Below are 60,948 nucleotides of genomic sequence, written 5' to 3' on the forward strand. Positions count from 1 at the left end.
CTCTATACAAAAGACAAGCTCTATGCAATCACCCCCTCAGACTTTGAGGATGACTCCCCTGGAGATCACTAAATTTCCTTGCTTCTCCTGAGCTCCTGGTTACTGTTGGCTCAGTTTCCCCTACAACACTAGAAACAACCATTCTCATAGACAGAGAGAGAGAGAGAGAGAGAGAGAGAGAGAGAGAGAGAGAGAGAGAGAGAAAGGCCAATAATCCTTGACATGAATGGAATATGACATCAATGGAATTCATTTAATGGAAATAAATAAGCTTCCATCAGAAAAAGAACAAAGAGTCCAACACTCTGCGGGGCATTAAAATGCCAATCTAAAAGCAAAGAGAAAGAAAAAAGAACAAAACAGTTAAGAGTCTCAGAGACATGCAAAGCAACATAAAACATTTTAACATCTTATCATCCTCATGGGTAAAGGAGGAGTTGAGGAACAAGAGAGATACAGGATAAAGTAGGAGATAGGTCACAATTCATGGAAAACACATCTAAGATGCTGGGAAAAGTCTCACCCAAGACACGCTCAACTCAGTACACAAGCATAAAGACAATTCTGCAAAATACTCAGAGAAAATAACAGGTCCAATACACGGAAATGTCAATTTAAAACTTCCCATGGAAAACACACCAGCCACAAGAGACTGAGAGAACACCTTGCAGGGCCGAAAGAAAAGGCCCCCCAGGCACTGTGTGTGTGTGTGTGATGTAAGTTCTGGGGCCCAAATGAAAATAAATAAATAGGAAGGTTAAAGGAGGGGAGAAAACCTCAAGAGAATCTGTTACTAGAAGGCTTGCTACAGAAACACACGAAGGGATTTTCTTCAGGTTGAGGGTAAAAGGCAGGAACAGGCAGGGTGTAACTTCAGGAATCAAAGAGGAGGAAAGGAATGCTGCCTGTTTGGATACCAGAGGCTGGTTACTCTCCTCCTCAGTTCACACACAGGGCAAGAGCAGGAAGATGCAAAAGCCTGATGCCAAAGCTTTCAAGTGTCCCAGGCGGGGCTCAGGCAGGAACCCTGCTCCCCTAGTCCATCCTCCTAGGATCAGGGCCCACATGTGACATCCCCAGGGCTCTGCATCAGGGCCCTCAAGGGACTGTGTCCCCATCTTGCTGCAGAGAGGCAGAGGGACCGCCCTCCCGGGCAAGTTACAAAATGTTGCAAACGCGCCGCGCGGCTTTTGACCGTTTGTGCACGCGGGCATGCGGGCTTGAGCATCCGCCTGCGGGGCGGTTTTTGGTCTCGAGCTGCGAAGCCGCGTCCCAGCAACAAAGCATTGCGGTTCAGGCGGCAGAGCAGTTGGCTGCTTCAAGCAGTGCGCTCTGCCAAGGTCTGGGATAGAAGTACCCCCCCCCCCCCCGTTCCCCAATAGTTCCGGGGAGCAGTGCGGCGGGGCTAGCTTTGCCCCGCAGCCCTGCTCCCTGCCCGCGGGGGCAGGAACTTGCCCCAAGGGCCCACCTTTGTGGGCCCCTCTCTGCACCTGCCCAGAGCCCTGGGTGGGCGCATCCTGCTTAGCCAGTGTGCCCGCGGATCCAGTCCTGACGTCTGGCATCAGGCATCAGGCATCCCGGGCTTGACCTCAGTGCTCTGGGCAAGAGTGCCCGGAGCACTGTTCCCCTACCTGCAGGCCCTTTTGGCCCTTGAGGCCCTTGAGGCCCTTGCGGCCCTTGCGGCCCTTGGGGCCCATGGGCCAACAGGTAGGCTCTCTTCTGGGGAAGCCAGTGCTTCCCGCAGAGGATTTTCAGACACGCCACAGCAGCAGCCTTAGGTCCTCCCGCAGGGACTGCTTGGGCATTTGGCTCTTGAAGCAGGAGGCTCAGCAGAGGAGGGCCGCCCAGGAGGCTGCGAGGCCCCCGTCCGCCTTCAGGCCCGTGGTAGGCCGGCGAGGCCAGGTGCCTTATGTCCCCAGGCCTGGGCCTCTGAGCACAGACCACCGCAGGCAGAGCGCCAGAGCTCCAGCTGCCCCCTCCCCCCAGCCCTCCTGTGTGAGCTCCACCAAGCGAGATGCCATCAGCAGCTCCTACAGCTCCACCGGGGGGCTGCCTGGACAGCGCAGGAGGGCTGCAGCCCCCTCGCACATCAGGCCGCCCCCGGGCTCCACCAAAGATCTGAAGGCGGCCAGGCAGGACAGCCTCCAGCAACCGTGTTCGGCCCCCCAAGTTCCCCTCAAGACCGGGAACGAGGTGGTGGCAGACACACCATCCAGACACGAAGAAACCAGAAAGGACCACGAGCTGACACCAGAGGGTGCTGGCCTAGGAAGAAGAAAGATCCCTCTCCTGAGGCGTCGCCAAGGGCCACCCTTCAGGCTGCCACCACCTCCAGAACTAAGCTATAAGATCACCGCGGAGCACATAGATCAGGAGAAGGAGGCAGCATTCCAACTTCTGAATGCCAGGCTGATGGGTAAGTTGCAGACCCTAGACATCAGCAGCACCACACAGCCTGTCTGCCCTCTTCCCCTGCCTGCCCCAGGTACTGCTCCTGAACCCTTGATCTCTGCGGGGGAGAGTAACCACAGAAAGCAGCAGGACTCCACCCTCACCAGTAGCCCTCAGCCTTCCTGCTCTGCTTCCCAGCCTCTGCCAGGCACTGATCCACCCATCATCCCTGCAGGGAAAGGTAAGAACAGAAAGAGGGCCCTAAGAATAGAAAGGGCCCCTAAGATCTTTGATGCCACAGAGCCTTCCTGCTCTTCTCCCCTGGCTGTCCCAGGGACAGCGCCTCCACACACCATTCCAACAGGGAAGGGTAAGAAGAAAAGGGAGAAGGCCCCTGAGGTCTTTGACCACACACAGCTTTTCTGCTCTGCTCCCCTGGCTACTCCAGGGACAGCTCCTCCAGACACCATTCCAACAGGGAAGGTTATGACAGGTAAGAAGAAAAGGGAGAAGGCCCCTGAGGTCTTTGACCCCACACAGCTTTTCTGCTCTGCTCCCCTGGCTACTCCAGGGACAGCTCCTCCAGACACCATTCCAACAGGGAAGGTTATGACAGGTAAGAAGAAAAGGGAGAAGGCCCCTGAGGTCTTTGACCCCACACAGCTTTTCTGCTCTGCTCCCCTGGCTACTCCAGGGACAGCTCCTCCAGACACCATTCCAACAGGGAAGGTTATGACAGGTAAGAAGAAAAGGGAGAAGGCCCCTGAGGTCTTTGACCCCACACAGCTTTTCTGCTCTGCTCCCCTGGCTGCCCCAGGGACAGCTCCTCCAGACACCATTCCAACAGGGAAGAGAAAGAACAAAAGGGAGAAGGCCCCTGAGGTCTTTGACCCCACACAGCTTTTCTGCTCTGCTCCCCTGGCTGCCCCAGGGACAGCTCCTCCAGACACCATTCCAACAGGGAAGAGAAAGAACAAAAGGGAGAAGGCCCCTGAGGTCTTTGACCACACACAGCTTTTCTGCTCTGCTCCCCTGGCTGCCCCAGGGACAGCTCCTCCAGACACCATTCCAACACGGAAGAGTATGAACCAAAGGGAGAAGGCCCCTGAGGTCTTTGACCCCACACAGCTTTCCTGCTCTGCTCCCCTGGCTGCCCCAGGGACTGCTCCTCCAGACACTATTCCAACACGGAAGAGTAAGAAACAAAGGGAGAAGGCCCCTGAGGTCTTGGACCCCACACAACTTTCCTGCTCTGCTCCCCTGGCTGCCCCAGGGACTGCTCCTCCAGACACCATTCCAACAGGGAAGGGTAAGAACAAAAGGGAGAAGGCCCCTGAGGTCTTTGACCCCACAGAGCCTTCCTGCTCTGCTCCCCTGGCTGCCCCAGGGACTGATGTTCCACACACCAATCCAGTGGGGAAGGTTAAGATCAAAAGGGACAAGTCCCCTGAGGTCTTTGACCTCTCAGGGCTTTTCTCCTGTGCTCCTCTGGCTTCCTCAGAGACTGATCTTCCAGACACCAATCCAGTGGGGAAGGTTAAGAACAAAAGGGACAAGTCCCCCGAGGTCTTTGACCTCTCAGGGCTTTTCTCTCTTGCTCCCCTGGCTGCCCCAGGGACTGCTCCTCTAGACACCATTCCAGCAGGGAAAGGTAAGAACAGAAAGAAGGCCCCCAAAGAGAAGACAAGCAGGGAGCCTTTAGGCTCTGCTCCCCTGGCTGCCCCAGGGACTGCTCCTCCAGACACCATTCCAGCAGGGAAAGGTAAGAACAGAAAGAAGGCCCCCAAAGATAACAAATGCATGGAGCCTTTGGGCTCTGCTCCCATGGCTGCCCCAGGGACTGGACCTCCATCCACTGTGCCTGCAGGGAAGAGTAAGAACAGAAGGGAGAAGCCCTTCCTGGGCTCTGGGAAGACACTGACATCTCCAGCCACAGCTACAGCCTCTGCTGTACACACAGACACTAACAGAATAGAGCTTCCAATGGACATCACACCTCCACCTGATCCTCTCCTTTCTGGGCCTCTGGCCCCTGACACCAGTGGCAGCTCCCTCCTCTCTGCACAGCCAACTGTGACACTGCCCCTTGGCAGCACAGCCATAGCCATGGGCTCCGGTCCCCAGTCAGGAACTGACACTGGTGTAGAACATATGGATACGACACCCCCACCTGATCCTCTTCCCCGGGGTACACGCGCTGGCACCAATGGGAGCTCCTTCCCATCTGCACAGATGACTGTGGCACCATCCAGTGGCAGCACAGCCACAGGCACATCCTCTGCTCCCCAGTCAGGGGCTGACACCGGTGTAGAACCTATGGATACCACACCCCCACCTGATCCTCTTTCCCAGGGGGCTCCCGCTCACACCAGTGGGAACTCCTTCCCATCTACACAGATGACTGTAGCACCGCCCAGTGGCAGTACAGCTATAGCCATGGGATCTGGTCCCCAGGTGGTGCCCAGCTTTGGGCCGACCTCTGCATATGTGACAGCCCCACACAATTCTCTTCTTCCGGCGCCTCCCCCTGGCACCAGTGGGAACTCCTTTCCATCTACACAGATGACTGTGGCACTGCCCAGTGGCAGTACAGTCATAGCCATGGGCTCTGGTCCCCAGGTGGTGCACAGCTTTGGGCCGTCCTATATATACGTCACACCCCCACACAATGCTCCTCCTCCGGGGCCTCCCACTGGCACCAGTGGGAACTCCTTCCCATCTACACAGATGACTGTGGCACCGCCCAGTGGCAGTACAGCCATAGCCATGGGATCTGGTCCCCAGGTGGTGCCCAGCTTTGGGCCGACCTCTACATATGTGACAGCCCCACACAATTCTCTTCTTCCGGTGCCTCCCAATGGCACCAGTGGGAACTCCTTTCCATCTGCACAGATGACTGTGGCACCGCCCAGTGGCAGTACAGTCATAGCCATGGGCTCTGGTCCCCAGGTGATGCCTAGCTTTGGGCCGTCCTCCATATACGTCATACCTCCACACAATGCTCCTCTTCCGGGGCCTCCCACTAACACCAGTGGGAACTCCTTCCCATCTACACAGATGACTGTGGCACCGCCCAGTGGCAGTACAGCTATAGCCATGGGCTCTGGTCCCCAGGTGGTGCCCAGCTTTGGGCCGTCCTCTATATACGTCACACCCCCACACAATGCTCCTCCTCCGGGGCCTCCCACTGGCACCAGTGGGAACTCCTTCCCATCTACACAGATTAGTGTGGCACCACCCAGTGGCAGTACAGCTATAGCCATGGGCTCTGGGCCCCAGATGGGGCACAGCTTTGGGGCAACACCTATATATATCACACCCCCACACAATTCTCTTATTCCTGGGCCTCCCACTGGCACCAATGTGAACTACTTCCCCTCTGCACAGGTGACTGTGGCACCACCCAGTGGCAGCACAGCCACAGGCACATCCTCTGCTCCCCAGACAGGGACTGACACCGGAGTAGAACCTATGGATACCACACCTCCAGCTGATCCTCTTCCCCAGGGGGCTCCTGCTGGCACCAGTGGGAACTCCTTTCCATCTGTACAGATGTCTATGGCACCACCCAGGGGCAGCACAGCCACAGGCACATCCTCTGCTCCGCAGACAGGGACTGACACTGGTGTAGAACCAATGGATACCACACCTCCACCTGATCCTCTTCCCCAGGGTGCACCCACTGGCACCAGTGGGAACTCCTTTTCATCTGCACAGATGACTATGGCACCACCGAGTGGCAGTACAGCCACAGGCACATCCTCTGCTCCCCAGTCAGGGACTGACACTGGTGTAGAGCCTATGGATACCACACCTCCACCTGATCTTCTTTCCCAGGGGGCTCCGGCTGGCACCAGTGGGAACTCCTTCCCATCTGTGCAGATGACTGTGGCACCGCCCAGTGGCAGCATAGCCATAGCCATGGGCTCTGGTCCCCAGGTGTGGCCCACCTTTGGGCCGACCTCCGCATATGTGGCAGCCCCACACAATTCTCTTTTTCCGGCGCCTCCCCCTGGCACCAGTGGGATCTCCTTCCCATCTGCACAGCTGAATGTGGCACGGACCAGGGGCAGCAAGAGGGCAGCCTCTTCCTGGCTAGGACAGAGCTTGAGCGTTGGTGCGCCCCCACATAAACGGCGCTCTTAGTGTTCCTCTAGCACCCTGCCCACCCTGGGGGCCGCTGATGTGCAGCAGCACAGAGCAGCCACCTCTACCCATGGTCTCCGTTTCTGGGCCTGGCAGCTCCAGCTCTAGGCCTGGCCCCACCTCCTGTTTCAGGTCAGCCAGCCTCCTGTAGCCCAGCACAGGCAGCCTTTGGGGATCCTGTCTCACAAACACGACCTCAGGCATCTTGGACAGCTCCCAGGCAGCTTCTAATGTCACCCAGGCTCTTTTCCCTTCTGGAACTTCAATCGCAGCTGCCTCTGCCACAGCCACCTACATGCCCAGTGCTCTGACCCAAGTCTGGAACAGCAGATGGCCTTTCTCCAAGGTAAAGCTCAGCCCTTATCCAAGGTAAAGCCTGGCTAGAGCTCAGGCTTAGTGATGGTGACAGCTTCCGGTTCAACAAGGGGCCAAGCCAAGGGAAGCTATGGGTGCACCCAGAACTTATAGCCACAGTTAGGGTACTGAGCATGTCTTCAATGTGAGGAGACAGGGCCTTGGGGAACCCAGGGATGTGAGAAGCAAGGCTGCCTCAAACCACCCACCCAAGCCGGCCTCTAACCTTGGCCTTCCTGCTTCTCAAGGGGGCAAAGTTAGGAGGAAGCTGGCCTTCAAGGCCTCTGCACACAATGCTGCTCAGTGAGCCACCAAATCAATACCACAAAAACTCGTGAGTCCATATCGATATAATTAAAATTATTGAATAAATTGACAAAGTAGGGAAAAGAGATGTAAATATAAACAAGCTATGTACAAATATCTAAGTTTCCTCCAAATGCTAATGCCCAGACAAACCAGCACTGGCTGTCTCCATCCTCACCAGGGAAGGGCAGCTACTAGGATCCAGCCACCTCTGACTATGTGATTCAGCCCAGGGAACACTCCTCACCTCTGAGGCACAAGCCAAGAAAGCACAGTCTAGTGGTACAAGGGAACACGAAGACTTTCCTCTGCAGTGTAGACTTGCCAAGTACAAAGTCATGCCTGGGCTCCTGGGCTCCTGGGCTCCTGGGCTCCTGGGCTCCTGGGCTGTCATTGTCAGCGTCAGTGATGGTAGGAGCCCAGGAGCCCAGGAGCCCAGGAGCCCAGGAGCCCAGGAGCCCAGGAGCCCAGGAGCCCAGGAGCCCAGGAGCCCAGGAGCCCAGGAGCCCAGGAGCCCAGGAGCCCAGGAGCCCAGGAGCCCAGGAGCCCAGGAGCCCAGGAGCCCAGGAGCCCAGGAGCCCAGGAGCCCAGGAGCCCAGGAGCCCAGGAGCCCAGGAGCCCAGGAGCCCAGGAGCCCAGGAGCCCAGGAGCCCAGGAGCCCAGGAGCCCAGGAGCCCAGGAGCCCAGGAGCCCAGGAGCCCAGGAGCCCAGGAGCCCAGGAGCCCAGGAGCCCAGGAGCCCAGGAGCCCAGGAGCCCAGGAGCCCAGGAGCCCAGGAGCCCAGGAGCCCAGGAGCCCAGGAGCCCAGGAGCCCAGGAGCCCAGGAGCCCAGGAGCCCAGGAGCCCAGGAGCCCAGGAGCCCAGGAGCCCAGGAGCCCAGGAGCCCAGGAGCCCAGGAGCCCAGGAGCCCAGGAGCCCAGGAGCCCAGGAGCCCAGGAGCCCAGGAGCCCAGGAGCCCAGGAGCCCAGGAGCCCAGGAGCCCAGGAGCCCAGGAGCCCAGGAGCCCAGGAGCCCAGGAGCCCAGGAGCCCAGGAGCCCAGGAGCCCAGGAGCCCAGGAGCCCAGGAGCCCAGGAGCCCAGGAGCCCAGGAGCCCAGGAGCCCAGGAGCCCAGGAGCCCAGGAGCCCAGGAGCCCAGGAGCCCAGGAGCCCAGGAGCCCAGGAGCCCAGGAGCCCAGGAGCCCAGGAGCCCAGGAGCCCAGGAGCCCAGGAGCCCAGGAGCCCAGGAGCCCAGGAGCCCAGGAGCCCAGGAGCCCAGCCTTTCTAGGTGTGTTACTTAGTTTTAGCAGAGTTCTTTTGTTTTCTTCTTGTTCCTTTGCTAGAAACATCTCCTGTCATTCCACCTGCCTAGAGAAGATACTTCCTGTCAAGTCAAAGCTTTCCAACACTGTGGAACTTCTGGGTACTGCACCCCAGGTTCATCCCCTGTGGTCAGAGTAGCTACTTTGTATGACTTGGGATTTTCACAATATCCTGATCATGACCTCATATATGGGACTTAGGGAATGTTTCATGTAAAATTGGGACAAAAGCCCTGTGTTAGGGCTCCTGAATGGTGCACAGTAGATATCTCTGAGGTCTAACCACTTTAGAGTTTTATTCCAGTTTTTTTTATTGCTCTGCTTGCTGCTTAATATATTTATGACTGAATTTTTGGGATTGAATTCTCCTACTAGAATTGTTCAATGGTGTGTTCTTCAGTATTTTCTGTCCTTCCACTTTCCACTTATTCCTAGTTTAGACTCTAAAGTGCACAGTGACAGCATAGAGTTGGATCCTACTTTGTTACCATTCTTCAGTGTCTGACTTGGACTTTCATATTTTATTCCATTGATTTTTATTTACTGTGACCTTTGTTTCTCACATCTTATGTCTTTATTAGTTTTGTTCATTTCCTCCATTATTGTCCCTGTCTTTGTTTTTTTTGTTTTTGTTTTTGTTTTGTTTTGTTTTGTGGTCTATCACTTTGGTTCCCTTCTCAATTCCTTTTCTGTTTAGTTTTAGAAATGTGTATTTGGTTACCCTATTAAGTTTTTTCTAATATAGCAAATGTGTAGGATACTGATGATGTTATACAGAAATGATATCCACTGGCTCAGTTTGCAAGCTTCCGGTCCAGGATTCATTACACTGTTGTTCTTACTGCTTTGGCCCCTGGAAAACAGCACAGCATGGTGGGCCTACGTGGCAGAGAGAAACCACCCCACACATGGAAAGAAGTCAAAATCTGTCACTAGGCCACACCTCTTCAAGGTTTACCCCTCCCCCTGGCACGGCCCTGGGGGTGACCTTTAGCCTTTAGCACGCCGGCCTTTAGCCTGCCAAGTTTAACAGTGAAGGTGAAGGTGCCAGTGAAATCTGAACTCTATTATAACAAGGTAGTTTAAATTAATACAAAGTAAGGTCTGATGTTTGGCATAGAGAATTTGAATATAAGCGTTCTGTTTTGGTTGCCAGCTAGGAGACAAATGCGATGGCCTGCTTGTGTGGTGTATCTTTGCAACATGTGAGCAAGGAATGGGCATGCACTGGACAGGAGAAGGGCAGGCCCAGCCTGTGGTGGAAGCATCAGTAACTGAGGTGCCCACAGGACACGCAGTGACCTGTCGTGAGCAGAGGCGGGAGCTCAGGCTGAGCACTGTGTTACCTCGTGGTCTTCTTAGCTTGAGAGTTGAGGTTAGTGGCACAGACACTTCAGGACAGCCTCTTCCCTTCCCTGTCTCATCCGAGGGGATGGGGCCTAAAAGTACCCTAAGTCTACACAAGGGTAACTGCTAACCCTGGCAGCCAGGCTCTGCAACTCCTGCAAAACATGATTTGGTTGATAAGCCTGCTCTTTCCTCAGGAGGACCAGCGAAAAGATCTTAAAGAATGAAAGCACAGGTGCCGCTCAGGTCCTGGACAGGTTGGAAGCAAAATACAGATACCTTTAAAAGAAGTAATGTGTGTTTTTGATACATAATGATTGCGTCCATCATGGGTCGATGGTACCTGTGCGGGACACATCTTGATTCTCTTTGCCTCCCTGCTCCTCTCGCCTTCCCCTCTCTGCGTTTATTGGCCCTCTTCTCATTTGCAAAGGTCTCTATTCCTGTTTCCTGTCTTGTATCTTTTGTTTTGCTCTTTAATTGATGTATACTTTGGGTTTCTTTCTTCTTCAGGGACGTGTCTATTCCTGTCAGTTGCCCAGATTTGATCTTTGATTTTGGGAGATCTAATTTCTTTCTTGGTTTACATATACCAGATATGGGTCATCTATTGGAAACATAGGTGACAGAATATTTTTGCCATCCTGTAGGCTATCTCAGCACTCTGTTGGTTGTTTGTTTGGGTGTGAAGAAGCTTTTTAATTTGATGTGATCCCATTTGTGAATTCTTGATGTTATTTCTCATGTCATTAGGTTCTGTTCAACAAGTCCTTGCCTACAACCCTGACCTCAAGAGTTGTACATATTTTGTCCTCCAGCATGTTAAGTGATTCTGCTTTAATATTTATGTACCTGATGTGTTTTGATTATAGTTTAGTGCCTAGTGACATACACAAGTCTATGCTCAATGTTCTGCACATGGACAGCCAGTTTTCCTAGAATCATTTGCTAAAGACTCTGTCTTCCTCCAGAATGTTTTTGGCCCCTTTGTCAAACATCAGATGGCTGAAGGTGTCTGGAGTTGTTTTTTATTTTTGTTTGTGTGTGTTTGTTTTTTTTGAGACAGGCTCTCACTATGCAGTTCAGCCTGGCCTTGACCTGACTATGTAGGCCAGGCTGGCCTCGAAGTTGTGGGGATCCTCCTGCTTCCTGAGTGCCAAGGCCCTCTGGGGTCATTTCTACATTTTTTATTCTGTTCCAATGATTCACAGATCTGTTCTAATGCCACTACCATGCTCTTTCTATCCATGTAGCTTTGTAATATACCTTGAAATCTGGCATGCTGAGGTCTCTTGCTTTGGTCTTTGTTGCCCAGGATTTTCTATTCTAGGTGTCTTCTGATTCCACATGACTTTGAGGTTTGTTTTTTCTAGTGCTGTGAGGAGTTCTGTTGGTATTTTCATCAAGGTTGCATTAAATGGGTGTATGTACGGCCATTTTGATGACATCACCCCTGCTTACCCAGGAGTGGGATATCTGTCCATTTCCTGGTGTCCCCTTCGATGCCTTTTGTTCAGAGTACTATTCTTTTCACTGTAGATATCTTTCATTTCCTTGGTTAGGTCAGTCTTAAGTATTTAGGTTTTCTTTATGTTATTGTGAATACAGGATTATTTTCCTAATTCATTTCTGAATTGGTTCATTACCGGTCTACAAGAACACTACTGACTTTTTATATTTTCCTGCTATATTTTGACTTTACTTGGAGACTTTTGGTGGGACTTTTCCTCATTGTTGCTCTCTATTTAGTATGATTCTGGCTGTTGGCTTGTCCTCATGGCTTTTATCAGATTGAGATAATGTCCTGTTATAGCTATTTTCTTCAGCATTTTTAATATAAATGGGTGGATTTTGCCAAAGGTTTTTCTGCATCTACTGAGATGATTGTGTGATGTTTTTCCTGATATCTCTTTATGTAGTGTATTACATTTATTGATTTGCATAGGTCAAAACATGCTTCTATCCGTGGGATGCAAACTTGATTAAGGTATGTGATCATTTGGATAATTACACACCATGTTTCCTGGATCTTTCTGAGGAATTTTGTATCTATATTCATAAAGAGATTGGCCTGTAGTTTTCATTTTGTAGTTGCTGTGTGGAGGTTTATCTTGTTTTGTATCAGAATAATGTCAGCTTCTAGGAATGAATGTTTAAAAATTTTTTAGAAATTTAAAGATGGTAAAATAAAACAGAACAAAGCAGATCAGAAGAAAACAATCTAAGTGGCACAGATTTCAAAGCAAAGCAACAGGACATCACCAGTGGGCTACCATAATGTCTGTAGCTTTCTTCTAAATAGTTTTCTATATTTCACACACGATGAATTCATACAAAATGAAATAGTATAAAACGGATCCCAACATAATAATGAAGGCCTTCTAGGCCTTCAAACCAGACAATAGGAAAATCAACAATGGCTGCCATAATGTCTCTTGTTCTCTTCAAAATAGCTGTCATACCGTCATGTATGTTGAAGTTAAATAGTACAAAATGGACTAAAGCCACTCTGAACAAAGAATAAAAGCATTACTGGATTTCATAGCATAATGATCGGGAATCAGCAATGGAAACCATAATGTCTCTTTTTCTTCAACGTAGCTGTTTATTTCATCACACGTAATACAATCGATGCTCATGAACTGTTATGGAGAAGTTCTGGGCATGTATAAGCCTTTACATATACACTTATCTTTCTGCATGAAAGGGAAAAGCAAAACAACAAAATACTAGAAAACAAGAAACAAAAAAGACAACTAAACAATAGCAAAATACCTAAAACAATGACGATATAGTCCTTCAAAACAAGGTGGTAGGAACAGAACTATCTTACATAGTGATCTTCAAAAGAGTTCCTCAGATCACCAGACATAAACAACCAAAATTGATCCAGTCCTATGAATGTTAACTGTTTTGTCCCAAGAACTAATAGAACTTGCAGCACAATCATCTTAGTTATCTTAAGTGGGTTTATACAAATTTATGCATATTGTGTTTTTCTTTCCTTTTTTTTTCTCGTTTTCCCTGAGATGATACAGTTTTCCTTTTTGAGCAGGTTCTTAACCTTTCACAGGATTTGTTGAGGATTTTGTACCTTACTGTTTCTCACACTAGGGAGACAAAATAGTATTTATATATGTGATTTTGATTTATTTCACTTATGAGTATGGTCTCCAGTTGCATCCATTTACCGATACAAATCTCAACGTGATCATTCTTTACAGCTGCGTAGGATTCTACTGTAAAAAGGTATCTCATCTTTTTATCTATTGCTCAGTTGATGGGCATTTTGGTTGTTTCCAAGATCTGGCTATTACAAATTGTGCTGCTATGAACATGGGTGCAAATATATCACTGTGATATCATGTTTTCAGTTCTTCTTCAATATGCCCAGAAGTGGAATACCTGGTTCAAATGGGACTTCCAATCCCAGCTTTTGGAGAAACTTCCAATCTGGCCTCCACAGAGGTGCACCAGTCTACACTCCCACCAACAGTGCAGGAGAGTTCCTTTTCCACACAGCCTCTCCAGGATTTGTTGTTGGTAGTTTTCTTCATCCTTGCCATTTTTTCTGGAGCGAGATGGACTCTCAGTGTGGTTTTAATTTGCATTTCTCTAATGACCAATGATGCTGAGCATTTCTTCATGTCTGTATTTGCCATGTGTATTTCTTCATCTGAGAAGTGTGTATTCATCTCAGATGCCCATTTTTGGATTGGGCCTTTGTATTTTGGGGGTCTCTTATGCTCTAGACAGAAATCCTTTGTTTGAGGGACAGTTGACTAAGATTTTTTTATCATTCAAGAGTTCTTTTTTACTTCGAGATTTCTTTTGACATGCAAAAACCTTTTAATAAGACGAGATCTCAGTTATTGATTCTGGGAAGTACTTCCCATGCTGTTTGATTTTTGTTCATGAATTCTCTTCACTACCTTCAAGATTTCTACCTAGTCTGTCTTTTAGCAGATTTAGTGCTTGTTTTAATATTTAGATCTTTGATCCATTTTGACTGTAGTTTAGTACATGGTGATAGGTAAGGGTCTAGTTTTAGTTTACAGCATACGGAGAGCCAGTTTTTCTAGCATCAGTTATTAATGAGGCTGTCTTTGTTCCACTGAACGTGTTTAGTCCACTTGTCAAAGGTAAGGTGGCTGATTGTGTTTGTTGTTGTAGATGTATCTTCTAATCTATTCCGTTGATCTTCAGGTCTATTTTTATTGAAGTACCATGCTGACTTTATGATAGCAGCTTTGTAATGTAACTTCAAGTCAGGGACTGTGACTCCTTCTGCCTTGCCTTTGTTACCCATAATTACCTTTGCTATTCTAGGTCTTTTCTGGTTCTACATGAATTTTAAGAATGATTTCTGTAGACCTGTGAGATGTGCTAGTAACATTTTGATTGGGATTGCATTAAATCTGTTTAACAATTTTGGGAGAACGGCCATTTTTACAGTGTTTGTTCTAGGTACCCATGAACAAGGAATGTCTTTCCAGTTTCTCAGATCCTTTTCAATTTCTTTTATCAGGGTATTATACTTTTCCCTGAGTAAGTACTTTTCTTCTTTTCTTAGGTTGATTGCTAAGTATTTCATTTGTTTGGATGTTACCGTGAAGGAGTGGCTTCTTTTATTTCTCTCTCAGTGAGTTTATTGTTTGTGTATAGGAATGCTATTGATTTTGCATCTAGCTACATGACCGTATTTAGTTATTATAGCGAGGAGTCTTGCAATGGAGTTTTGGGGATCTTTATGGAGAGTATCATGTCGTCTGAAAGGAATGATGATTTAACTCCTTCTTTTCCTATCCTTCCTCTTTTTGTTTCTCTCTCTTGTCTAATTGCTCTGGGTAGTATTTCTAGCACTCTATTGAATAGGAGGAGTGATAGTGGACATCGTTGTCTTGTTCCTGATTTTAGAGTAAAAGCTTTCAGGTTTTGGCCATTTAATATGATGGTGGCTGTTGGTTTGTCATAGATGGCTTTTATCATCTGGAGGTAAAGACCATCCATTTTGATTTTTGTGTGGTTCTTATCATGAATGAGTGTTGGACCTTATCAAAAGCTTTTTCTGCATCTATAGAAATGATCAAGTGATTCTTAGTTTTGGGTCTATTACTACAGTTGGTTACATTTATTGATTTGCATATGTCAAACCACCCCTGTGTTCCTTGGATGAGCCCCACTTGGTTGTGGTATATAATCTTCTTGATGATTTGCTGCCTTTTGTTTGCCAGTATTTTATTGAGAATTTTTGCATCTGTGTTCATGAAGGAGATTGGTGTGAAGTTCTCTTTCGTGGATGGGTCTCTGTCTGGTTTTGGTACTAGAGTAATACTTGCTTCCATGAATGAGTTAGGGAGAATTGCTTGTTTCTGAAGCACCTAGTTCCTGCTAAGCTATCTTGTGGGCAAGGTGATGTGAGGGATGGTGGGGAGGAACTGCTTCTGTCTGCAGGGAGTTTATCAACCAAAATGGGATGAGGAGATCAGATCACCCTGCCAGGGGAGTCACAGAGAAGTCTGTAGAATGAAAATCTACCGAAAACCCACAAAGGAAGGATCTAGTTCTAGTGGGTTGCTTCATGAAGGAGGGACCCCAGATGTTGATTGATTTGGCAGGGAGATGGCCCTGAAGAGGAGCAGTGTCTCAAGTGGCCGGAGCAAGGCACAAGGGTCTACGGGGGAGTGGCTGCAGGAGCCAGCACTAGGGGTCCTGGGAGGATCATGCACAGTGAGCTGGACTCAGGTCTGGTGCAGGAAGAGGGCCATGGCGCAACAAGGCCTCCCCCAAGATGACAATCTATTCCAGCAGAGTCACAGGTATCAGAAAGCATTCCTGTCAGTCACAGGGGACAGCTGAAGTAGGTAGGAGCAGAGTGACAGTGAGGGAGCTGCTTATTCCAAGTGTAAGTGGTGAGGGCAACGTGAAAGCAAGTAAGAGACCAGATAGGTTGCCGGGGGAAGCAAAAATGCCAGATTCTGGATCATAAAAGGGCAGAGGACAGGAAGCCATCCCAGAGGGCAGTAAGGGAGGACAGAAGGAGGGCACAGTGTGGGCGAGGTGACATCCTTGTTTGTGCTTTGGAGGATGGCTCACCCTCTGGATCAGCTGTTCCCCCTCCAGGTCAGCTGCTCCCCAAGAGTCACAGGAGGCATAGATGGGGTTGCCTGGTCATTACCATGACAACTGCACACAGCGGGGATGGCCAAGTTCAGATTATTTTCTACTAATTCATTCCTGTTGCATTTGATAGAAGGGTAGGACGTGAGAAATTGTTTACTAACCAAAAGAGAGCTAGACCGGCCTGCCCCTGGTTTGAGAGGCATAGCCCCAACAAGGATGTGGTCTGGAGCTCAGGGACATCAGGAGCAAGGTTCTACACTGTGCCTAGGACAGGGCAGATTCTGGGCACGACAGGGTCGAATCAGAGGCGGCACAGACCAAATTCTAGGAAGAAGGACCAGACAAGAGGACTGGGTAGGAGATGCTCTGACCCGCCAGAAGCTCATTGTCCACGTGCAGCCTGAAGGATGTCCCTGACAAGCTCATTCTGATGGTTTTGGGAAGCCTACGCAAGATTTTCTCCAGACTATGTGGAGGTACCGTGACACACACACGCCCCACACTACCCGACATGATCCTCCCATGCCTGATGCCAGTGATAGTAACCCCCGTGCCTACAAAGGAAATAATTCAGGTGCATCAGCATCCGATGGCCACACAGGCCATAAGAGATCTCGTGTTGGTCAGAGCTGCAGTTCTCAGTGATCTCAAACCTCTGAGGCTCGAACAGGTTAGACCAGAAGAAATACATTGTGGTGACAGAGCTGAGCCCACCAGACCCAGGCCTGTGGTCGGCTGGGGTGGCAGGGAGGGGGCTGCAACAGTCAGGCGCTCTTCTCAGGTCACATCCCCAGGCAGGGCCCTGGCCCCCACCATCCAAGTGGCAGAGCATAGCAGATGTGGACGCAGGTAAGCACATGGATCCAGATGGGGAGGGGCTGGCTTCTGGGGAGCAGGGTCTGGGATGCCTGGCCTCGGAGGCTGCCAGGGGCTCTGCTCCCTGAGTCTCTGCAGAAAAGGGGCAGAAAACTCCTGCTCCACTGTGGTGTGCCAGGCCCCTGCCATCTCCCACATCTACTGCAAGTACTGAACAAACAGAGGTTAGTGCCTCTAGAGAGCACAGAAGGAAGTTATTGTTTCCATTATAAGAGGAATATACTTTCATGGGATGCACTCTGAAACCAAGTAGAGTGTGAATTATGAAAGAACGCACCCTCCTATCCGCACTTCCCACGGCTCAGACACCTGAGTGTCTGCAGTGTCTTCTCCTGGCCTTGTTTCCAGGCTTCTTTCTTCTGATTCCAGGTCATGGTGCTGGCTGGTACAGGTATGGCAGGATGACATGGTCCCTGGGACAGTCTCCATGCTCCTGAAAATTCTTTGCCAATCCTGATACCTGCCTGTGGTTGAGGAGGGAGGTTGTTCCCTTGGTGCCTCTCAGTTGGTAAGGGCAGATCTGGGGCTCTATCTAGACACCCCTGTAGGAGCCAATTTGAGCAGCTCCGATTGAATGCAGAACAATTGCTTCAGCATTAGTTCAACTGAGCCTTGTTGCCATGCCCTGATATGTACAGAGTTGGCTATAGTATGTCCATCACCCTTCAACTGCCTCTAAGAAATGCAAATAAGGGCAGCCAAGATACTGACATGTAATCCTTAAGGCCAAGTGACATTTTCCTCACACTGGGTTCCCTTGAAACAGTTGAACACAGTGGGATGGCAGAACCACTGCAGTCAGCTCCAGCAATGTCCACTGGGTATGAGCCTCTAAATAAAAGTCCGTGACCTCCCAGGGTAAAAAAGTTTACATATCAGAGACCAAAGCAACGGCCTCCTCAAAATGTTCAAATGCTACCCTGACTGGGTTATGCAGACTGGTCCTTTTGCATATCATTCTCCTCGCATATTGCAAAGATGCTTTTCTCCCCACCTGGATAGCCAGCTCAAAGTACTCATGTAAAACAAAATTACTCATGTAGTTCCTGCCATCCTCACTGTCAGTCATCCTTGGACCACTGCTTTCTTCATGAGATAATACACTGTGGGAGAGACCTTCCATCAAGGCCTTTGTCTGTGTATCCTCACTTGGATCAGACTTGGGATTCCTTGGCTGTCCATAACTTAGACTAGGGCTTAGTGTCTTTACTCTCACCAAGAGTTGCATTGGAGGTGGTAGATGGGTGTTAACTTACTGAGATTCCAATTAGGTTTCAGTGGAACTAAAATATATCTTTCTGGATTGTGAGGAGGACTACAAAAGGAATTACAATATTTGGATTCTAAAATATAAAATTTGGATTACAGCATACAGCATTTGGATTATAATATATATTTGGATTGCAATATAGGTCCTCTTTTTCTTCATCCTCATGAGCCCTGTCCAATGCCTGCACCCTACTAAGTGCAGTAATCCAGGAAGCAAGGGAGACTGGCAGCTCCATGGCTCCACCATGCCCAGCCATGTCCCCTTCTGTGTGGAGGCATGAGAGAACGCAGGTGGAACAGATGGGCAGCTTACAGGACACACAGGTACAGGCTAGAGGAAGGGGCTGCTGGCTCACACAATCTGAAGGTTTTCCACATGCAGGCCAGGAGGGAGCACCCGCTGTGTGGAGCAGGTCAAGCACCCATGCTTCCGTTGGTCCAACAATGCTAACAGTGAGCCCCAAGGCCCCCAGACAAGCTGAGCTCCAGACGTGTGCCACTGGCAGATGGTAAGGAGCAAACAGCAGTGTGCATGGGAGGGAAAGAGGACATTTTAAACAAAGTGACCAAGGAGGCCCTGGCAGGAAGATGACATTGGGAGACACCCGGGTGGGAGAGGTTCAGTCACCAGAGACAAGGTGCCAGGTGGTACAACTCAGGTAGTAGTAGCCCAGAAGGTCAGGGCCATGGGACTGAGTGTTGTGACAGTAGAAGAATCCAGGAGAGTGAGGGGTCCAAAGGCAGCATGGCCAAGAGAGCTTGCAGGGGAAGCAGGAGTGGGGGCACCAAGGTACAAGGCATGGGAGGGACCGGCTGTGCCCCAGGCTTCACACATGCTCTGACCGCAGGTGGGGAGGGCCAGGGGAGCAGGGGAGGAGGGTCACCCCAGAGACCAAGGCTGAGTTTCAGCTGGGGATATTGGGGAGGGGCTCCTTTGTTGAAGAGTGGTAGAGGATTCAGAGATGCCCTATGGAGTTAGGCCTGAGAAGACAGAAGGATGACAATGGGGTTGTCATTCAAGGATGACAGTGGCAGCTGGGGCTGAGTGTGGTATGTTTGTGCATGGTGCTTGTCAGCCAAACACTGGGGGCTTGTGGCGGGGCCAGAAGAAAGCATCTCAGCCAGGGCATGAGGGCTGGGATAGGTGATGGTGGGGCAAAACTGCACTGACAGACGAGAAGGGCCCGGGGACACCCGTGCTACTCAGAGGGATAAGGAGACACCAAAAATTATAAAGGTCGGGTGACCTTGGGGGGAACAATCCAGGCCCCAGCTGGGTGCTTTCAGGATCTGAAGCTCTGCAGGGCTTGGGAGCAGCTCTCCATCTAATTTTCCTCTCACCTCGCAGGCTCTGTTAGCTGAGATCTGTGCTCCACCCTCTCTGCTTCACCTGCAACCTCCTCCAACCCTCAGGACAGACAGCCTCAGAGGTTCCAGGGTATTCAGAGCCGCAGGGGCAAGGTGAGGCTTGATGGAGGTGGATGGCTGTCCTGACTGGTCTGGTGAGATGGGCTGGAGCTGTCCCCAGATGCAGGAGTTCTTTGTAGTTTTCTCTCCTGCACTCCTCCACATCCATCTCCGAGTGGGCTGCCTCAGGCTCTGTGTTTTTATTAAACCCCTTCAAAGTCTTGGAAAACAAGACAACAGTGCTCCTCAATCACCAGTTTTTCTACAAATTGTAGCCTCTTCATGTCTGTGGTTCAAAAAATGTGGATGCAACTCTAACCAGACTGTAAATATTTGGGGAGAAAGTGTGCCTGAACTGACCACGACCAAATTTCTTTTCCTTTTTATCCCCCTAAAATGTGGAATAACAACTACTTCCCTAGCACTTGCATTGGTTCAGGCATTATAATAATCTAGTGAGGAGTGAAAGTGTATGGGGGCAGCACACAATGCATCATTCTGTATAAGGGAAGAGAGCATCTGTAGTCGGATAGTTTTGTCAGGATGGATGTGTGTGTACTGGAAGCAATCCTCCATGGACATTAACAGAGAAATACAGAAAAACTTTGAAGCAGGGGTGGAGAGGTAGTTCACGAGTTGAGCACTTGCCAACAGTGCTCAAGGCCCTAAATTTGATCCCCAGTCCTGACAATGTCAAGTGGAAAAAACCCCAAACAAACAGGGCATGGTGGCATACACCTGTGGCACTTAGGGAGGCTGAATAATTAGCTTTCCCACCTCTGTGTGTTATGGTTGATACACTGTGTCAGTTTAAGAAGTTTAGAAGAAGGTTACCTAACAGACTCTGCAGGGAGCCAGCATATTTGTAAATATTCTGAGCCTGTGTAAGAGCAGAGCATGGAGAGGGTGTGAGCCCTACACCAACCTACAGTGGGGGTGGTCTGTGTGCAGTATAGGGGAGGAAAAGAGTCTTGTTTCCTGGCTTTTTACTCTGGCTGCTTTAACTGACTGCTGCCTGGAAGCATACCCCTGGTGCCCTGCTCCCCTCCTTCCCCTGGAGTTAGCTGATTATGGACTGAAACCTCCACAAATAGATAAATAAACCTTTCTTTCCTTCATTTCAGGGTGTTGGGTGTTTTGTCCCAGCAACAAGAAAAAAGTAACCAAGACACTGAGACACAGTACTAACCCCACAGTTTAACGAAGGAAATATTTCATTGGGACCTCAGGTTCTGAGGACTCAGTCCACGACTGGCTGGCTCACAAACAAAACCATCATGGTAAAGGGATGCAACAGAGCAAAGGTGCTCGTTTCAAGGTGACTGGGAAGCAGAGCTGTGGAAAATCACAACAGAAGACAGGGCCAGGGCGACAGACCCTTAGGCCAACCCACCAGGATCTACCCAGATATACCCAGAACTGTGTTCCTCCTTCTGGTAACCGCTTCCAGGAGTTCACCAAAGCAACCAAGTTCCCATTCTACCCTCAGTGTCACAGTAGCTGAGGCAGAGGATTGAAAGTTCATGTCTAGCCTTGCAATTTAGTGACTTCCTGAGACCTTGTCTCAGAATCAAAAATTTAAAATCAGCTGCTGATATGGCCCCTTGTGAAGTCCTTGGGGTAACTGGTAAGAAAATAAAGAGCAAAGAAGCAAGATTAAAGAGAGAGGAAAAGTTTTCTCAGATACTGAAACAATCTAGACCATTGAAAAATATTTATTATAGATATGCTCAAAGATATAATAATAAAAGAAAGATCTTGAGAATCAAAGCAGAAAGGGCAAAGTGTAAAGAAGAATCAAACAGAAGTCCTAGATCTGAGAATCATGTCCTAAGAAATATGTATCATTTTAGAGAAAGGATATGGCCAAAGCTGTATGTGGTGGCACATGCATGTCATCCCAGCACTCTGGAGGTTCAGGCAGGAAGATTGCTCTGAGTTGAAGGCCAGCCCTGAGTACATAGTGAGTTCAAGGCCAGTTTAAATTACAGAGCAAAACCCTGTCTCAAAAAACAAAAGAAAGAATAAGCCAGAAGAAAAGATTAGTGAACCCATGAATAAAAATAACCAAAATGGAGATCCCACCTAACTGCCTAGAAGAGTCACATCAGATCTGGTCAGAGAAGAGTCACTGAGCTGCAGATACTCTTACATCCCAAATCAGAAAAGGCAGTCCCTGTAGATCACACCTAACATGTGAATCACTCAAAGCAGGGAGCAGAGCCATGCAGCGGATCCACACGATTTCTGCCGTCCTTCTGGAGAGCAGCCAGTGTGAGAGCACATGTCAAATCGACCCAGTGCAGGACACACAGCGTGGTGGCTGGGCTCCTGGGACAGACTCTTGGTGTACCAGCCTCTTCCCTCTATCTCTCCTCCTCCAAACGCAGGGATGCTGCATTCCTGCAGCATTCTTGCCAGCTCACGGAGGACAAGGGAAGCCAGCCCCATGCCAAGAGAGAAGATAGAAGGCCTGTGCACCCCACCCAGGGACTCTGCAGATCCCCTCTGGAGAGTGACTGGCCCACCAATCCTGAGGCACCATGCCTGTGAGTAAAATCATCTGCCAGCCCCGCAGACATCCATTCAGCACACACACTGGTTCTGGGTTTTCCAAGGACTCCCAACCTACCTCTACCCCACCAAAGCACCACCACCCCTGCTGATGCCATGGACCCCCACCGGCCATTGCACCTTAGGTGGGAAGAGGCCCTATACTTAAGTAGGAAGACGATACCCATACATGAGCTCAAAAGGACTCAGGAAAGTGGACATTGAAGGAAGTGGCCACTCTGAAGACAATTAGGCCTAAGGGAAAAGGTTCAGGCCAAGGTAGATGTAGTTCTAGGATGAGTTTTGCGAGGTGTGTCTTTAGAAGACTGTTTGCTTTTTCTGCTTTTCCTGAGGATTGTGGGTGGTTTGGTCTGTGTAGATTCCGAGTGATGTGTAGTTTCAAGGATAACTGTTGAGTAATCTGAATGAGAAAAGGTGATCTGTTGTCTGATTGGGTAGTTTGAGGTAAGCCCAATGGCAGATACTCTCTTGTATATCAATTCTAGAAAGTATTTCTGCAGTCTGTCAGACATTGGGAAGGCTTCTATTCACCCCAAGAAAGTGCAGACAAAGGTAAGAAGGTATTTGGAGGTCTTATGATGAGGCATGTGTGTAAAATCTATCTTCCAGTCTTTGTCTGGAGTGTGTCCACAAAGTTGGTGAATTGGGAAAGAAGGAGAAGGTAAATATCCCCGAGGAGGTGTCTTGGCACAGAGACGGCAATTGTGCATGGCTTGGCACATGAGGGTTTTTAAAGAGGGGTGATCAGATTTAGAAGTTTATATAGAGTCTGGGTACCTACACGAAAGCAGTTGTGTGGGCAGGTGATGATGTTTAAGGCCTGCTGGTCTGAAAGGAGAAGTTTTGGTCCTGGGAAAATCCATCCCTGAGAGTTTAGGCTATAGGTAGATTTATGGATTAATTGTAGCTGTGCAGGTGAATATTAAGGTGGTGGCAGGATATTTGGGATAAGGGAGAGAAGATGAGAAGGATGTATGGCTATGGTGCATTCAACTTGGCTTGTGTGCCAGCAAAGATATTACCCTGAGAAACAGGATCTGACGATGTTTGGTGTCCCCTACAGGGAATGACTGCTACCTGTTTTGAGAGTTGTGCTGCCTCTAGTAGTTTGAGGATAAAGGGTGCACTTGTGATAGGGATTCTTTGAGTACTGATCAGGCTTCTTTTCTGCCAGATGGCAGCTTGGGAATGAAGAATGCTGACTGTGTGTTTTGGTTTAAGAAAGCTATGGGTTGGGGCTGGGGATTTAGCTCAGCAGCATAAGCACCTGCCTTGCAAGCAGGAGTTCATGAGTTCAAGCCCTGGTACCAGAAAAAAGGAAAAAGAAATAAAGAAAAAAAAAAAAGCAATCTTGAAAGCCATGGGTTAATAGGTGTGAGATCATAGGTTTGAGTCCCTGTGGATTTTTGGGGGCTGTTGGATATTGATGAATGCACAGAAAGTTTGAAGGGTCTCTGAGATGAATTAGCACAGGAGTGGCATCAATAGCATGTAGCGGCATGGGCGGGTGGTATCCCAAACTATAGGATTGATAAAGGAGGGGGAAGACGGCTTATGGTACCAACAGCACAGATTGGTTCAGTCAAAAAAGTGAGAGCTGTGAGAAGGGAGGAAGTGAAACAGAAGCTGAACTTTTGGAGGATATCTCTGCCTAATAGGGGTTGTAGTCAGTTTGGAATTATAAGTAAATTATGGGTGAAGAAAGGTTTGGAATCAGGAGGGGATGGGTCTTGTCTGGAGGGGTTGTGCAGGTTTCCCCTCAACACCTACAGCGGACATCATGGATTGGGTACAAGAACCAAACGAACTCAGGAAGAATACTGTAACCAGCCCCTGTGTGAATAAGGAAGGAGAGTGTCTTACCTAAGATATTTAGTGAAAGTTGGGGTTCTGAGAGATACCTTGATGGACCCATCAATCCCATCAATCCTCTTCAGTGGTGAGACTGAGTAGAACAGCTAAGGAAGTGTCCAGTGGTGGTGGCGATGAGATCTCCCATGAGGGTAGGGAGTTTGATGACTTACCTGCTCTCTGGCAGACAGGGCAGTTGTAGTTCCAGTGACCCTCCTGGTTGCAGAGGAGACAAAGTCTTGGTGGTGGCCATGGTTTGGGACAGGCTCATGCCCAGCATCCTTCTTTCCTGTGCATGAAGCATGGTGTAGAGGTTGCTCTGGTGGCACCATTTTGTTTGGATTTATCTTTCCCAGAAGCCTTGAGTGCTGCACCCAAAAGTGGGCATAGAATATTAGTCTTCTCAAGATTATCTTGTTGTGGTTGTGCCTATCTATTATTGAAGACATGAAAGGTCAGATTGAGAAGATCTCTTTGTGGGCATTAGGGGGCCAAAATGTGTTTTTTTGCAGTTTGGAGGTCACGTGTAGGTTGGTAATAATTAGGGGGGTTGAGGGTGATTCCCTCAGCAGATTGGGGGTTAAAATTAGTGCATTTGGTTAGAGTAACTGTAAGATAAGAAAGAAATTCCACAGGGTTTCCCTCAATGTGTTGAGTGTGATTTTGAATTATAAAATTATATAAGCTAGTTACTTTGTGAGAAATTTGGTTTAGGCCTACAATAATGCAGATGGTCATTCATATGTTGTGAGCCATGTTCTCCTTGCTAATCCCAATTGGGGTCTGCATTTGGTACTGCATTGTCCCCAGCAGGATGGTTAAGATTAGTTTGATGTCTACACTCAGCCTCAACCTATGGGATAGCATCATTGAAAAAAGCAACCCCCAAATCCAACCACATTGTAAAGAAAACCTGCAGTAAGTTATTTTTCTTTTTTCTTTCAGGTGTTGTTTTTTGATTGTTTGTTGTTTGAGACAATGTCTTGCTGTGTAATGCAGGCTGTCCTTGAACTTGCTTATCTAGCAACGGCTGGCCTTGAACTCATGGAGATCCTCCTGCCTAGGCCTCCCAAGTCTGGGTTTACAGGTGTGCACCACCACAGCTGGCAACAATGAGTGAATATAAAAATCAATCCAAAGCTATGGGAATGTAGGCAGCTCGGAGCTCCCTGAGCTCAAGGGGACTGAGATGAAGGGGAGAACATAAAAACGACTGAGATGTGCTACATGATGGGTTCTGCCTGTGTGAAGCTCTGCCAGGCTCTGCAATGAGCCTGGCCAATATGGCCCTGGACAGCGCCTCCCTTCAAGACTGACTCCCACATTCTTCTTGCAAACCTGAAAATTGAAATCCCTGCTTCTCTTGCACAAGCCAACATCCCCAAGTCAGCTGTCTCAACCTCTCCCTGCCCACCCCTTCAACTCCACCTGTCAAACTAAAGAAAAGCCCAGGGCTTCTCTGTTTGAGCAAAGGGGACGTTGCACTCTCCTGCAGCCCTTCCGTACCTGCAATAAAGGCCTTTTCCTGTTTTCCTTTCTTTGCTCTTGTTTTGTGCTGTGAGAGGAAAAATCTATCATTTTTGGTGCCATAACTCAGACTGACAGGCAGGGTGGCTCCTGGGCACAAGTCCCCGTTGGAGCTCCCCATCGATGAGCCCCCTCTCTGCTTTTTCTCTTCCCTGTTTTTCCTCTTTCTCTCAACCCCTCGGCTGCCATTGCTAGCCTCCATCCAATACCAAACCACCTCGTTCTCACAGGGAGGCACTTCGTGCTTTGGGGTGCTTGTCTTGTAACTCATGGGTTCATGTCAGGATTTCCCCCACATTCTTCAGGACCTGCACCCCTTTATCCCTAAGTGACAACTCGCGGGTGCAGGTGTTGGGGTCTACTGAGTATTTCTCTCTCCCACAAGACTGAGAAGGGTGATGAGTCTAAGGGATTGTGGCTCAGTTTTTGGAGCCTCCATCCAGCTCTCCTCTCATTTGGTCACAATGGGAAATACTTCTTCCCACTCCCCAAAACACACATTTCCTGCCAGACAGCTGGCCACTGTATCCATAATGTCCACCACTGGCCAGAGGGGGCGACAAGCACTAGGCCACCCTCTGCAAACTGGATGACTTCTGCAATCACAGTGGCAAGCCCAAGTAGGGACCTGTTTTGCTCTCAGGGCGTGTCCCTCCCTCCTTCAGCATATGGGGTGGCCCCAGCTCTTTGGCCTGCTCCACACCATCGACCTCTGCCATATCCCCAAGAAACTTCCTGCTTTTCTCTGTTGCCATCTTCTCCGCCCCTCGCCATCACCTTGAGTCTCCTCCCTGCTCTGGCCATTTCCCCACCTGCCCATCACACCCCAACTCACTCCTCCAGCCTCCACTGCCTTCTGACCCCTCCCAGCCTCTGTGTCCCCTCCTGCTTGCCACCACCTGCCAGCTCTGCATGGCTGCTGCTATCTCCACCCCAGCCTGCTTCAAAGTGTCACTCAGCCAACCTCTCCCTCCTGTCTGTGAGGTGACAGGCACTGAGGACTTGGTCCCTGTTTATGTCCTTTTTTCTCTCTCTGCCTTTTCCCGTATCTCACAGCACTGAGGTCCTTAGCTACCAACCCGTGTCATTCTGTCAAAGAGCTTGAATTCAGGGTAAACTCCTATGGCTTCCTAATAGCTGTCTTTGCTTTGCTACTATCTTTTTCTTCACAGGTATAAAAAGTTGTGTTCCTTTTGGTTGTTATTTCAAGAGATCTCTGTTAAATGGCTTGCAAAAAGGTTCTCCCTAGTCTACATTTACCATTGTACAACTTATAAAAGTTATGAGAAATCAAATTGGCCAAATATATTTGGGTGCACGCTGATTGTGTTTGTATGTTAAACTGTGTGTGTTCTGGACTGTGTATTTATAGCTGCTTAAGTGCCTGCCTGTCAAGCACAAGGACATGAGGTTATGAGTTCCATCCCTGGTACTAAAAAACAAATACCAAAACAAAAAATTGTGTATGTTTCTATGTCTTGTACAGATTGTCTATATCTATTTGTCATATTCTTGAACAATTGTTTTTTACTTAAGCTCAACAATTTTTTCCTTTCCCATATTTGGATCAATGGTTCAAAATTTAATATGGGTTATATGTCTAAAACCCTGCTTCCACCTGAGTTGTCTGGTCATCAAAATGATGCTATAATTGGTTATGTAAATTTGATAATACTGTCATTTATGTTTCGTGATGCAACAGTCTCTCATTGTTTAAAAACAGTATGCTAAATGTGGTGTATGGATTTTTCATAAGTCGCTAAGAAATTATTAAGACAATTAAAATCCTATAGGGTGAGAGGCATTATCGGATAGGACTGCTGTGGAGTCGATGACTCAGAAAGTGGCTACTTGGCAACATTTTACCAGTTCTTGTTCATTGAATCAGAGGCTCCAATGATATCCATAGGCTTATGGGAGACATCCCAACTAAAATTCAAAAACACATTATTGTATTATGTTCACATCGGTCATTGTCAAAAGAATTCATACAATAATTTTTTTCATTTAAATATGCTCTCATACAAAGGTTTCACATGAAACGATAGATTGTTATTAACCTTACAGTGTATTAATGTATTCATGCTTCCACTTGTACAGGTCTTCCTTCCAAAAATGTAAAACAGAGGTTGTTTAACAAAATTGTTTCAGATTCAGACCTCTGCCTGTAACAAAAACTTACTCCATGCACATTCTACTAAAGATAAACCAGTCAGGTGAAAGGTTATGTGCTAGATAGGGATGATCGACTAAAAGGGGTATCTTAGGTCAAAATGCAAATTCAGATTGACACAAAGTGTCATAATTGTCATGCTGTAGCATGGCATATATTATGTATAGGTTTTATTTCAAATTTTCTGTGAAAACTATGTAACTGTTAACATTTTCCATGGGTTTAAGTATTAGGACATGGATGATTGATAGAAATATTGGTTGCTATTTTATGTTCAAGCTGCTTGATATTCAGATAAGGTAATAATGCTAAACATGCTGCCTTATTACACTATAATATTACCAATCCTTACTTCTGGATGTTCAACAATAGATATTTGCAGACCAAAAATTAAAAAGATGAGTGGGCTGGGAGACAACCAATATTTTGGTTGCAGCCCTCTGAGGTCACTGAAGATCCAGGATATAAGAGAACCTCTGCAGTGACATTCCTTATCTCCATGGGTCTTGTGATCAAGGAGATTATGGGACTACAAACAAGTGTGACACAATATATAGTGTGCCTAAGGAGAGTCACCAGGAGGAAACTCCCCCAAGCTTTCACAGAAACCAACTTGATCAAGCAATGGCTCATTGCTTGACCATCCTGATGGCAGACACTGTCAAGAACAAAGAGGCTCCACACATGGTTCCAAGACAAATCCTGAGGAGACTTACCTGACCTTGATAGATAGCAAGAGGTTAGTTTTAATTAACACAGGTCTCAATTTAACTTGGTCTTAAACATCCAGTATAAAATATAATCAAAGGATATAAAAATGTGTATAAGTTAAATATAAAAAGGGCTCCAAGTTTAACCTCTTCAGGCAGTTACCAATTATCCCAGTAATTAACAACTGTTATGGGCAATTAAAAATACATTACGATAATATCTGCAAAAAAGTCTGACTCCTGTTCTTATAGAAAAGGGAACACTTTCCTCCTAGCTTCTTCCCCTGGAAGGACCTCTCATACTACTTGTTATTTTTTGATTATAGCTCCTTGGTCTGTTTAAACTTTTCTCAAGATTTCTTCAATCCAGGTTGTGGGCCTTTGTAACAAGGTAATTCCTTGTCCTAAGGGAACCCCTGGTACAGATTCTACATGGGTCCAACCTGTCATCACAATGACTACTTCAATGCCCATCATGTCACCCCAGTCAGCAGGAAGCAGTTTAAGAGTGGCTGCCTCTAACACCCAAAAGATGGGAATAATGGATTCCGCTCCTGTGGAGCACTGCCAGGCTCAGCATGGTGCCTGCCCAACATAGCACTGGACTGTACCTCACTTTAAAACTGACTTCCACGTTCTTCTTGCAAACCCAAAAAGTGAACTTCCCACTTGTGCACACATCAGCAATCCCTCAAACAACTGTCAAAATGTCACTCTGCCCACCCCTTCGAACTCCACCCCCCTCAAACTGAATAAAAGCTCCAGGTTTCTTTGTCTGCCCTGAAGGGATCTTGCACCCCCTGCAGCCCTCCCATGCCAGCAATAAAGGCCTTTTTGTTCTTTCCTTTCTTTACTCTTGTTTTTCTACCACAAGGAGGAAAAGTCTATCAAGCAGATCCACCAACTATCTCTGATGAATATAATTGTTATGTACTGTGATCACATACCAATAAAAAAAACTAAGCAAAAGGCAGTCACACAGGAGGCATAAGAAAGTGTTCAGTGCAACACAAAGTCCCGATCACATCCGAATGGACATTTCAGGGATCCTGCCAGGAGAGTGCTGGCTCTGACTCTGCTTCACAGAATTCCCAATGCAGGCTCCTTGCAGATGACTTTTCACAGGATGAGGATGGTAAATGCTTCTGAAGCAAAAGCAGAAATTCTATCTTCACTTCCCACAGGTAGAGTCTGCCCAGAGACTGCTATCAGGTCACTCAGTGATTCACCATCAGTGCTCAGTCTGTCCATCCTCATCTTCACTGTGTCTGCTTACAAGGCATGGGATGCGCCATCCATACCCACTGCTCCCTGGGTGGCAGAGCGCACACCAGGACCGACTAGGCCCTAGTGCACGCACCGGCCTGTTCCATTCCTAAACCCACACTCAGCTGTGTGCTCGGTGTGCCATGACCTTCCTTGGCCTCGCCCTTCCTCTGCTTGACCAGTGACCCCATCTCAAATGCTGGCTGGCAGCCAGGCCAGAGCACAGTGGGTGATGGAACAGGAGGTACGTAGTCCACCCTGAGGTTTCTTGATAAAAAATATTTTAATAAAATACTTGGATCTAACATGTAGGGTACAGTAACTCAGTAGTAAAATAAATCGCATAAACAATTAAGAAGTATTTGGGTAATTCAGAATAAACATTCTACAGCATAACTAGATTTTTCAATACATTGTGAGGGAAAACCTGAGGATTACTAGGTCCAGCCCCAGGATGCCTGGGCCCTTGTCAAGGCAAAAATGAGGGAGGCAGAACTGCCACCACCTGGTACCACCAAGGTCCACATGACAGTACGAGGAACAGATAAACACACGTGGGCCCAAGGGCATGACAGTCACAGTTCACAAAGCCACCCTGACTCAAGGTAGAGACAATCCCCTCTTCAAATCCCATGCAAAGCCCCTGAGCCCTTGAGAGAGGGCCATGCTGGTATTTCTTTGCCATCCCTCAAACAGAAGCCAGCTCCCAGGGCTCGGGAACCTGTCTTTCACAACACCTCATCCTATGGAAAAGCGCAGTGCAGCCGCCTTAGGGTCACCATTAAGCTACTTCATTCGATTACACTATTTTATCATAGCAAGAAAGCAAGCACAGTTAACATGTGAACATAGTGGCACGGCCTCGTGGTGGTAAAACTTCATATACTAAAACAGCCTGTGAGCCAGGTTGTCAGTACCTGATACTGATGAGAAGAACAACTGAAGAACAAGACAATCTGAGTGTGGTGAAGCACACCTGTAACTCCAGCACTTGGGAGGCGGAGGCATGAGGATCCCTGTGAGTTCTAGGCCAGTTACATAGAGTTGCCCAGGCTGGAGACCCCCTGCAACAGGATTAGGGAGGGAGAGAGAGATAGAGAGAGAGAGAGAGACAAAGAGCAAGAATGAGAGCAAGAGAGAGAGAGAGCTCTTAAAGCTTGAAATAACACCAGGAGAAGCTGTGCTGTTGGCTTACTTCCTGGAGGAGTGTTTTTTGTGGATGTGGTTATAAGCCAGACATTAGGTCTCAAGTGTATCCCAGGCTGGATTGATCTTCATGGCTGAAGCAGTTCTGCCCCAGCCTCCCAAGTCACTAGGACTGCCGGCACCTCCCTATTCTTGGATGTCTATTTCATGGAGCAAAGCTGACTAAGGTAGATCATGTCCTTTGTAGTAAATTCCCATTTCCTTTTCCTGACTCTGAAATGCAGCATTCCCTAGCTGGGAGAAAACCCAAGGCCTCTGTGATGTGGGGTTGGTGCCATGGCTGCCTTTCCCAAGCAGAAGATTACATTCTGCTTGTGGAATGCATTTGACTTGATCTAAGGAGCCCCTGCCTTCTGCTGAGTGGCTGCTTCCTCAAATGGAGTCCTAGAGTGGGCGGCTGAACCCCAAACCCACACAGAAGTAAACGTTATAAAACAGTGAGCTGTGAGGTCCGTATTCAGCAACAGTTCAGGCAAAGCCTACCCACTTCCTCTCTCAGAGCTGGGTAACAGGCAAGTCAAAGACCACGAAGGTCCCAGATAAACATATACCTGTTTTAGTATATGAAGATACACTTTTTCAGGTGGTCCACAGGTTGAAATTTACTAATACAGTGTCAAGTGACTGTGGTAGTGCACTGCTAGAATGCCAGTTTTCTAGGGGGCTGAGGCAGGAGGATCAAGTTTCAGCACAGCCTGGGCAACTCAGCACCTTGATGAGATCCTATCTCAAAATAACAGATTAAAAAACAAATATAGGGCTCAAGAGAGCTTAGCACAATAGCCCTGGGTTCACTGCCCAGTACTACAACAAACAAACAGTTCCTGTGTGGATTACTGGAATGGAAAAGCATTTTCCAAAATAATAATTTGCACGCAAAACGTAAGTTACTTTATAACAATTGATATAGATAACAACAGGTCAGGTGTGGTGGTGCATGCCTGTAACCTTACTACTCAGGAGGCTGAGGCAGGAGGACTGCAGGAAGTTCTAGGACAGCCTGGGCTACATAGTGAGTTCAATAATGCCCTGAAGGACACAGTGAGACTCTACCTCAAAACAATAACTGACAGAAAGAATAAATCTATGCATACAGTATGACTGATGAAAGAAAGCAAGGTATAAATATTTCAAAGAAAAGCCTACTATTTGAGCTTAGGGAAATCTCTCTTTGTTATTAATCTAAAGAACAGATTTCATGAGGTATTATCCAATGAGCGCATCTTTTCAAGTTTCACTTTATTCCAGTAAGAATACTGAAAACATCACACTGTCCATTAATATGATCAATAGCTCCTAATTAATAAAGAGCTGTACTGGACATGGCAGTACATGCTTTAATCCCAGTTGTTCAGGAGGGTTGCAAGTCTGAAGCCAGCCTTGGTAAGTTGGCAAGTGTTTGTGTCCAAACAGAACTGAAAATGGGCACGGATGTCACTGTACATCAGCATTGCTAGGGTGTAGCCAGCATTATGTATGTGTGTGCTCAGAAGTATGTGTGAGGGGAGAAACAGACACAGAGAGAACAGAAGACAGTTACTCATAACCCTACTACAAATTATACCAGCTGCTGACACAATGGAGACTTCTCTGCATCCTGACTGACAAATGCAGAAATGCACACAAGTATTACAATCAAATGCTGGGACCTTGTGAATGTCCAAAACTGCGCCTGCTCCTCAGATATCAGGCCAGGTGTCTTTTCTATGACTAAGACATTCCCCTTTTAAGAGTACACAGTCACTTTAGTGTTATTTAAAATGACCGATTCTAGGTTAGAGTGTTAACTGAAGCTAAAAAGCAATTACAGATTAGGAGAGTTCCCCAAACATCGCAAATTCATGTCACTTGAAACTTGCTATTTAAATGACATACAGAGACAAAATTCCAAAAACTGCAAGGTGCAAATCTTTGCTGGTCTTCAGCATGTGGCAATCCTCTTGTTTCAGCCTCCTGAGTGCTGAGATCAAAGGCACACATGGCAACACCTGGCCCAGTGGAATTCTTGTTAGATTGCGGTGAGAGCCTTTTCAAGCTGCAGAACAGTTTCCTTGAGTGCTGGATCTGCTGCCCAGTTGACTTTACACCCCAAAATGACGTTCTATAGTTTAAAATAAAAACAAAAAACAAGTCAAAATATAACAACTTTGAAATGTAAGCACTTCAAAATTTTAACAAGATTTTTGTTAAATAATCCCTTCACTAACCTTATCTAATGTTTTAAACATTTACTAGAAAAGTACAGTAGCTCTGTATTCACAGAAAAGAGGGATAGACAATTATTTCTTCTGTCCCAAGAATTCAACTCAGGACCTCATGCTAGTCAGGCAGGTGCTGTGACACTTGCCTGTATTCCCAGTGTGTGATACACTTTTGTCTTCATTTCTACTTACAAGAGGCTTCAGCAGGGGTGAAGGTATGTTTATGATGTTTGCAAATATCTCATCAATTTCCACAGACAGTTTTTGCTTCTTCCATCCCTAGGCCCAGGGGTTGAACCCATGGCCATCACACTGAGCTGCATCCCCAGCCCTTTGTGTGGACAAACATGGGCCTCCATAGTCAGCTCAGTCAGCTTTCTTTCTTTCTTTTTCCTTTCTTTCCTTTCTTTCTTTCTTTCTTTCTTTCTTTCTTTCTTTCTTTCTTTCTTTCTTTCTTTCTTTCTCTCTTTCCATTAATGTCTCAGGGGAAAAATCTCATGGCAACATTTACTAGAGTTTACTTGGACCAGACATCATGCTGATATTTCTCTCTTTGTGATGGGGTTTGGACCAACCCCATGTCCTTGAGCACCCACTTGAGCTAAATTCCCAGTGGCAGCAGTCACCTTCTTAGCTGCCACTCTCACCCAGGTCCACTCCGCCCTCAAACTTGGAGGCTAAAGCTGTACTCCAACCTGCCTCCAGAGCTGTAGAAAACATGCCAGTTCTAAATCCTAATGTTAACCACGATGAAAAATGTGCTGACTGTACATGAACATTACATATGTGAGTACAGCAAATATCAGTAGACAATTATGATTTTTGCAATGCTGGGACTGAATTCGGGGCTTCACCAATGCTAGGCAAGTGCTCTCCAGTGCGGCTACGTACTCAGTCCTTGTACTGAATTAGCTTATGACCACAGCCTAACATAAACCGTGGTAAGGTCTTCATATCAGTGGTGTTTTTAAAAGGTCTTTATCCCTCCTTTCCTGATTTATACAAATGTTACCTGGAACACATGTTGAGTAACTGTAGCAAGCTCCATCTCTGTCTGTAGGCTTTGTTGCATGGGCTTTATCTTGTCTGAATTTTCCATACTGTCCAGCTCCTTTCTCAGGTTTTTTATTCTCAGTTTGTAGTTTTAGAAGCTTACTTTCTGAAGCATGTTTTAATTCTGTTAGGTTAAAATAAAACAATATATTATATATGAGAATTCTATAAAAAAAGATCTTGAAAAAGCAAGCAGCAGAATATTTCCTAATTATTTCAGACAGCAGAACAATTTGAGTTAATAGCAGCTAGGTTGTACATTCTATTTTGACCTGAAAATGACTCCCCAGACTTTTTGGCAGCGCAGATCAAATCCAGGAGTGCCTTTGCACTTCCCTTCTTCATGCCTACACCATCACTCCGTTTCATTTTTCTGCAGTGCTGGGGACTTCACCTTGGGCCTTCAAAGGGGGCTACACTCTTAGCACTGTTGTATTTGGAGACAGGGTCTTCCCAAATTGCCTAGGGTGGGTTTGAAGTAGGGATCCTTCTGCCTCAGCTTTCCCGAGGGCTGGGATTACAGGTGTGTGCCACCGCAGCTGGCTCCAGCTTAATTTGTTCATTTTGAGACAGGCTCTGGCTACATTGCTGAGACTGGCCTCAAACTTTTTGATTTTAACCTCTAACTCCTAAACAGCTTGGATGCCACTAATCCGACTTATAATATTTTAATTCCCTCAGTGAAATGATCAGGACATTTATGTGTGATCATGACAGCTGTCTACAACTGCTGCAAGTGGCATCATGTAAAACAGAACTCGCTCTAAGTTACCAGAAGAACAGGTAGGAGATATACATAAAAACAAGCTCCTGCTTATGCCCTGATCTAAATCCCCAGCTCCTCCTGAACCTCAATTTTCTGTTGTTTGTAAACCTTCACAGTATTTTACTGTGAAGGTGTGATAAATGCAGTGATCTCAGTGTGAAGGGAATGTATGAACAATCTTTGTCCAAACATAGTATGTCCAGTTAGTCTTCCAAAGAGTGAAATTAATAAGCTCTACTGTTTTGTTTTTGAGACCAGTATTGCTATATAGTCCAAATTGGAGTGGAACCTACCATATATTCCAGGATGGCCTCAAAATTGGGGTGCCACGTGGCAGGAGTGCCACAGCCTTCTGACCACAGGGATTACAGGCATGCATCACCACACCCAATTGAAACTAACAGTTTTTAACAAACTGTGTTTTTAAAGCAAGAGATTTAGCCTGCCTCACAAGTGCTAGGTCATGAGTTTGATCCCTGGTACCAAAAACAAAAACAAATTGTGCTTTTAAATGTCTATGTTTAGCTGACTGTGTTGGTACCCTACACTACATAGCAGCACCCAGTCTCAAAAAAAGTGTATGTTTAGTCAAGTGTGTAGTGCATCCCAGTAATCCCAGCACTTGGGAGGCTGAGGCAAAGAATTGCAAATTCAAGCCCAGTTCAGGCAATTTAGCAAGACCCTGTCTCAAAAAAACATTGGTTAGAGATGTGGCTCAGTGCAGAGGACCTGGGTTCAATCCCCAGTACCACTGAAGTGCGGGGGGGGGGGGGGGGGCGGGGGGGGAGTATGTATATTCCTATCCCATAGCTTAGTCTTTGCTGGGTGCAGCTTTAAATCCTCTTAATGCTATATAGGTAAACACTAGGCTTGGCATGTGACTATTTCTAGGTGGTGAACAAATGCCTCTAGGGATAGAACAAATAGAATTTACAAGTGAAGACCATGAACTGAGTGGTATATGTGCTTCTACTCCCAACTCTGAAAGCCTGAAGCAGGAGGATCCCAAATTTTATCCCAGTTTGAGCAATTTATTTTATCATCCCCAGACTAAAACTTAAAAAAAAAAAAAAAAGGCTGGGTATGTAGCTCAGTGTAACAGCTCTGAGTTCAGTCTCCAGTACCACAAAGTAAATAACATTTAAAAAAAAAATTTTAAACTGCTATAGCAAACTGTGGATCTGAGTTACTTTCTAGCACTTCAGGAGGAAAAGGGAGAAGAACTGTGTGAGGTTGAGGCCAGCTGGGGCTACAAGAATGAGTTCAAGGCCAGCCTAAACTACACAGTGAGACCTTGTCTCAAAAAAAGGAAAAGAAAGTGTATCTCTGCTGGTCTTTCAGGTCACATCCACTGTATATTTACTTAGATTGCACTGGCTGAGCTGCTGATGAATTTCCACATTCTGGATTATGTCCTTATGGTTAATACATTGTGTCAATTTGAGCAGTTTAGAAGTGTGAGAGACTCAGCAGGGAGGCAGGGTCCTTACTTTGTAAATATCCTCATCCTGAGCAAAGGAGGGCAGGGAGATTTCCTGAGTGCTACACCCACCCTGGGTGCGGGCGTGGCCTGTGTACAATATAAACCAGGAGAAAAGGCTTGTTTTCTTCCTTTTTGTTCTGGCTGCTGCCTTGAAGTGTTGCCCCAGTGCCATGCCACCCTGCCTTGGACCCAGCTGAGTATGGACTGAAACCTCCAAAAACTAAGAAATAAACTTTTTTTCCCCCTTCACATTGGGCGTTAGATATTTTGGTCTCAACAAGATAAAAAGTAACCAAGACACTAGCCATGGCAAAGAATAGATTCATTCTTTATTGTAGTTCCTTAGTTTTACAAGTGGAGAAAAGCATTTGGCTAAATTGGATAGTTCCTTTATTCTACCACTTTGGATATGATTAGAATATTAGCTGTAATTACTCCGGGAGATTCCCATGGATTTACACATGCTTTGCTCTCCTCTACTAACCCTTCCTTTATGCAGGTTACAGTTGGGAAAATTCTTAATGTGTCAGTCTTTCACAAAGATGCTTCATATTTGTTGGGAGAATCTTCTGACCTTTTCATGGTTTTTGGAAAAAAAAAAAAAAAAAAAAAAAGTCTTCCCAGAGTGGTGGCTAACAAACAGGGTTTGGAGTTACAGTTCTTTGCTGCATGGCCACGCCCCCTTCCTGGGACTAGGATGGCTGATTACAGTACAAGGAAGAAAAGAAAAGGGGAAAGAATGAGAGAGAAGTGGGTAGGTAAGAGAAAAAGAGAAAGGAAAAGTGTAAGTTGTGTGTCCTGGAGAAGGGTGAAAGGTATGAGGGAGGCCAGGCTACAAGGCTCCGGGCACAAAGAAACAAGCAGCAGTGCTAGTATCTCTCCATTTCCCTCTTGCTGCCACCAAGCCCTGTGTAGGTGGAGCCCTCTGTTTTACAGATGGCCTCCCTGGTTTAGGCTGTGACTGCTTGAAGCCCACAGATGGCATCAGAGCCTGATCTAATGTACTTGTGTTTTTACGGTGTTAGGCCTTTTATTTTTTATTTGAAGTCAGAATCTCAGTTGCTTTGGATGAGTTTGATCTTGCAGGCCTGCCTCGGCCTCCTAAAGTGTGGAGATTATAAACATGTGCTATCATGCTGGGCTAGACCTTGTTTTAAATCCAGCTCTTTTATTTACAGTACAGTGTAAGAAACCTTTTGGCAACTTTTTTTTTTTTTTGGCAATATTTTTGATTGACGCCTGATGCAAATGGGGAAGAGTTTGGTACCAACAAAACAAAATAAGCGACGGGTAAATATGCCGATGGGGAAGAAATCCCAGTTTATGGAGCTCCTTTTTACTATCTGTCCTGGTCCTAACCTTTGCAGAGACTCTGGAACTTCCCTGCCTCTCCACTTCCCAAGCCTGGAAATGTTAGTAACTCCACCGTGTTAGTAGGCATATCAGCTTGCCCAAAGTAAACTGATGTGATGCCCCCACCAACCTCAAAGGTGCACTACACCCTTAAATCTGCGCAGCTAAAACCTCTGGTTCTTCTTTCATAATACACAGCCACCCTATTCACAAGATTTAGAGTAAAACCACCTCACACTGCTTTCAGCTGATACATGCTCATCTTGGAGTCCCCCTATCCACACTGTGGTGCTTCTGCCTCAGGGCCTTTGCACCCCCAGCCCCTCTGTCTCCACAGCTCTTTCCCCAGGTAGCAGTGTTGGTGAACATTTTCCTTCACTGGACTATGGCTCACCTGTTGTCCTGAAGACTTCCTCTGACCACCTTTACTTTGAACTGCAACCCTTTCCTTCTCCAATCTTAATTTCTCTCAGCAGCACCATTCTTACAGTGCACAGAGGGCACAGTGCGCTTTTCTGGATCACTGTCCTTAACGCGAAATTCCAAGTCCAAAGTGTTTTTCTGGTCAGATTTCATTGGTTTCCTCAGTGGCGCCAGAGGTTTCAAGCGCAAAGTCGGAGCTTAATAAATCCTGTGAGCTGAACAGGCGCAGTCAGCCTCTTTCGTTGAAATCTTTTAGAAATCAAATCAGTCTCCTCAAACCGGCCCCAGCGGAGCGCGCTACCGCTGCACGGCCCGCCTCTCCCCTGCCTGCACCCTGCTCTGGCAGCTGCTGTCCGCGGCAGCCGGAACGTTTCTGCCAGGCTGCAGCGCTCTGCGGAAGAGCTTCAGCGGCGCGCTTCTAGGCGGGCGGCGCTTCCGGCGGAGAGTCGTTCGCGTCGGGCCGGTGAGTCCGCTGGTGCAGCTGGGGTGTGCCCTGGCCCGGCGGGCGGGAGGTTGGACGAGACGCCTGGGAGGCTGTCGGGCGGAGGACCCGGCCGACTTGGCCTGGCTGGCCCAGTAGGGAAGGACTGTGGCAGAGAGCACGGAAGGTGGCGAAGGACGCGCAGGGCCGCGAACGCGGACGTGGTTCCGCCTGAGGCCCAGCGCGAGGACTGGAATGGTGGTCGGGGTGCGAGCCCTCTTCTGGGCTGGCTCTGTGGCAGCGGTTGAGTTGCCCACCTCGGAGCCCTGAGTTCGCACTTGGCGGGCAGGCCCAGGGCTAACTTGACTGTTTCATCAGCAAATGCCTTCCCGAGGGCGGTGCTGGTTGCAGCTCACGTTTCTTTGCAGATACCCTTTCGATCTCGTCCAACAAAATAACTGAACCCTACGTGTCCTTTTTGTTTTTGTTTTTTTTTTGATGTGCAGGATAAATACTGAAAATAGGACAGTGTTTAGTCACTGTATACTCTGCTACCATGTGCGGAATAGCACAGGTGTTAAAATTATTGTCATTTCTAGTTTTTCAGGTTGTTACAGCAGATCACCAAATTTCCTGAAAGAAATTAATTTCTTACAAAGACAGTGTGTGGTTTGTTAATTCAGTGGAAACTGTTCGGAATTTTAGCTAATAACATCTGATTATAAGGTGTCACAAAAAAGTGATACCTTAGCAGTAGTCTCCAACTTACCAGTGGATTTTAATTACACAAGTGCATTTATAGGTCGCCTCTTTAAAGTATTTTCTATAAAAGCATGATACAAATGGGGCGTAAAATATCGGTTATGATCCTTATCTATATATACAGAGTCTGCTAAAAATACGTGTACACATGTAAGGAAGAGAAACACTTCTAAGTTAGCTGTGGTGGCGCACACATCTTAATCCCAGCGTTCTGGAGGCAGAAGCAGGAGGATCATTGCAAGTTCCAGACCAACCTGGGCTACAAAGGGAGCTGGAGACTAGCCTGAACTGCATAGTGAGACCTTGTCTCAAAAAGACAAAAGGCAAAGCAACAACAAAAAGAACCCTTGCTGAGGTTCAAGCTAGCCTTGGAAACACTTTACAAAGTGTTTACAAAGTGCTACAGCCCAGGCTGGTCTCAGATTTGCAACCATCTGCCTACTTTAAGCTTTTCAAGTGCTGGGATTACAGAAGTGTGCCACGGCGCCCAGCTCTAAGAGGCAGATTCTTTAAAAAAAAAAAAAAAGTGTTCCAAAAGCTGCACCTGGTGCTAACTACCTATGGCCCCAGATGCTTTGGAGGCTGAGGCAGGAGAATTATTTGATGGCAGGAGTTTGAGACCAGACTGGGAAACATAGCAGGACCTTTTATGAAAAATAAAGCAAAACAAAACAAATAAAACAAGTCTACAAAAAAAACCCCACTTGGTTGAATATTTTATTAATAGTTAATTTATTGAGGCATCATAAGATTAATACGTTACCTTTGGTCTCTACAATTACAAGTATTCAAAGTGGTGCTTACTAGTTTTCTGACATTTATTAGTACATTGAACTGCTGCATGGGTCACCTTGGTCGCTAAGACTGCTGCCCATGCATTTTCAATTTCTTTAAGGGCCAGCAGTGTAGTGGGTTAGTATAGCAGTTAGTGTCCTGTGATACAGGACATCCTTTAGGGTCCTCCACAGATAAAGTATTAAAATACTGATACAAGTTTTTCTAAAATGTGTGTACCTTTTTTTGGGCAGATTTTCTCTGTATATATTTATTTCAAAGCTAATCATTACCGAGCAGGTAGAGGTAGATCTTATTGATATACAATTACCTTAGGTAGGCAGACAGGGGCACTTAGAGAAAATCTTTTATTCTTGATGAATTGATAAGTCTTCCTGGGCAATTAGGAAAGATTCTCGAGGAGCAGGGATAACACCCTTACATGTGAGAGTCATAGTCAGTTGAGACACAGGCGAAGAAGGATGAGTCCAGGTGGGGATGTATTCACTCAATTTAGGATCAGCCACTCCTCCAGCTCAGGGCTGGAGACAGCGATCAACATAGGTCAGTGCCAAAAGCCAAGTGTAGTAGTGCACCCCTGGAGTCCAAGCACTGGGGGGACTGAGGCAGGAGGATTGCCACAAGTTTGAGGTCAGCCTCGAGTACATGGTGAACTCAAGGCCAGCCTGAACTATGTAGTGAGACTGTCCCAACACACATGCAAACATTGGTCAGTCACAGTATTTTCCTTAACAACTCCATATTTTTGGCAAATTTCTGTAAACTTATCCTTGAATTCTGAAACCACACTTAGTCCTTGGTCAACTTCCTGTTGACATTCTTGAAATGAAAATCTAGTCAGTCTAGACTGTCAAATATACTAAATATATTTGTCATACTGAACAGTTTCAGTACATTCTCCATTTACAATTGTATGGAATTTAAAAGGTAAGGAAGACTTTGCCAAGGGATAGGTGTTTTCTTCTGTTTTTTCCTCTTAGTCAAAGGCCCCTAGGCTGCAATCCAACTCTGGAATCTAACCTCATATACATATAGTGAGAGTACAGTGGTCAGGCACTCCTCCTTATTGCCATGTTATCTAGCAAGTAGAGACCTAAGAAGGCAGAGTAGCGTGTGGAAAACAGTTCATCCTGACTAAAAAGTTGTGTTTATCCATGCCAGGGCCAGGGTATATGACTCTCATCTTGGGTTGGGCCAGGAGACACCCCTGGGGAGGGTGGAGTTTGGGTGTGCTAGAGATGTGTATTACTTGGTTCATGGGCTCTTTCTACCACCAATTTTGGTATTTTTGTTTTTTGGTTTCTTGGTTTGGTTTGTTTTTTATGTAGTTCAGACTGACTTTGGACTCTCTATATAGCCCAGATTGGCCTCAAATTTGTGGTGATCTTCCTGCCTCAGCCGCTGGGATTACAGGTATACACCACCACACCTGGCTATTTATTTTTATTCTTTTGACTTATGATATTTAAGCATTTAGCCATTTATAAATGATGTTTCATTCTTAAAAACTTGATAATAAAATTCAAACCTACAGCCAGGTGAGGTAGCACACACCTGTAATCCTAGCACTTGGGAGGCCAAGGCAGAAGGATCAGCATGAATTTAAGGCCAGCCTGGGCTACATAATGGGACCCTGCCTCAAAACAAAAAATTCCAGCCTACACAAAGGTGGAGAGAGAACATAATCATCAGATACTTATCAATTGTGGTAACTGTCACTTGTGGATAATATTTTAGCTACACCTGTATGACTCCCATAATTCTGTGTTCTTGTTTTGTGATGTCCATAAAGCATTTTTGTTCTTTAATATTGTAAAAAGGTGTTTATTTGTATTGGAATCATGTTTGTTCATAAATATTCATGTTTGTTCATAAATATTCACAATTTGTTTTTTCTCTTTTTTTGGTGCTAGGGATCAAATTCATGACTTTGCTGGGTGTGGTGGCACACTCCTGTAATCCCAGCACTCAGGAGACTGAGGGAGATGAATTGTTAAAAGTTCAAGACGAGCCTGGACTATAAAGTGAGCCCAAACAGCCTGAACCAAATAGCGAGACCCTGTCTCAAAAAAAGACAGGACAGAAAAACAAAACAAAAAACTCATGACCCCGTACTTGCCCAAGCAAGGGCTGTGCCAGTGAGCTATATCTCTGGCCCTACCAGAAATGATTGAGTAAACTACAAAGAATAAGATGTACTTACATTTAGGGCTGGGGATTTAGCTCAGCGGCATATGTGCCTGCCTTGCAAGTGTGTGATCGTGAGTTTAATCCCTGGTACCAATAAAAAAGAAAAAGACAAAAAAAAAAAAAAAAAAAAAAAAAAAAAGATGTGCTTACATTCTTATTTTTCTTCTGGTTCTAGGGGTTAAATCCAGGGCCTTTTGCATGTTAGGCAAGTGCTTTTGAGCTATAGCCACAGCTCTTCTTTTGAATTTTATTTTGAGACAGTTTTGCTTAATTGCCCATTCTGGCCTTGAGCTTGAAAGCCTTCTACCTCATCCTCCAGAGCAGTTTGTAATACAGTATGCACTGCCATACCCATCAGTGGTTTTTTTGGTTGGTTGGTTTTGGTATTGGGGGTTGAACTCATGACCTTGCCCCTGCCAGGCAGGTACTTATGCCACTGAGCTGTATCCCCAGCCCATTTTTGGGTTTTTGAGACATGCTCTGTCTTTGTAGTTCAGACTGGCCTTGAACTCATTGCAGTCCTCCTGCCTCAGATTCCTGAGTGCTGGGTTTCCAGGTGTGTGCCACCATGCCCCACCCCACATTTAACTTTTAAGTAAGTGGATGCATTTTGTACAGACATGTTTAGAACATTCATAGTCTTATGGCTTTTACAGAGTGCTGAATAATACACACTTTTTAAAATATGGATGAAGAACCAGAAAGAACTAAGCGATGGGAAGGAGGCTATGAGAGAACTTGGTAAGTATGGCATTAAGGCCTCTTTTTTCTTTTAGATATTATCCCTTTACTTACATCTTTATTGAAATTACTTTATATGTGTTAAAAATCGCCCACTTCCAGTGTGTAGTTCAGTGATTGTTTTTAGAAAATTTACTCTCATAGGCCAGAAAATTTCCTATCATAAGCCATTGTCTTTTTGAGACAGGGTTTCACTATGTAGTTCAGGCTGACCTTGAGCTCACTTTGTAGCCCAGGCTGATCTCGAACTCACAGTCCTGCCTCAGCCTCCTGAGAACTGGGATTACAAGCATGTGGCACCATAAATCAGTCTTTTTTTCCTCCTATAAACCAGTTTTAAGATGATTACTTAATTAATGGCTACTTACATTTAATTCCATTTTCACTGCCTGTAGACACCCAATAATTTATGTTGTTTATTATAGATTTTCCCTTTCTATTTCCCATAATTATATAATATGTGGTGCGTTGGGCTGGGGATTTAGCTCAGCAGCCTAAGTGCCTGTCTGGCAAGCGCTAGGTTGTGAGTTCGATCCCTGGTACCAAAAAAAAAGTGGTGTGTTGTATCTGGCATTCACTTAATATACTGCTTCAAGGCTCTTCTATGTTGTAGAGTATGTTAGTGCTTTGTTTCTTTTTTTCCCTTTTCTTTGAAATGGGATCTTACTGTGTTGTCAGGCTGATCTTGAGCTCACAACAGTCTTTCTGCCGCAGTCTCTTAAGTAGCTGAATTGGTTCCCTGTGAAATGATGGGGATGAGTACTGGGGATTATATCTGGGGATGCTTTACCATTGAGCTATATTCACTGCACTTTTCATTTTTTTATTTTGAGTTAACGTGTAGGTTGCTCAGGCTGGCCTTGAACTTCTGATCCTCCTGCAGCAGCCTCCCAAGTAGCTCGGATTATAAGCATGTGCCACCACACCAAGCATGTTTTTTTTTTTTTAATACTTTTCTTTTTTTCTTTATATTATTATGACACATTTTTGTTTTATCAGTTCAGCAGCTGATGGACATTTAGGTTGTTTACAGTTTTCACAATTACATAGAATCATACTGTGAACACACATGTACAAATATCCACCTCTTTATTTCTTGGGTTATTTTTAGCTTATATTTTAAACCGTTATTACTTACAGGGAAATTCTTAAAGAAGATGAATCTGGCTCACTTAAAGCTACAATAGAAGACATTCTTTTCAAGGCAAAGAGAAAAAGGTCGGTAAATTCTTCCTAAGTTTGTCATGAAAGGAAATTGTGTCCCTGAACCTTTTTGCCCACCTGTAACTATCTTAGCATTTCATTTCCTTTTGTGTTTCAGAGAAAATGACTGTTAGTTGTCTGAATAGGCAGAAAGAACTGGTACTATCATACCTTATCTCAGTAGGGAAATGGGTTTCTGGAATTATCTACAATGTCTATAATTATGTGTATCCCAAAAGTTAATAATTGACTTCACTAAAAAAATGCATATTATTTAGCAAGTTGTATTGACTTTTTGGATAGCATATGATATTCCATTAAAATGCTTGTATAATTTTAACAGAGTATTTGAACACCATGGACAAGTTCGACTTGGAATGGTATGTTATCTTTTTTCTTTTACTGGTACAGAACTAGTTTGGATTACAGAAACATTCTGGCTCTACAGAATGAACAACAATAAAGCAACAAACTTTTTAAAAGAGTATATTAAAAGCTATGTTCAGAACATGTGAATATTGAATGCGGTTTTACTTCTTGGTGAAAGATGTGACCGGAGATTATTCCCTTCCTTTTTGGTAGATGCGCCACCTTTATGTGGTGATAGATGGATCGCGGACAATGGAGGACCAAGATTTAAAGCCTAATAGACTGACATGTACATTAAAGGTACAGAAAGATCACTTAAAAGTCATTTACATGTGTCCCAAATGCAGGAGGGACAGTGGATTCTGGAAAAAAGTGCAGGAAAATATTTTTCTAGTTGATCTAAGTGACAGCTAAGGGATATGCTACAAGGAAATAGTACAAGGAAATAATAAATCTCACCTGCTAACTATGTAAGTCTGATTTCCCCCTTTCTGTCCCAAGTCAGGGTCTTGTTTTGTCACTTGTCCCTTTCCTTCACTGAATCTTCATTCTCGGTTCACTGTCTTCTCAGACATATCCATAGTCGTCCTAACTCACGAAGCCCCGTCCTCCATCTTCCTGTTCTCCCTTCCCTGTCCTCAGTGGGTCTTTCCTTCTTTCCATTATTTTTGTTTTGTTTTTCTCTTTGAGTTGGGGACCTTGGCTGGCATTGAACTTCTGGCCACATAAGAGGGCCCCTGTCTCAAATTTTTGTTTTTGTTTTGTTGTTCTTTATTGTACTGAGAATCAAATTTAGGACCTCATATTTACCAAGCAGCTGCTGTACCACACTAAGCTAAATCCCCAGCCCTTTTTCTTTCTTCTTCTACTTTTTTTTTCGGGTACTGGGAATTGGACTTATGACCTTGCACTTGCCACACACAGGTGCTGTGTTGCTGAGCTATATCCCCAGCCCCTGCCTCAATTTGCTAAGCCGCTGGAATTGGAAGGTGCTTGCCATTGTGCTTGCTTCTAATTCATTCAAGTTGGGCATGGTGGGAAATGCCTATAATCCCAGCTGGAGGCTGAAGCAGGAGGCACAAGTTTGAGCCCAGCCTGGTCAACTCAGTGATTTAGCAAGACCCTGTCTCAAAAGTAAATAAAAAGGGTATGGGATGTTGTTGGTAGCAAGGTCTTGGATTCAGTCTTCAATACCATAAAGCAAAATCAAATCTAAAAGAATCTGGGTCATTATTGTTTTATCACCTACTATTTCAAATATAGTTTTTACTATTTAATATTTTTGCAACTAAACATTTTCTTGAAAATCTGTAAGTTTAAATATCTTATGGGAGTTTGAAGGAATGAAGCCTTCCTGTATGCTTTTTAGGTGAAATAACTTAATAATGACATTTGGCCTGGGATTGTAGCTTAATGGTACAATCCCTAGCTTGTGCAGAGCCCTGGGTTCCATCCCTAGCAGCCCAAAAAGAAAAAGAAAAAAGAATATCAGAAGGGATCCTTGATAAACAGGTTTATTAAAGCATAATTGTACTTGTATGTATGGTTGTTTTTTGCCCTTGTGTAATATTTCTTTTTGTTCTCTTTAAACAGTTGTTGGAGTACTTTGTAGAAGAGTATTTTGATCAAAATCCTATCAGTCAGGTATGTAGGTAAATGATAGAATTCAGACTTGCATAACTATTTTGCTGCCAAATATACTGTAATTTGTTTTTTAAAAAATCGGATATACATTGTATCATTTGCTAAGTGATCTAGATTATATATTCTTTTTGGGTACATTTAGCAAAAAGCATAAAAGTTTAACAGTAGGTGGTAAACTCAGCTAAATTTATTTGTTTAAAATACAAGGAAAAGTTTCTCATGTGTTGCTTATTTCTTTGTAGGCATACTAATTTATTTTACATAAATTTTATCAAGAGGAAGTAATTTGTCATGTGAAATTAATGATCTTTTTTGTTTTGTTTTGAGATTGGAATAATTGTAACTAAGAGTAAAAGAGCTGAAAAACTGACTGAACTCTCAGGTATGCGTTATATTACCTTTCCAGGACACAGGCACTTTGTCTTAATTACCCAGATATGTAACCCTGTTCTTAAGGGTGTTTCGTCAGTAAAATGAAGCCTTCCTGTATGCTTTTTAGGTGAAATAACTTAGTAATGCCTGTTTTCCATTAAACTCTTGAAATTTAAGATTAACTGTTTTAAACTGAGTTCTGCACAGTGGTGAATAGTATTACTGTGAATGTGAATCTGTTTCTTTAAGATATGTACAGTCTTTAATATTTTCTGAAAATATTAAAATAATCTTATTGAAGCCATTCATAAAATCCACTTAATCTTCAACTTGAGTTTTCAAAAAGTTAAACATTGAATTTAATGAGCACATATATAAAAGCTGAATTGCAGCTTTTTTTTTTTGGACTGGGGATTGAACTCAGAACCTTGCACCTGCCAGGCAGGCACCTTGCCACTGACCTAAATCCCTGGCCTGAATTATAGCTATTGTTACTGAGTCCACTTTTCTATTCGCATAACATGAATTTTACCTCACATAACTGAATTTTACCTCATAAAAGATGATAGTGGCTGTTTTTATTTTCTTACCTATATATCCTGCTACAAACTGACATCACTTAATTCCATTTTACTTTTTGTAAAATAGCTCTACCTTAAATCGATTTCTCCATCTTTGCAATGCATAAGTGAAGTGACACGCTGTGTTTATGAATAATTTTTCACTATGACTGTAAGGAATAAGAGGTTTATTTATATGGATTGATCCAAGAAACTCAGTTGCAAGAAAATATAACAGTCTTGGTTGGAAGTGTGGCTCTGGAAGGCCCCAGTTTGGTTTGGTCTCTAGCACTAGAGGTGGGGCCATAACTAGCTTTCAGCAGCTCACAACGACCTACCGCTGTGCCCTCTGTGTTCGGTGCTGACACATGGGGTAGTTGTTTCTAAGCATCAGGCCTTGTCTGGCTTCAGCCTTTGGTCAGTTTCCTGTGAGATGAAAAGGTCTCTGACAGCAGCCTTATGCCTACATGGCCCTTGTCCAGCTACACCCAGGTGCAGAGGGACTTTGGTTTTACCATCTGCCTACCCATGAGCCACCAGTACCACAGGACAGTGAGGAGTTTGGGGTTGTATTCCTGCGCCCCGAATAGAATGGAGGCAGGATGGCTGCTGGCTCAGCACAGTATGGGCCAAATAGGATGATTACATGATGGTGGCAGGAGCTGCCCCCTCCTGTCTTGACTTTTCCACCCCAAATGTAGAGCAATTTTGTGTGCCACTGAGGTCATATGTATGAAGATTAAAAATCCTTTGGAGCCAGATACGGTGGGCATGTCTATAATCATAGCTGCTCGGGAGGCTTAGGCAGGAGGATCTTGAGATCAAGACCAGCTTGGATTGCACAGAAAGGTCAAGACTACATAGTGAGACAGTGAGACCTTGACACAAAATTGGCTCAGTTTTTTTTTTTTTTTTTTTTTTTTTTTTTTACAAATTAAGCATAGAAAAATTTATTGGGAAAATGGGTGGGGGGAATAGAAACAAGCAAGGTCCCAAATGGGTTGCCCAACATGTTCATATTGTATGTATGGTATTTTTTAATGGCATTTTATAAAAGCAAATTGTTCCATTTAATTTAAGGAAACCCAAGGAAACACATAACATCTTTGAAGAAAGCTATTGATATGACCTGTCATGGAGAACCATCTCTTTATAATTCCTTAAGCATGGCCATGCAGACTCTAAAGTTAGTATTTTACATTTCTTACTGAAAGTTGGTTTAGAAGTTTTTAATAAATTAATTGAAATGAGAATATGTTAACTGAAGTTTCCATAAAGCCAGTTATAACAAAGTGGGTAAGTAGGAGAACTAGCTGTGTGTTGCAGTGCGTATGTATACTTCCAGCAGCACCCTGAGAGGCTGAGGCAGGAGGATTGCAAATTTGAGCCCAGGCTGGGCAGCTTAGCAAGGATCCTGTCTCATAGAAAGAGAGTGGGAGGTGGGGCTGAGGATATAGCTCAGTGTGAAGGGCCTGGTTTTATTTCTCAGTACAGAGCTGCCAAAGGTTTAAGGATCACAAGTGGCATGTAGTGTAGTATAATGAGTTGGTTGTATCTTCACTGACATTTATTAACCTGTTTGATAGTATATCTATAAATTAATAGTACACGGGTCCTGCAAGTCCAGCTTTGTGGGTTGTAGCAAACCCCAAAGAAAACTTTTACTTTTGAGATAGATAAGTACATAACAAAAATCATAAAAGCAAGCTTTTCACTGTTATCTACAAATGTTAGTGGAGAGGATAATAATGAACTAGTAAACTTGCTCCAAAAATGACAGAAATCCCTTTCTAGCATAGAAAGAGCTCACACAGCTTCACCCCTCATTGGGTCATCATTTAATTGTTACTGTTGTTAAACCACACGTGCATACCTTAAAGCTGACCCTACTGTATAGTCCTGTTTCTCACTGTACACGTTCAACTTCATATGAAAGAAGCCTATTGAACTATAAGCTTCATAATGTCAGGGGCTCAGTCAGTATCATTTATCATTCTTTCCCTAGAATTTGAGAGAACTTTCTGTGTATTTCCATGAATAATTATGTAAAAAATACATAGCTCTTTTTTTTCTGTTTTTTTGTACTGGGGATCAAACTTATGACCTTGCACTTGCAAGGCAGGCACTTATGCCATGGAGCTAAATCCTCAGCCCCTCTTTTAGTCTTTTTGAGACAGGGTCTCTCTATGCAGTTCAGGCTGGCCTTGGGCTCACTTTGTAGCCCAGACTGGCCTCGAATTCACAGCAGTCCTCTTGCCTCAGCCTTCCAAGTGCTGAGATGACAGGTGTGCACCAACACACCTGGCTTTATAGCTCATTTTTTGAAAAATGAACATAAGGAGCACTTGCCTGTCATGCACGAGGCCTGAACTCTGTCTTCAGCACTGAAAAAGAGAAAAAAAACTGTACATTGAAGTATTTAAAACATTCTCAATTCATTTCCCAGCAATGTTGAGACAAATGAGATATTCTATAGTCTGAATGTATAAACCATGTATATTGTTCCTTATAGATACATTTGCTATAACTTAATGAGAGTATATTTTATCTCTTCTTTAGACACATGCCTGGACACACAAGCAGAGAAGTCCTCATCATCTTTAGCAGTCTTACAACTTGTGATCCATCGAATATATATGATCTGATTAAGGTAGGACCGGTGCATCAAAAGTGAAGCTATAGCAGAGTCTGTGGCACATACCTCTAATCCCAGCATTCTGGGAGACTGAGGCAGGAGGATTGCAAGTCAAGCTCAGCCTGGGCAACCTATTGATTTAGTGAGACACTGTCTCACAATTTTTTTGGCAGGCATGGTGGCATAAGCCCATAATCCCAGCACTCTGGAGGTTGAGGCAGGAGGATTACCTTGAGTTTAAGGCTAGCCTGGGCTACATAGTGAGTTTAAACCCAACCTAAACTGTACAATGAGACTCTTGTCTCAAAAAAAAAAAAAAAAAAAGGAAAGGGAAAGTGAAAGGGGATGAAAAAAAAAATTAAAATGTCTTATGTACAAGTACACTACCTAAAAAGTACAAACATTTTGCACTGTATTCATGTACTGATAAAATGATTTTTAAAATGCTATAAAAAATAAAACTTTTAAAAGGGCGCTGCGAATGTGGCTTAGTGGAGAGACCCTAGATTTAATCCCTGGGGCCCCCAAAAAACAAAAAAACCCAAAGTTAAAACACTAAAGAGAATTCTGTACTGTGTCCAGAGCATTATTTTTCAAGTACATTAATTCTTAATTAAATACTTTTCTTCTTAATTCTTCTTTTTCTTGGATTTGACGAAGACCCTGAAAGCAGCTAAAATCAGAGTGTCCGTCATTGGGCTGTCGGCAGAGGTTCGGGTTTGCACTGCACTTGCTCGGGAAACTGGAGGTGTGTGTCTACTGTGTTCACTCTCTATTCATAATCATCATGTAAGGATTCACTGACTAAGCTAGACTGTCGTAAGCCACTGAATCTAAATTATTTCATATCCATAGTCTAGCATATGAAGTCATCTTAAATATATTTTGCGTTGAGAAATCACCTCAAAGGGGAAGGAAATTTCAGTAATGTTTGTGTTTAGAGAAAGCATAACCCTTGAAAGGCTAGAAATTTTACTGTGTGTAATACTTTCTAAAGATTTCATAATATGGCTTTTAATCAAATTGTAATTACTGTTCTTAGAGATACCAATTTAGAGATAAAGTTCTTAAAAATGACAATTTAACTAAAATCTTAATTTTGAAGATGTACATTTGTAGATGTTAAAGCTTTTACAGGACTATATAGAAATTGTAATGTGTTCTTACATGTGTAAAGCTGTTGTTTGTTTCTTGTTAGGCACGTACCATGTGATTTTAGATGAAAGCCACTACAAAGAATTGCTAACGCATCATGTTAGTCCTCCTCCTGCTAGCTCAAGTTCTGAATGCTCACTTATTCGTATGGGTATGTGTTTATTTTGTTATTTTAAAAATACATATTTTTATTTATATGAGGCTTTCTGTTTTCATTTACTTAAGTTACTTTAAAATTTGAGTTGGATTTTTTTGGGGCCATGTTTTATGTCACACACTGACTTAGGTAATGCCAACACTCTGGAAGCCTAAGGCAGGTGAATTGCATATTGGAGACCAGCCTGAGGCAGCTTAATGACTTAGCAAGACCCTGTTACAAAATTTATAAAAAGGGATGAGGTTGTAGCTTAGTGTGAAGGCCCTGGGTTCAGTTCTTAGCACAACACACACACACCCCCCAAAAGACAGTGTTGTTATTAAATTAGAAGATACAGATATGCTGCATATGGTGGTACACACCTATAATCCCAGCACTTGGGGCTGAGGCAAGAGGATCACTACAAGTTCATGACCTGCCCTCTCTACAAAGCAAGAGACCTTGCCTTGGAAAAAACAAAGCATAAAGAAAACCCTCAAAAAGAAAATAGAGGCGACTGGAGGTTTAGCTCAGTGGCACAACTGCCTGCCTGGCAAGTATGAAGTTTTGAGTTCTATCTCCAGTACCAAAAAAAAAAAAAAAAAAGAAAATATAGATAAGAACTTCAGAATCTGAGGTCATGTGTAGACCTATCTTTCCCTTATTCCTCTATTTTTTCTTTACAGTAGCGCAGGTTTACAGTTAGTCTCAGATAGAATAATAAGCATACACATATATCTCCTAAGAGATGGAAAAACAACTGTTTTTTTGAAAACAACCTTTGTACAACTTTGTTGGTTCTCTGATAGAAACATTTTTAGGTTCCTACCCCTAGCATTGTGCTTTTTGCTTGGTAAGAGAAATTAATACTTTATCTTTTCTGTGAAGGATTTCCTCAGCATACCATTGCTGCTTTGTCTGATCAAGATGCAAAACCTTCTTTCAGCATGGCGTAAGTAAAGACCAGTAATATTTTAGCACTTAAAATTCATTGCTCTAAGTTATAAATTAAAAGATGGGCTTGAAATGTGGCTTGTAATTAAAAATTACCTTTTGATCTGGGTGTGATGGTACACATGTGTAAATTTAGCACTCTAGAGGCTGAGGCAGGAAGATCACTGTGAATTCAAGGCCAGCCTGAATTACAGTGAGACCCTGTCTCAAAAAAAAAAAAAAAAACCTTTTAGATAGCCATAAAAAGGAATGACTATATACACTATATTTCTGCAGTGAGATCTTCAGGAAATGTCAGTAGAAGGAAGAGAGAAGGTGTGTAATTTGCTACCATCTATCTAAAAAGAAGGAAGTGATGTGAGATGATTCAGTTGTGCTCAGAATAAAAACAATAGTAATGGATATAGGGAGTGAAAACTAAAGAGTGTGTTGGCGTTTAAGGAAAGGCAAAGTGATAGAACCTGGACTTATACTAAGTATACTTTGTTTGAACTTCAGCACTTAATATTTTATATAATTTAAAAAACAAAAAGAAAGTGATTTTTTCCAAGTCACAGGCAAGACTTCTGCCTTCTTCTATTAAAGGTATAAAAAGGACTACATTTACTGTTCTAGAGGAAATATGTCACACAGCCAAGTGTGGTGGCACATGCCTGTAATCCTAGTGGGGAGGCTGAGGCAGGAAGATCAAAGAGTTCAAGGCCAGGCTGGGCAAGACCCTGTATCAATAAACATTTTTTAAAAAAGAGGAAGAGGGAGGTATGTTGTCACTTAAATGACACACATATTTTCAAATTCAAATAAATTCAAATATTTTAAAATTTTTGAAATCCAGAGTTTAAAGTCAAGGTAACATATTTTCTTTTTCTTCTTCTTTTTTTTTTTTTTTTTTTGTCTTATTTGAGATAGGGGGTCTCACTATGCAGTTCAGGCTGGTCTTGGGCTCACTTTGAGGACCAGGCTGGTCTCAAACATGCAACCATTGCCTGCCTCAGCCTCCCAAGTGCTGGGATTACAGGAGTGCAACATATTTTCTTCAGTTTTCAATTTTTAAATTTTTTTTTTTACATCTTTATATACATCATCTTTAAAGTAATTTTTTTCCCCGCAGGCACCTGGATAGCAGTTCTGAACCAGGACTTACATTAGGAGGCTATTTCTGCCCACAGTGTCGGGCAAAGTACTGTGAGCTTCCTGTTGAATGTAAAATATGTGGTAAGAACCTGTTATTCATTATTTAGTAAATTAATTTCAAATAATTTATTATCTATCATATTGGTAAAAATAAATGTTAAAAAAATGTAAATGTTGAATTCCACCTAGGTTTCTGGGTATTTACGTGTATATGTATGTATGTATTTATGTGTGTGTGTGTGTGTGTGTGTGGTACTGAGGTTTGATCCCAGTACCCACTCTCTGCTCTGAGCTGCATCCCCAGCCCTTTTTATAGTTGTGAGACAACGTCTAAGTTGCCCAGGCTGGGCTCAAAACTTGCAAAGTTTTTGGCTGAGCCTCCTAGAGTGTTGAATTACAGGTGTGTGTCATCAGGCCTGGTGTGGCTTTACTTTTTGCAAAGAGAAATAGATTACTTTTTAAATTGAATGTCCAGTACTACATTTCTAAGAATAAACATAATGTATAAAGTCTATTTCATTTACAAGTAAGCAAATAGGCCCAGAGAGGTAATATGTGTAGTGACAGAGCTTACTCACCCCTGGACACGCCTGTGGTCCAAGGAAACTGAGAACCGAGCAGCAACAGATGCCACTCACTCTCCAGGGAAGGAGTTTAGCAGTGGAAGGGCTGGCAAGCCTGCAGCATGGCCTGGCTTCAGCCTCCAGCGCTGCAAAAAACAAAACTCCACTAAAAACACTTGCAACTATGTAGGCTGAGTTACAGATTTGGCTTCTTAGCTGTTGTCTCTATGAGATGTGGCTTATTAAACATGCTTCTGTTTGTATGTTAGGTCTTACTTTGGTCTCAGCTCCCCACTTGGCGCGGTCGTATCATCATTTATTTCCCTTGGATGCTTTTCAAGAAATTCCCCTAGAAGAATATAAAGGGGAAAGGTATGAGTTTTGATTTATTTATATCTCTTCATAATGGCGAGCTAATGTTTGAGTAGATTGTCACTGCCTTTTAAAAAATAGTTATTAACTTGAGTAAGATTACTTCTGATATAGAAAATGAGACACAGCTGGACATAGTGGTGCGTACCTGTAACATAGTTGTAGAGACTGCTGAGACAGGTGGTTTGCAAGTTCAAGGAAAGCCTGACCAACTTAGATCCTGTCTCAAAATTTAACAAAAGGGAAAAAAGGGCTTGGGGATGTGATTTGTGGTAGAATACTCCTGGGTTCAATCAGGGAGGATCCTTGTTTATGAATGAAATAACTCATTATTAAACACATCTGTGTCTCCAGAACTTGTTGATTTCCTTACTTTCACCTCTTCGTAGTGAGAGTGATGTACTGAAGCCAGGTATGCTAGTTCATGCCATAATCCTAGCAATTAAGAGACTGAGGCACAAGGATCTTGAGTTCCATCTAGGCCAGTCTGGGTTAAATAGAAAGTCCTGACCCAAAAAACAAGAACGGAAAAATCATTTGGAAACTGTTTCACACAGAGGATTATTTTTCAAAATTGTGTATGTAGATATTACCATGTTTTATATAATCAGTTCTTTTTTTTTTTTTTTTTTAAATCGGTACCAGGGACCACATGCTTGCAAGGCAGGAGCTTGTGCCACTGAGCTAAATCCCCAGCCCCAATCAGTTGGTATTATCAAATAATGTTAATAACTTTAACTTTGTATATGTATAAATGCATGACAAATTCTTAGAGGTGGAATTGTTGAATCAAAAGTTATGTGAATTTTAAGGCAGCCATGGTGGTAAAAACCTGTATAATCCCAGCACTTGGAAGGCTGAGGCAGGAGGATCACCATGAGTTAGAGGCCAGCTTGGGCTACCTAGTAAGCTCCAGAGCAGCCTGGTCTACATAATGAGACCCTGCCTCAAATAGGAAAAAAAAAGTGATTTAATATATGCTGTAAAGATATCCTTTAAGGAGGTTTCATTTGTTGTTTGCTTAAACTTGAACAGTATTAGGATTATGAAATTTTTTTATATTGGCCAACTTTTAAAAAATCATATTGTTTTAACTTGCATTTATTTATTTACTTATGACTGAGGTAGACAGATTTAAAGATAGAGCTGAAGAAATATTCCAGGAAGTAGAATACATGGCATAAAATGAAGAACCCAATAAAGGTAAAAAACCAAAAAAATCCAAACTGGTAGATTTTTCAAGAATGTCCAGTATAGGAATATGTGAGAAACAAAGAAAAGAGAAAATATAGAATAGGAGATCATCAAATAAATAGTTTAAGGAAGTTTTTTACTTCCTTAAACTATTGTACAAACTATTCCTTCTACTATTGAAGAATAGTATTTTCTTGGTCAAAAAGGACTGTCAAGTGGTTAGTTTATTGAAAAAAAACCAGACCCACACTAAAGTACATAGCTGTATAATTTCCAAATATGTAGTGAAATACGAACTTTAAACATTTTCAGAGGAGAAAAATTAGGTCACATGTCAAGGATCTGGGATTAAAATTGCTCGGCTTCTCATCAACAATATTGAATGCTAACAGAGAATTTCAGTGTTCAGACTGAAATATTTTATATATATATATATATATATATATATATATATATATATATATATCAGACTGAAAATATTATAGTTCAGCCAGGTATGGTAGTGCATGCCTGTAATGCAGCAAGAGAACTGCTGTGAGTTCAAGGCCAGCCTGAGCTAGAGTGAGACCCTGTCTCAAAAAAAAAAAAGACTTACAGAGATGGATGAGCATAACATTAGTTTACATGTATGCACTGTTAGTCCAAGAAGGCTGAAGGAATTAAGTTCTCATCTTCAATGGCTGGAGGCTCAGAGCCAGTATTCACAGAGCAGGAGTTAGCAGTTATATAAGCATAAGTAAATATCACAGTTACAAGTTTAGTTTAGTTTTTTTTAATTCCATGTTTTTGGATTTTTGAGACAGGGTACCACTCTATAACTCAGGCTGACCTTAAACTCACTGGCCCAAACTCACGGCAGTCCTCCGGCCTCAGTGTTGGGATTATAGGCATGCACCACCCCACTTGGCACAAGGTTAAAAGTTTTGAAAGTGCCTCTGGGAGCTGGGAATGAAATGGGGAGGAGGCAGGGAATTGCTGTTTTCGGTAATAAACAGAGAACTTTGTTTTTTTGAGAGTTCTGGGGTAGAATCAAGCCAGGGGCCTCATATATAATCGGCGTGCACTGCACTGCACCCCGAGTCCCAGGTCTTTATACTGCTCCTTGAAAGTGAGACTGCCAGCCTTGAGGGTGCACACCTGTAATCCCAGCACTTAGGAGACTGAGGAAGGAAGGTTGCCGCAAGTTTAAGGCCACCCTAACTACCTGGAGACACCCTATCTCAAAAACCAGCCAGAAAACAAACAAAAATTTGAAAAGAAAGAAAATAAAACCATTAGGCCCCCATTCTGTGTAAGAAGTTAACATGTCTTCTGTTCATCTAGGATTGTATCTGCTAGGTATAGGAGAGTTGAAAAATAGTAAATCATTTTCTGTAGAGCTTAATTCTCTTCCAGAACCCCAATTAGAAAGTATATGCATATTTAACCTTAATGAAAACAAAAACTACATTTTGGGCTGTCTTGAGCTGGCTAACATACTGTAGAATTTTAAGAAACTGTTGGCATTCTTAACTCTTTCTGCCAAAGTTTGGTATAGAAGTAATTAGTAAGGAATTCTAGTTACTCCAACTTGGTTACATCATTTTAACTAGTGAATTCTTTTTTAAAAAATGATTCTCAAACTTTCTTTTTCAGATTTTGTTATGGATGTCAGGGGCAACTGAAGGACCAACATGTGAGTCTTGACTTTCTAATAATAAGCTATGCATAAGAAAATAATACTATAATAAGTTTTCTGAAGGTTGTTGAAGACCAGGCTTACATCAGCTTATTTTCTATAAATAGTTATATACTAATTAGTAGACATAAAATGGGGGAAAAATCATCTAAATAGTAGTTTTGTACTTCTGCATTTTGATTTTGGTATGAAGACACTTAGTGCTTTGCTTCTGTTTTTAAGCTAACTGCTTTTGTTTATTTAAAGTGTTGTATTTTGCTTTTGTTACTAGGGGTAGAACCAGGGCCTAACTCACGCTAGGCAAGCACTCTACTACTGAGCTACAGCCCTGGCCCCATTGTGACTCCTTTGGAAGTTATCATTTAAGGTGGCCACAGATAAAAAGTCTATCAAGTGTTAATTAGCAGTATTACTTGTTTGAGGCTAGCAGTGTAGCTCAGTGGTAAAGCTCATGCTCAGTATGTATTTTAAGATCCTGGGTTCAGTCACCAGCACCCCACAAAACAAAACAAAAATTGCTTGTTTATTCCACTTGAATGTTTCATAAAATAATTTTATTAAATTTTACATTCCTTGAGACCAGGGATATAGCTCAGTGTAGAAAGCCTACTTAATGTGTATGATCCAAGGTTCAATCTCTAGAACATTTCTCTTTGACATCTCTAGTTTATCCTCACTAAAATCACTTTTTCAATTGTTTTACAGTTTTTTTTGTTTTTTGTACTGGGAATGAAACTCATGCTTGCCAGGCGGGTACTGTGTTGCCTAGCCATATCCCTAGCCCTTGTTTATTAGTTTCTAAGAACATAATCTGGCTGAGTGTGGTGGCTCATTCCTGTAATATGAGCACTTAGAAGGCTGAGGCAGAAGGATCACCCAGAGTCAAAGGCCAGCCTGAACAACATAGTGAGATCTTCTCTAAAACAAAGCAAAACAAAACATCATCTTTACTTGTGTGTTAAGATATAGTGAGTAAGTTTTATCTCTAGTCAGAGGTATCCATATATGCAATGCTGATAGAATTGTGAGCTTTTATTCTCTATGTGTCAGTTGACATACTGCCTAATGGCTTAGTTGAAAGAGGAATATAATTTTTGCAGTTGTGAGGTTGTTCTCTTAAAAATAACTAAACCCAGGGCTGGAGATATAGCTCAGCAGGGCAGCACCTGCCTAGCAAGTTTGAGACCTTGAGATCAATTCCTGGTGCCAAAAAAAAAGCCTCTTAAAAAAAGAACTAAACCCATGTCAAATTTTTGTGCTTCTGTTTTTAATCGGATCTGTCTGATGACCACCTGTAAACATTCATACCTAGCACTGATTTGTGCTCACATGACTCCTCTATGTTGTTACTTAAATGAAGTAGCTGAGAATATGTTATAATAAATTGACTTTGGGGGGCTGGGGATTTAGCTCAGCGGCATAAGAACCTGCCTTGCAAGCAGGTGGTCATGAGTTCAATCCCCGGTACCGATAAAAAATAAATAAATAAATAAATTGACTTTGAGGACTCAAATCAGAGTCATTTCTCCATTTTTAAGGATAGTTGGGGGGGACATAAATCACATCAGATTTAAAAATATATATGCAAGGTTGATAGGGAAGCTTGCTTGCAATATAAATAGCAAAGCAACATAAATGTCTTCTAGCTGTGATCACTTAACTGTTTATTTTTTATTTATTTTTTTCACTTAACTTTTAGACACTATCTTGGTTGATTCCTTTTTCTTCTTTCTGTTGCAGGTCTATGTTTGCACTGTGTGCCAGAATGTATTTTGTGTGGACTGTGATGTTTTTGTTCATGACTCTCTCCACTGTTGTCCTGGCTGCATTCATAAGATTCCAATTCCTTCAGGTATTTGATTCCAGTATGAGTACACATAATGTGTCAAAAAGAAATTTGTGTTGGGCACACCCATTATCCCAGCACTCAGGAGGTTGAGGCAGCATGATCATTGAGTTTGAGGCCAGCCAGGGTTATATAGCAAGTTCAAGGCCACCATGAACTACATAACAAGACTCTGTCTCAAAAAAAAAAGAAAATATTTGAAACTATAAGATGATTCTTTAGAAAAAGCTCCAACTAAAACGTGAAGAACAGTTTAAGAGAAAAATCTGATATAAGAAACTTTTTTGTGGCTGGGTGTGTTGGCACACACCTGTAATCCCAGCACTTGGGAAGCTGAGGCAGGAAGATAGCTGTGAGTTTGAGGCCACCCTGAGCTGCATAGTGAACTCAAGGCCAGCCTGAACTACACAGCAAGAACAAAAAAAAAAAAAAAAAAAAAACTTTTTTTCACAAAACTATTAAGTTTTTGTTTCTTGTCACAAAAGGCCTAGAATTCATTAGTATTTTATTCAACGAATTTTGTATTATTTAGAGTCATGTGTTCAAAGTCCTTGTGCATTACTATGTGCAAATTATAATTGAAGTACATTAAATATTTGTGATTTAATTCATTAATTTAGTGTAAGAAGACATTAAGAACACATTGTAAGAGGTGGGAGTTAAGCTCAGAGGTGTAGGTTTCTGCTCAGCAAGGGTAAAATGGTGAGTTTGATTCCTGGTACCAAAACAACTAAACAGACAAACCAAAAACACATTGTAAGATGGAAATTATATAATAATTATGAAATGTTAACACATATGAAATAATGCACTGCTGCATCCTCCAGAGTGTTCTGTTTGGACTTAAAATATTTGGAGTTCAATTATAAAATCTGAAGTGAAGTTCTCTGGCTGTGACCAACAGGAGGCTTTTAGGTTTAACACACCAACTCACAAGCCCACACAGCCTGGAGCAGGGCCACATCCCATACCCTCCGTGGGGTCTGGACACAGCTTTGCAGGCAGGGGTCTCTTAACTGCGAGGCTGGCATCTTCCCTCTACGAAGTCACAGGGCTTCCATGCTTAAACAACAGTGGAATTCCAATGCTGTGGGAAAAGGTTTTGGCGTCTTTTATGCGCTACACTGATTGCTTTTAAAATACCATACAGAATGCAGGATGTTGGATGCCACCATTTTGGTTGGTTGTTACCTGAGTCTTGCTTGTGTAGTTCAGGCAAATGAAACCAAAGTTGAGATATTTTCCTCTTTGAACCTCACTGAGTGTTTAATTATTGTCTTCCATTATTCTGCGCTGGGTCACTAGGGAAATCTGGCTGAGAAGATCTGTTTTTTTGTTTTTGTTTTGGTACCGGAGCTCGAACTTATGATCAGGCACTTGCAAAGCAGATGCCTATGCCGCTGAGTTAAAACCCTAGCTCCCAAAATCTGTTTTTAGGTCCAGTGCAGCTGTATTGTTGGTAGAACTCTTCAAGATGTGCCCTGTTGAGAGTGAATAAAGCTTCCATTCCATAACAAAGGTGTGTACTGTGTATTTTGTATCTGTAGACTTTAATCACTCTAGATAGAGTTTTACCATGAAGTTTATGATCTTATAAATAAGAATTCTTAGTGAAGGATATTATCAGTAATGATGATGTAATTCCATGCTAGAGATTTTATTTTTTAAAATTATTATTTTAAAAATTGGGGCTGGGGATTTAGTTCAGCAGCATAAATGCCTGCCTGGCAAGTGTAAGATTGTGAGTTTAATCCCCAGGGGTTGGGGAAATCAAACTCAGGACCTTGTGCTTGTCAGGCAGGTGTGATGCTACTGAGCTATATCCCTGGCCCTAGAGATTTTATTTAATAAACCTTGGTTGAGGCCTAGAAATTCATATTCTCTGTAAACACACACGCTGGTGTGCAAGGTAACAAAAGTAATAGATGTTGCAGTTAGTATTCATATGGTAAAGGCAATTTTGAATGTAAAGGAAATTTTAAAACTTGGATTTCTAATACTATTCAAGGATGGTATTAGGAAGTGCAAGCTGTTCCCATAATTAAAAAAAAAAAAATACAAACTCAACTAAGCCTTGACATCCCCCACGCCAGCTAAAACTTGTAGATAAATGTAACTCAA

At 44.0% G+C, this 60,948-nt stretch overlaps 2 protein-coding genes and 2 long non-coding RNA genes across 4 annotated transcripts; 3 read left to right on the forward strand and 1 right to left on the reverse strand.

Annotated features, from left to right (window-relative positions):
- Positions 1-1,608: 1,608 nt before the first annotated feature.
- Positions 1,609-7,527, forward strand: LOC101788408 (putative POM121-like protein 1). The gene is made up of 2 exons (XM_063257869.1): positions 1,609-2,632; positions 6,670-7,527. Exons 1-2 carry the CDS (start codon positions 1,696-1,698, stop codon positions 6,846-6,848), a joined length of 1,116 nt encoding a protein of 371 aa, XP_063113939.1. The 5' UTR covers positions 1,609-1,695; the 3' UTR covers positions 6,849-7,527.
- A 10,787-nt stretch (positions 7,528-18,314) lies between these two features.
- Positions 18,315-21,108, forward strand: LOC134477994 (uncharacterized). The gene is made up of 3 exons (XR_010050331.1): positions 18,315-18,619; positions 19,459-19,571; positions 20,642-21,108. It is a non-coding gene; the product is annotated as an uncharacterized LOC134477994 (long non-coding RNA).
- Positions 21,109-32,046: 10,938 nt separating this feature from the next.
- Positions 32,047-38,424, reverse strand: LOC106028041 (uncharacterized). Its single transcript, XR_010050477.1, has 3 exons — positions 38,075-38,424; positions 34,038-34,202; positions 32,047-32,925 (listed from the first exon to the last, which is right to left on the reverse strand). It is a non-coding gene; the product is annotated as an uncharacterized LOC106028041 (long non-coding RNA).
- Positions 38,425-38,450: 26 nt separating this feature from the next.
- LOC100732574 (general transcription factor IIH subunit 2) lies at positions 38,451-60,345 on the forward strand. Its single transcript, XM_063258158.1, has 16 exons — positions 38,451-38,566; positions 42,928-43,012; positions 44,153-44,230; positions 44,559-44,595; positions 44,798-44,884; positions 46,178-46,228; positions 46,556-46,610; positions 48,241-48,346; positions 49,720-49,810; positions 50,456-50,543; positions 50,994-51,101; positions 51,975-52,038; positions 53,152-53,255; positions 54,007-54,109; positions 56,939-56,978; positions 58,722-60,345. The coding sequence occupies exons 2-16, from the start codon at positions 42,957-42,959 to the stop codon at positions 58,839-58,841; spliced, it is 1,188 nt and encodes a 395-aa protein (XP_063114228.1). The 5' UTR covers positions 38,451-38,566; positions 42,928-42,956; the 3' UTR covers positions 58,842-60,345.
- The last annotated feature ends 603 nt before the right edge of the window (positions 60,346-60,948 follow it).

The sequence above is a fragment of the Cavia porcellus genome, unplaced genomic scaffold (genome assembly GCF_034190915.1).
Source record: "Cavia porcellus strain 051 isolate PalLab524CR breed Dunkin Hartley unplaced genomic scaffold, mCavPor4.1 scaffold_11, whole genome shotgun sequence".
In the NCBI taxonomy this organism is placed as follows: Eukaryota; Metazoa; Chordata; class Mammalia; order Rodentia; family Caviidae; genus Cavia; species Cavia porcellus.

Coding starts and splice junctions, on each gene's coding strand:
- LOC101788408 (XM_063257869.1), top strand. CDS start 1,696: ATGGGCCAACAGGTAGGCTCTCTTCTGGGGAAGCCAGTGCTTCCCGCA. Junction 2,633..6,669: donor CATCATCCCTGCAGGGAAAG/GTAAGAACAGAA, acceptor CTCCTGTTTCAG/GTCAGCCAGCCTCCTGTAGC.
- LOC100732574 (XM_063258158.1), top strand. CDS start 42,957: ATGGATGAAGAACCAGAAAGAACTAAGCGATGGGAAGGAGGCTATGAG. Junction 44,885..46,177: donor GACTGACATGTACATTAAAG/GTACAGAAAGAT, acceptor CTCTTTAAACAG/TTGTTGGAGTACTTTGTAGA. Junction 53,256..54,006: donor TGTTGAATGTAAAATATGTG/GTAAGAACCTGT, acceptor TTTGTATGTTAG/GTCTTACTTTGGTCTCAGCT.